At 31.7% G+C, this 71607-nt stretch overlaps 6 protein-coding genes and 2 long non-coding RNA genes across 13 annotated transcripts in view; 1 reads left to right on the top strand and 7 right to left on the bottom strand.

Annotated features, from left to right (window-relative positions):
• Window positions 1-6935: 6935 nt before the first annotated feature.
• Window positions 6936-11344, bottom strand: LOC129292244 (protein ALP1-like). 2 transcript variants are annotated; one of them, XM_054929810.1, is made up of 3 exons: window positions 11121-11344; window positions 10816-11010; window positions 6936-8239 (listed from the first exon to the last, which is right to left on the bottom strand). In XM_054929810.1, exons 2-3 carry the CDS (start codon window positions 10949-10951, stop codon window positions 7194-7196), a joined length of 1182 nt encoding a protein of 393 aa, XP_054785785.1. In that variant the 5' UTR covers window positions 10952-11010; window positions 11121-11344; the 3' UTR covers window positions 6936-7193. The 2 variants fall into 2 exon arrangements, with proteins under 2 accessions (XP_054785785.1, XP_054785786.1); XM_054929811.1 differs by lacking the exons at window positions 10816-11010; window positions 11121-11344 and adding an exon at window positions 10635-10809.
• A 7496-nt stretch (window positions 11345-18840) lies between these two features.
• Window positions 18841-24341, bottom strand: LOC129293850 (protein SOSEKI 4-like). 4 transcript variants are annotated; one of them, XM_054931962.1, is made up of 4 exons: window positions 24317-24341; window positions 23600-24058; window positions 23437-23506; window positions 18841-19540 (listed from the first exon to the last, which is right to left on the bottom strand). In XM_054931962.1, exons 2-4 carry the CDS (start codon window positions 23793-23795, stop codon window positions 18997-18999), a joined length of 810 nt encoding a protein of 269 aa, XP_054787937.1. In that variant the 5' UTR covers window positions 23796-24058; window positions 24317-24341; the 3' UTR covers window positions 18841-18996. The 4 variants fall into 4 exon arrangements, with proteins under 4 accessions (XP_054787937.1, XP_054787939.1, XP_054787938.1 ...); XM_054931964.1 differs by lacking the exon at window positions 24317-24341 and having other exon boundaries at window positions 23600-23821; window positions 23917-24282; XM_054931963.1 differs by lacking the exon at window positions 24317-24341 and having other exon boundaries at window positions 23600-23845; window positions 23917-24282.
• Window positions 24342-25165: 824 nt separating this feature from the next.
• On the bottom strand, window positions 25166-29213 carry LOC129293966 (phragmoplastin interacting protein 1). The gene is made up of 4 exons (XM_054932123.1): window positions 28669-29213; window positions 28165-28336; window positions 25951-25997; window positions 25166-25855 (listed from the first exon to the last, which is right to left on the bottom strand). Exons 1-4 carry the CDS (start codon window positions 29109-29111, stop codon window positions 25357-25359), a joined length of 1161 nt encoding a protein of 386 aa, XP_054788098.1. The 5' UTR covers window positions 29112-29213; the 3' UTR covers window positions 25166-25356.
• A 3908-nt stretch (window positions 29214-33121) lies between these two features.
• Window positions 33122-34933, bottom strand: LOC129292178 (uncharacterized). Its single transcript, XR_008588875.1, has 3 exons — window positions 34662-34933; window positions 33932-33997; window positions 33122-33381 (listed from the first exon to the last, which is right to left on the bottom strand). It is a non-coding gene; the product is annotated as an uncharacterized LOC129292178 (long non-coding RNA).
• Window positions 34934-40313: 5380 nt separating this feature from the next.
• On the bottom strand, window positions 40314-42095 carry LOC129292510 (uncharacterized). The gene is made up of 3 exons (XR_008588895.1): window positions 41801-42095; window positions 41071-41136; window positions 40314-40521 (listed from the first exon to the last, which is right to left on the bottom strand). It is a non-coding gene; the product is annotated as an uncharacterized LOC129292510 (long non-coding RNA).
• Window positions 42096-56707: 14612 nt separating this feature from the next.
• Window positions 56708-58396, bottom strand: LOC129293750 (aquaporin TIP1-3-like). Its single transcript, XM_054931848.1, has 3 exons — window positions 58220-58396; window positions 57884-58134; window positions 56708-57082 (listed from the first exon to the last, which is right to left on the bottom strand). The coding sequence occupies exons 1-3, from the start codon at window positions 58350-58352 to the stop codon at window positions 56708-56710; spliced, it is 759 nt and encodes a 252-aa protein (XP_054787823.1). The 5' UTR covers window positions 58353-58396.
• A 6193-nt stretch (window positions 58397-64589) lies between these two features.
• LOC129293634 (photosynthetic NDH subunit of lumenal location 1, chloroplastic) lies at window positions 64590-67430 on the top strand. 2 transcript variants are annotated; one of them, XM_054931696.1, is made up of 8 exons: window positions 64590-64746; window positions 64838-64946; window positions 65422-65511; window positions 65737-65810; window positions 65939-66061; window positions 66420-66491; window positions 66633-66729; window positions 67171-67430. In XM_054931696.1, the coding sequence occupies exons 1-8, from the start codon at window positions 64636-64638 to the stop codon at window positions 67272-67274; spliced, it is 780 nt and encodes a 259-aa protein (XP_054787671.1). In that variant the 5' UTR covers window positions 64590-64635; the 3' UTR covers window positions 67275-67430. The 2 variants fall into 2 exon arrangements, with proteins under 2 accessions (XP_054787671.1, XP_054787672.1); XM_054931697.1 differs by having other exon boundaries at window positions 65428-65511.
• A 1626-nt stretch (window positions 67431-69056) lies between these two features.
• LOC129292541 (ABC transporter B family member 6) overlaps window positions 69057-71607 on the bottom strand; it is a 16453-nt gene continuing 13902 nt past the window's right edge. Inside the window, exon 11 of the mRNA XM_054930102.1 lies at window positions 69057-70962. Within this exon, the coding sequence (XP_054786077.1) occupies window positions 69733-70962 (1230 nt within the window). The 3' untranslated portion in view covers window positions 69057-69732. The remainder of the gene's footprint in view (window positions 70963-71607) is intronic.

Raw genomic sequence — 71607 nt, forward strand, 5'->3', positions numbered from 1 at the left:
ATAATCGAAATTACTTTTTTATTTGAATTTTTTTATAATGCACAATTTCATTTAAATTAATGAACATTTATTCATGTTGAAAAATCTGTCCATATTTAATAATCAACTGTGTCTCGAATATGATTACCTTTAATATATAAATATTTAATTTGTGTCAAATAAAAAAAATACATTCATTAATGTTCTTCCACTACAATATAATTAGCTTTTTTATATTGTTTAAAACTATGAAAAGCATCATTTAAAATATGACAACCTTTTAAATAATACTTAAATTTTTTAAAGCATTAATTTCATAACTATCGCCTGTGTATTACTTTGAGGGGGAGGAAAAGAGTTAACTTTTGTACTACTACTTTTTACATTGCTTAAATAGAGGCCTAGAGATTGCAATGTTGTAGTATAAATTAAATCAGGATTTTTTACATTGTTTAAAATTATAATTTTTTTGATCAAATATTTAAAATCATAATTCAAGAAGTTAGTGTATTCCGACAAAACCCATAGGGTTAATATATAATTTAAATTTTAAATTATAAGTCTAATGATAATTTGAACTCTAAACTTTTTAAAAGGTACATTTCACTAAACAATTAAAATTAAAATAATTCGATCTCCCTATTAAATTTAAATAAACGTTCGTCAATTTTTTAAAAATTAAGATCTAATTTGTGATTTTCGTCAAATGAAAGTAGGAGAGAGGGGGTGGTGAAATTTAATGAAAATAGCACATTAGACCCTAATTTTTAAAAAACTAATGGATGGTTGTTCAAATTTAATGGTGATGGCAAAATTACTTCAATTTTAATTGTTTAGAATTTGGAATGTGTTTTTTAAAAGTTTAAAATTTAAATCACCTTTAAACTTGTAATTTAGTGATCAAGTTGTACGTTAACCCAATCTCATAAGCTTGTCTAATTTAATTACGTTACCATCACATTTACGCCAAGTAGTCCAGAAGCTAGAAACAGTTAAAAAAAAGGTTATATATAAAATTTACTATGATTTGATATTTATCTCAAATTATTCAACGCATCTAATCTAATCTACAGTTATCTTAAATGAAATGAAATTGACAACGATTTGTTTCACATTTAAAAAAAAATTTACAATAGATTAAAGAAGTTTGAGTTAATAATTTTTTATATGATAATTCTTGCATATGAGTTCATTCCGAGCTAAGAAACAATGCGGATGAAGAAAAAAAGCTTTGGCGGCACCTGTTTAAAAGAAATAATTAGAGGAACTTTCATCAATTAATTCATGAACCTTCTGAATCTTCAAAATAATTTGATTTTCAAATATTTTATTATAAATTTTAAAAAAATAGGAATCTTGGGAAATATGATATATTTTTTCATTTTCAAAAGATAAAATGAATTTTTAATTAGAAAAAAACTCATATAAGTCACCTTTAAAGTTTTAGAAGATACTTATGACAGTCAAGTATTGGCAAAAGTTTTTAAAATATAAATTATAAATATTAATTTAAATAGTTGTGAATTGAGAATTAAATTTATAATTTAATTATTTTTTATAATTGAAACTCTTAAGTTTATAAATATTTATAAATTATATTTTAAAAGGTTTATTAAAAAGTTAACTGTTATTATATTTTTGTGGTCTCTGCAAAATCATTTAATCACTGCCTCCGAATTTTGAAATTTGAGTTGGCAAAAAAATAAAATATAAAATAAAAAGTCATTGTATCGTCATCGATGACGTCATTGTAGACGTCAGTGCAACAATTTCTTTCATTTTGCTTTTTTTTTTTTTTGGAACTTTTTGCCTTAACATGGCAGTGACATTCTAACCCTAGCATGTGATGTGAGAATGCCAGATTCTAATTCTACCGTAAGTCACGCAATTTCATAGGTTAGCTCCAAAAACATACATACATACATACATACATTATATATGGCGTTTCTTGTTACAAGACAATTCTTATAAAATTTTGATGCAAAAGACGATTTTTATTTTAAGGATGATTTAAAAGACTATTTTTAAGATCTAGATTTACAAATAATAATTAATATTTTTTAATACAAAACCACAAAAAAACTGTGGAAGAAATATAAAAATCAAGTTATATTAGATTTCATATAGGATCTGCAATCTGAAGGCAGATGATTAAATATAATAATATCTAAATTCTCTTGAGGGGCCAGGCAGGCAAATATGTTAGCGCATATATTCACTTCCTTGAATATGTGATTGAGAGTGTCATTCAATCTTTCATGATGAAATGTCAGACTTTCTTGATAGTTTCTAATAAAGGATGATTATCAAAGATATTGTGATAAATAAGTGAAAGAGTTTTAATGGAATATCAATGGATATTAATTTTAGTAAATCTCATGTTCCAACAAAGCTGAAGACTTTTTAAAATGTTCAAGAATTCAATCACGATGCTAGATTAGTAGCCAAGTATTTAGAAAATCACTTAATTTAATTGCCTTCATCATCCCTTATGATGATCACCGTTGCAGCTATATTGGATCTGACAGGCCAATCAACATCAAGAGGAAATCAACCTGTTTCTAGAAGTCACCATTGTGCCTCATATCTTTTACCAACAATTAATATTTTTAAATGCCTTTTAAAAGAGCGCTTTTTAATCATTTAAGAGAGTAATATATTTTAATGAAGTATATTTGTGAAAAGATGAGGAGGTTTTAAAGTATTAATATTAATATTATTATTCGTTTGTGTAAAGTAAATAACAACAAAAGAAAACAAATAGATGGAGTATTATCAGTTAAGTTTTTTAATTTAATTTTTTTTGAATAAAAAGGATGAGGCTGAGAGAAGTTTCTTTCATGTGGAATCGAAGGTGATTCGAAATCCAAACTGGACCCGACTTGCCAATTTGACTACGACAGTCTATATTAGGCATTAGCAATTCTAGACAATCACCAGAAGTCTAAAAGTATTCACATGTTTGATTTTGTTCAATTTTGAAAAATACAAGATCAATTAGTTTATTATAGTTTCAGACCTATACTGTTTTTTTTAATCAATTTGGTTTGATTTTTAAATAATGTAGTTCAGTTTGGTTTTAGGTTTAAATTAAATTTAAACTTTTTAATGAGATATTTATCATAATCATAGATATATATATATATATTTATTCACTAATAATTTTTAACTATTAATTATTGAAAAATCTCTTGGGCACAAAATTTTTTTTTTAACAATTAATCAGCATATTTAACTATTAAAAATCAATATATCATATTTAAAATACTTGATTATAAAATTAAAAAATAATCACAAATAATTATAGATAATATTTAGCTAATTGTAACATATTTTTTCCATTGATTTACGAATAAGTAGACTTGAGAAAGATTAAAAAATTAGGTAAATTTATTAAAAAATATATTATAAATACAATAAGACTTGGTTTAGTTTGTTTCAAGTTTTCAGAAATAAAAACTTAAACCGAACCAAACCAATTAATTTTTTTTAAAAAAATCAAACCTTATTTATGATCGATTTTGATATGTTCATGTTGATTTGGTTCGGTTTGATATAATTGATTTGAATAGGTTTTGAATACCCTATCCGAAACCACCTAAAAAGAGAACTCAAAAAAAAAAAAATTGTCAAGAAATGGCTTTGTTATTTTTTTTTAAATTCTCATAACTCAAAACTATGATATTTTTTTGTTTTTATTTGGAGTTAAAGAGTATTTTTTCCTTTCAACTATTTACTCAAAAATGTCTAGTATTTTAAATTTTTATGTGTTGTAATTTCCCCTTCAACATTTAAAAATGGTACATTAAACACCTTATTGTTAAACAAAAGTTAATTTTTACCATTAATTGACTTAAAAATTGTAAAAAAAAAAAGATTTCAAAAATTATATAATAGGACTCATAAAATTACACATAAGTACAGTGTAAAAATTAATATAAATTAGGTATCTAAATTACATATAAACAACATGATACAAATATTATTTTTTACCCATGTAAAAGGACAAAGTATGATTTTAACCGACTATTATTTTAATGATTTAATTTATATTAATTTTTTATGGGTATTTAATTGCAATTTTATAAGTCATTTTTTTAAAATTTTAGGTCCCTTTTTATAATTTTTTAAATCAACTAATTATAAAAGTTAACTTTTTCAATGACGAGGTACTTAGTGTACTATTTTTAAATGTTGAAAAAAAAATTATATCACATATAAATTTAGAATACCTAAGCAAATAGTTAAGAAGCAAAAATACCCTTTAGTTCTTTTATTTGTGTTTTGTTTAGTTTTTCTTTAGTATTATATATGATGATGATGATGATTTATTGGTGATTTTAATTAATAATGGAAGCTTATATTGGTTTGGTTTGATAATTAGCATGAGTGATTTCCAATCAACAATAAATAGTTTTATTATAATGTTGGTGTTATTGACTATAAATTTGACATGCATGATAAATATTTTTTAAATATTTTTATTTTTTTATATATCCTTTAAATTTTATTATTTTAATGAAACTAATCTAACTATAGTTTGACCATCATCTAGTGAACTAGAGTTTGATTTGATTATAATAATGTTATCAATAATATAAAAATGGAATAGTATAGTTTTTCTTTAACTACATATATATGGCAAGCTATCAATACACTTTACCCATTAGGTTATTTTAAAAGTCAATTTATATTTTAAAACTTAAAGAACTCATACAATAATTTAAAAAAATATATAAGGAACTAAATTAGTCAAAATTAAACTTAAAAGATCAAACCGAAAACTAACCCAAACGTGAAGGATTGAAAGTTTCATTATCTCTTAATGATATGAATGGTTTAAATTGAGTTTATTTAAAATTATAATTATAACATTTATTTATAATATAATGATCAAATAACAAATTGTTTATCTTTAAAAAATACATTACATAAAAAATAACTTCATAAACATTAAATAATTTAAGAAAATAAAAAATAGTTGAAACAAAAATATGATGTATAATTTAATAAATATTTGAATTGTTTTTGAACATTAAAATTTAAATAAAATATTTAGTCAAACATTTGAAGTCAACAAAACCAAAAAGTAAAGTATTAAAAAAAGCCAAAACAAGAAAGAAAGAGAGTAGACCAATGGGAATATAAAGGTGGGCAGGTAGCTTTAAGTTAGCTGAACGCCTGAAGCATCGTGGTGAGCCAAACTTTCCTCATGAAGTTTTGATTCCTCAGTGGAACTTCAGCTGTTCGGCACACCCTTGTCTAATTATTTTCCATATAAAATATAAGCATTTTTAATAATAATTTATATACAAATAAAATTTTTATTTTCATAAAAATATATATTATTTTTTTACTTTTAGTTTCAATTTATGATGAATTAAAAAATTTATAAATTTATAGGTACGAAAATTCATATTAATAAATACAAGGGGTAAAATGAGAATTTTTTTTTGTTCATATTTTGAACCAAAATTAACTGAAAAATGCTTATATTTAGGACCAGAAGTATATTGTAGGACATCTTTTATATATTTAGTTAAAATGTAGTGGATTAGATAGTTTTTATAATTATTTTTTAAGAAAAATTACATATAGGTCCTATGGAGCAAACTTATTTAAAAATAAGTCTCACAAAATTTAAAAATCACAACTAGGTCCCTTGAAACCTAAGTGTAATTTGAAATTAGGATAAAAAAGATAATAATGCCCTTATTAAACATATATATATATATATATATATTACATCAGTTAAATAATTTATAACTATTTCATTAATAATTTATAATTATAACTTTAACTTTTTGCAATTATAACTTCATATATCCAATAATTAAATTAATAATTTAACTATTGAATATGTGAAGTTACAATTATAAAAAGTTTAAGTTATAGTTATAAATTATTAATAAAATAGTTGTAAACAATTAATATTAAACTTTATTAGCAACACATGGTTGTTTAATTATTAGATATGTAAATTTACAATTGTAAAAAGTTAAAATTATAGATGTAAATTGCTGGTAAAGTAGCTGTAAATTAATTATTTGATTGATGTAATATATGTTTAATAGGAGTACTATTTTCTTTGCAGCCTAATTTTGAAATTATATTCAGGTCCCAAAGAATCTAGCTATGATTTTTTAATTTTACGGGACTTACTAATAAATAGGTTTGCTTCTTAGGATTGATATGTAATTTTCCTTATTTTTAACTATACTTCTAGTTTATTTATTCTTTTTTAAAAAATGGTGTATTAGACATTTAATGAGCATACATGTTTTAAAAAATTAATATTTCATTTAACTTTTTATGAGAATTGTGAAGTAATTACCAATACCAGATATTATAATTCAATTGCCATTATTAAAGTGTGTCTAAAATAAACAGAAAACTTGCATATTCAAGTCTTGCAAAAGCCACTTTAAATTTATTCGGTATGTCCATGAATCATGATGATTAAGAACATTTGATGTAATATATATATATATATATATATATATAGCAGGAATTTATTTCTTTCGATTATTGACTAAAATGACAACAAATTTTGGGCTTGGTCCCCCAACCCAAAAGTTGATGTTTTTTTTTTTTGGTCCGTTTGTTCTTTCATGAATATTGGGACCACTTATATGCCAATTAGATCCATCCCAACTTATTTAACAAAGGTGAAGAACCTAACATTCCCCAATAAACCGGGTGGTTTTAATTATAAAAAAAAAGTACAGGTGAAGAAAGATACGACACTAACCTAAGTTAGGGCGAGTGATAAAAACTCTTATTATTTACTTCAAAGAAGATAGTTTCTTCAGTCGGCAAAACTAGTTCCTTATTCTTCCCCAAAAAATAGGAGACCCTAATAATCTAGCTTTCAAGCTCTCTAGTTTAACCCAACAAAAACGGGAAAAAGAATAGTCACCTGAAAATCAGTAAATGATAACTTTAGGCAAAACACATCCCAACCCAAAGACCTTCATATTATACTTCATAACACTATTGTAGCAATGACAGCAATCAAAACTAAAACTTGTCAACAACACTACTTCTGATTAAATGAAATGCAAAAGCCTATGATATAAATGTTGATCTGTTCAATCCTGTCATGTAAAAGTTAAAATAACACTAGAACAGCAGCAAGCAGCAGTGAAATTTGTGTTCAACTCCTTCAGCTTTTTGCCGCACCCACCATTGGATTCAATTCGAGTATCCTCATGTCACGCTGGCACTTTGCTTGATAAGTACAAAGCAAGCTTTTCTCTCAAAACAGAAGCAGTATTGTCTACGAATTCACAGGTTTGATCTCGATATCCTGAATCATGCTGCTGGCCTGATGGCGAATCGCCATGTTCGTTATCCTCCATGTCAATGACTATATTATGCAGGATACAACAAACAAGAATGATCCTTGGTAATTTGTGCTTATCAGGCTTCCACATGACACCATGTATTATTTTCCACATCTCTTTCAACCTTGCTAGAGCTCTCCTGGCAACCATCCTGGTCGTGCCGAGTCGTTTGTTAAACTCAACCTGATCAGGTGAAAGGCTTTTCCCTTTGTAAGGTGTGAGAAGCCATGGCAGAAGGGGAAAACCAGTATCCCCAATTATGTACTCCCTCAACACTGTTTCATCTGGGAGCGTCTTCTTGGAACCATTCAACCTCTTTCCTTCTTCAGCGAGTTTGAAGAAAGATGAACTTCGAAGTGCGAGATCGTCACTCAGACTTCCTGGCCATCCAGCAATTATGTCACGGAATTTCAGATCAGGATCAACAATTGCTTGCAATATCATGCTGCAGTTCTTCTCACGGTCCAGCCATACATCATTCAAAGAGTCCATTGAAGGTAAAGTCATCATTATGTGTGTGATGTCAATTGCACCACAACAATTAGGAAGGCCCTGCATCCTCTCAAACTTTGATTTTATCTCTTCCATTTCTGGTTCGGTTGAAGGCCACGTAAGATGGCAAAGGCCTCGTTCTTCCATGGATTCTACGAAACGCCATGTTATTTGGGAAACTGTAGATTGGTTCATTCCAAATGAGTCACCAATGGTTGACAATGACTCACCAGAGCTAAGCCTCCTAAGAGCAACAGCTACTTGGTCATTCAGACACAAATGCTTGCCATTTATATCCATGAAATTTGAAGATCTAGCCCGCATATCGTTTTCCACAAGAGAACATATGTAGTCGAATGTCTTTCTCGAGATCTTGAAAAGAGACTCGAATTTCTCTATATTTTTTGATTGAGACAAAGGTCCTAAAAGTAGAAAAATTGAAGCATGAACATGTATATCCATTGGAAAATCTTGATCATGAGTCTCAACTTTCACAGACAAATATCTATTGAAAACATAACAATGAGGGCAAATGTTGCAGCATCTATTTAAACACAACTGAGCAAAGCTGACAAAAATTAGACTTGCAGTTTCTTTAAATGAGTGAGCTTATCGCATGTATAGTAATGAAACAGTCATATAAATAATGTCCTTATCTTCTGGCATACGAACTAATCAAAAGAATCTTTGAAGAAACAAAAATATGTCTCTGCAGAGTTGAAGTTAATAGGTAATAGTGACAGCAAGATAATGAAATGGGTAAAAAAGCACAAATATCTCACCGTTCGAATCTTATGATGCATACCTCTTTATATACAGCAAAGTCCTAATAACACGTAACACGTAATAATTAAAAAAGGGCAAAGGCATCCCTTTGCAGTTCTGGTTTCATTCTTTTTAGATTTCTTCAGTTTTCAACCACATTATCTTTTCCTCACTACCATTTTGAGTAGAAGCATCATGATTTTCTTCTAGTTCTTTAATGAATCAAAGGGATATGTCAAATTACTACGCAAATTGTCTGAATGTAATCATTCATTCAGTTCTCTTCTCTATCTCCTGAAGATGCCCTTCCAGAGGAAGAGAAACTAGCTCACAGATAATGCATGGACCATCTAGCTCACAGAAAAAAAGATTGATGAAACCTAAGTTGCCTTATTTTAAGGATGGTAGGAAATTAAAAATAAGAGAATGAAACAGACTTAAAAAGTTTTCTATAAATGTCCCGAAAAAGTTAAGGGCCTTGTATTCTTTTGTGATGACAGACAAAGGAGGAACTCGGTTAACTATATCAGCAAATACTTTTGAGGGGATGCTGTCAATCTAAAATGATTTAAATCCTTTCAAAAACTCAGAGTGCAAATGATGGTTAAAAATCTCACTAGAAAGTAACATGCAAATTTGAATTGTAAGATATAACATTTTCCAATAATTTTTGAACCAAATTCATAGAAAAATCTTGTATATCCATTGAAGCTTCCCCTGTATCTTTATGAATCAAGGCCCAGCATATGCTTATGACAATATTCTATACTATATAAATCAGCATACTACATGAATTTACACCCTTAAAACAAGAGCAGAGATCCTACTTTTGTTTGAGTTTTCCTCTTCAGAAATATAGAAAGAAATAAAAAAAAAAAAAGGCAAGATGGCTCCTTTTCCAGCAAAAAAAAAAAAAAAAGTTTAAGCAAGATACTATTGGGCTGACACAAGCTTGTAAATTTATCTGTAATCAGGAAATTTTCATTTTTATTTGGCCAAAATCAGGAAATTTAGTTATGCAATCCTCATTGCGCATGCTTTAGATAACTGTCAATCTATATGATTCTTAAACGAAGAAGTTAGAGAGAGATAGAAAGCAGATTGTGAGATAAAATGTAGTCAGAGGTGGGAATTCATCCTCAGTTTTGTCAACCAGTTTCACTACCTAAGGGTGTATTAAATCAATGAAGATCCAAGTTTGAAAAGACTAAAATTTAATCCTACAACATAATTACACGGATAAAAGGACAGTGCACCATTCATGTGAAAGTAACCACAAGACTCAAGTTTTGACATTCAAAGCAGCAACAAATGGAAAAGAAAATAAAAAAACCAAGTTGATGCAGTAATTGGGGTCTCCTAATTTCTTCAAAATGCTTGGACAGAGAGAAGCTGAAGCCGAATCAGTGCACATACTAAACTTACAACCGGTGCATTCACAATGTGTAAGATTAGTTAATGAACTAACACATTGTCAAGCAGAGATAAATGAAGAAGAATTTTTCAAACTGATCATATCCCTGATTTCAGAAATAAGTTCCTTCTGCGTACAAACATATTCAGTTTAAAGACGTATGCTCATATTTTAAAGTAACATAGCAGGAAGCACGCTCATCAAGTGCTGCATCAATGTAAAATGTCAATTCTCAACACTCAACATTAGCAACTTAAAAATGTCAGGCTTTTGGATTAAGAAAATAATCCTATTTACCAGAAACATATAGCTTTTATACTCACATTTCAAGACATGAAACATAAACTACCCCTTCATTGCATACAACACATAGCAAGTGCAGAGAAATAGCAGATATCATTCACAATATCAAATATTACTGGACAACTTCATTCATGGAAGATCATAAAAACAAAACACAGTGAACCATGTCTCTGAACATAACCCAATGATCCATTCTCTGAAGTAAAACTACAAGCATGACAATAATAGAGGGAAACTGTTAATTCTTCGATTATTCGAACTTTTTCTTAGCATCTCATTTCTCACCTAAGTTCAGTTCTAAAAATATATAGACGAAATATCAAATCTATCAATACCTGTGGTAGTTAAGATGTTCATTTGACCCCACTCATACGAACCATTGAAAGCTTCAAATTTCAACTAATATCCCACTCAAACAAAACGAGAGTGATGCACAGAATAAATAGTATCAATGTAAAGATTCCGCAAAATCTAATGACAAAGAACATTTAGCAACGTGTATCGTATCGCAGGTACCTGTAATTCTCTGGGCAAACTGGTTCCACCAATCCATGGGCTGGGGTTGAAGAAACAGCAATGGAGTTTCTGAAGCATTGTGGTCATCCTTACTGTCGGCCTTCTTCCTTTTCTTGATCCCTCTTATGGAACCCATGTACAGAAGAATGCTTCGGAAGTCCCACCAATAATAAAAGCCAAGAAAATCAAAACAAGCTTCAAGAAGAGAGAACCATTTACCATGAGCTCCGATTTCAAATCAAAGGAAGCAAAATCAGATGAAGCCCAAAATGGATGAACATGTTTAATTGAAAATGGGGTCGTACCCGTGAATTCAGAACTAGATATGGTAGAGGAAAACGCGCACACAAGAGTGATGAAGTTGTGAAGAAAGATGCAAAGAGGGGAATCAGAGAATGAATGACAACATAAAACATGAGCAACGCGAGCTATTTGGCTGTGAAAGGAAAGGAAACGTAAGCACCAAAAGCAGAATGAATAATACTTCGCCAAGCGAGAGGACTTTGTGTTTTCTGGACATGAACAACGAAGATTTCCTCGTTTTATAGTCTTTCAATAATTTCGAGACACATTTAAAGCGCAGTAAGTTTGATTTTTCCTTGACGGAAAAATTGCGATTTTTCTTTTTCTTTTTCTTTTTAATTAAATTATACTTGGGAGAAATAAGGGGCCTATTTGAAAACCTGTTTTGAGGATAATTTTTTGTTCTTCAAAACAAGAAAATAAAAAAATTTATTTGATAACGTGTTTTTAAAAAGTGTTTTGGAGAACAGAAAAACAAAATATTGTTTTAAAAAATAGAAAAATAAAAATAACTTTTAGGTGTTCTATGATTATTGTTTTGAAAAATAAGAGAGAATGACAAAAACACATATTTTTATTATTTTTTTGTTCTCATAACATGTTCTACAAAATATCAATTCTCAAAACAATAAAATAAAAGCAATTTCAAACAGTCTCAAGATTTGTATGCAGATTATCAGATAGCTGTTTTTTTTTAATTTTTTATTATTACCTCAAGAGATTTGAAATCTGGTCATTACTCATATTTTAACCCATTTTTATTACTATTTTTTATTTTAAAAATAATTAACTTGTGAATTTTGTGGTCTGAAAAAATTTTCTATCATTGTTTTCAATAATAATTGACCATTTCTTTTTCAACTCTTGAAGAATCAAATATGGAACAGGCAAAACAAAAAAAAAAAACATTGAAGTTATTTTTAAGAGTTCAAATTTCCTCTTTCAAGGAATTCGTGCTGTATACATTTTCGATCAAGGGATTTGTGCCGGATATGTGTTTGATCAAGGGATTTGTGCCGTAAATGTGTTCGGTCATGTTTGATCACGTCAAAAACATGACAAACTACATTAATTCATGAGTTATACATATGAATCAACGAGTCAATCAGTTTTCTACTTTTCTTAGCTTTTTTTTTTTTTTTTACGCATGAGACCCACATTAATTTTGAAAAAAAAAAACAAAAAAGTTATTGAACAATTATATAATAAACAGATCTTTTATTTTAGAAAATCTAAGCACTTAATTGAAAAAAATTAATAAGGTACCTCAAGTAGAAAGTTTATGTTTGAGTGAGTTAACTTTTACATAAAAAAAGAATTTAAGCCCATCTCAAACTCATGAAACTGGGGAACCCTTATTTGCCATGTGTGCATGTATGCATGCCTGTTAATGGACTTTACTATTTTAAAATTTCAATTACGATAAAATGTTCAGTATTGTTTCAATGCCAATTTTCTTTTATTGGTTTTATATTTTTTTTTTATGTTATCTCAAAAGTTGATTTATTGAAGTTGAAGATAGCAACATTGGTGACCAGCCACTTAGTTATGTTTCCAACTTTCCATGTATAGATGTTGTCTCTGTTAGATTTCTTTGGAGATATACTTTTCATTAATTTGTCTTTGACTTTACAAAACAGGTTGAGGTAAGTATAAGTATAATTATAGTATTAGTTTTTTTATCCAATAGTAATAGTTTTTTTTTTTTTAACCATGAAGCTTCTAACCTCTCAAATTTGTTTTAACTATTGATTTAATTTTTAAAATTTAATTTTTATCAATTTATGTCCTTGTTGTTTAAAGAAAAAGTAATACTATTAAAATATGGTTATATGATTTGTATAAAAAAAATATGCTTATATGATTATGTTTTAAATAATATTGTCTTTAATAGAAGGACATATGTTAACAATAAAAAAAATGCTTATATAAATAATGAAATATTGATCACAACAATGTCAATTAATGAAAAGAAATAATTATTTAGGTAAAAAATTTAAAAAAAAACAAAAGAGAAAAATATAATATAAGAGACTATATTAATAAAAAAGTAAATTTATTTATTTTTATTTAGATATATATATATATATATATATGTCAAGTTATCAATATGTTTAAATATTAGATTAATAAAAGAGTTAATTTATATTTGAAAATTTAAAAAACTACTGTGATAGTTTCAGAAAATGCAAGGGAGTAAATTAATAAAAATTAAATTTGAGGCATCAAATTGATAATTGAAATAAATTTAAGAAATAAAAATTTTATTTTTTCCTTAAAAAAAATAAAAGTCTTAAATTAATTAAATTGAAGCCAATAATAAAAAAAATTAATTAAATTGAAGCTTGTAAATAATGAGTTGATATAATTTTGTCACATTTTTTTCTTGTCGGAAATATGAGTAATTGCGTACCATGTATGTTCGAAGCTAGTTCCTTCTTACTTCTTTCTTGATTTATAATATTATAATCTTATTAAAGACTCCAATATAATTTGCATATTAATACCAACAATTTTATTAAGAATGTAATATTTAGCAGTTAGCACATCTTTTTGAAGCATCAAGATTTGATTTGGAATTTAGATCCTTAACATTATCAAATGTAGATAGATGCACATTGGGAAAGAGACGATGATAAGTGCAATCATCAGACTAAATTTTGTGCATTATTATATCATTTTGTTTTATACCATATCTAGATGTATGATTGTATTTATAAAGGTTATTCAATTTAGATTTGAGTAGTCTACATCTTCTATTCCTTAATAAACAATTGATTGATAATTTTGAATTAAAAAATCTTTGAAAAAAAAAAAGAATTCAAAAAGTAAAAAGTATCGAAATTCATAAAATTAAAATCAAAATGAAACTAATTATATCAATATAAATATCCCCCTAGTGGTCCTGTGGAATATTTGTTGTTTTCACCAATCGAGAATATGTATAATTTTTATTGATGTCCTGTACGGAATTTTAAAAACAAAATCATATTATTTATAATTTATAAACCATCCAATTTTTTGTGATTTTTATGTTTTATATTAATGATGGTTGGTTGGTGTGCAGAGCATTAAAGAAAGCAAGTAGTCTATGTCCAATTGTCTATCCTTCTGGTTTACTTTTTCAGTTTAAAAGTCGACGAGACAAGTTCTTTTTTTCTTTTTTTTTTTAATTTAAAATTTAAAAAAGTGAAGAAATGGGTTCGAATTCGGTACATTATTATTTAAAAATTAGAGTACCTTAACAAACTTTATAACTTGTCTGTGATTAGGATTATCAGGCAGACGATTTTCTCCTCTTTCATTGCCATTTACTTTCTTCCCTTTTCTTTTTTAAAAGTAATTACAATATGGATGATTTCAATTTGATCTCATATAATTTTATTATTAAAATATTAAATCATAAAAAAATAAGTAATCATCTCGTAGATTATCATGGAATACTTTATGAATACGTTTGATGCTTCAACTTTTTAAAAAGAAAGATAAAGTAAATAAGAATATGACAACCAATAATTTAAAAAGCGAACAGAACTGGATGATCTAACTATCAATCAAAGCTGCTAACTACTCAATTTGAATTAAAAAATTATTTTTATGATTGAGTCAGATTGGATCAAAAGACAATTTTAAACATAATATTAAAAAGGAGCTTGAAAATTAAAAAAATTTAAAAAATATAAAAATTAGATTCTACTAAAAATCAATTTTATTTTTGAATAGTTCATATGTATAAAACGTTGACAATTATAAATGCATATATAGATACTCTTGAATTTATTCATATATAATTTAACTAAAAATTTATCTATATTTGATAAGTTATAAAATTATAATTTATAATATTATTAATTTATAGTCATATTATATCATTTTATTAACACATTATAGTTTTTTTTTCTTGTATTATATATGTATATATATTTAATATTATTTTTATTTAATTATTATATCACTGATTTGAGTTGGACCATGCAAAATTTTTTTTATTAAAATTTAAAATATAAGTTATAAATTATTTATAATAAATTTGTAAAATTAAAAATTAAATTTATAAATTTTTAAAAGTTGACATTTGAAACTTAAATTGGATTAATTGATCCATAAAATTTTTTTCTTTTTCCCTTTTTTATATTTTAAAAATAATATGAATTAAATGAGTCAATCTCAACTCATCAAGCTTAACTCATGTAATTCATAACTTATATGATTCAAGTTAAAATAACTTGTTTTTATTATGATAATATTTTTAACTCCATTAACTTTTATAATCGGTTATTCGGTTCAATTTATATAACCCAATTCGATCAAATCAACGGAAGATAAGGAAGAGGCCTTAGCGGAACAAAATTCCAAAGACCGTGCAACGTGTTAATGCCTTGGGCTCATTTATAAGCAGTGGAGGCTTAGATGTCATTAAGGATGACAATCATTCATCATTGCAGACGCCAATTACTTTCAAAACTTGAGACACTCAATTACAATTCGTTACGTATTCATACATTTATTCTTTAGTATACTCTATTTTATCACGTATATATAATTTCTTTTGTGCTTGTAAGTAAGTAAGGTTCAACCTGTTTATATGTATTTCCTTAAATATTAATCTAATTTCTTTTGAGTTAGATCGTTGAGTTTCTGACATGTCAAGTAACTTGAACAATACTAATAATTATTTTCGGCAGCCTGATGGTTGAAAAAGTCATTTTGGACCAGCAATTTTTTTTATTTTTTTATTTTTTCTGATTTCTCCAATCATAATATTAGAACCTCCACCTTATTTTTTTTTTAAAAAAAAGAATATCTAGCTGCTTCCATTTAATTGGTGTATCTGATTTCATCATGACATCATCTGTCATTTGACGGTATTTGAATTGTTAGAAAAATCTGGAGAACTAACAGCTTGAAGTTAAAGATGAGGTTGATTAAATAATTAGAACAATGCCACGAGGTCATTCGGTGGGTCAAAATTACCACACCAAGGTTACCAAACTAATGAAAATCTTTGTTTTTCTATTTTTGAAAAAAAAAATTGAATCTTTTTTCCCCACTGCATAATTTATGTATTCATTCCTGTATTTAGGAAGTGATCACTCAATAAAATATAACTGTTTATGAGCTTTAAGTGCATCCTTAATTCCTGACGTTCATTTATTCTTTTTCTCAATATTTCTCCAATATATTATATACATTTAATTTCTATAACTCAGAGGATTCAATTTCTGTTTTTGCATGTATAACATCTCTTTGGATTCCAAATATGGTAATTTGGCTTTTAAACTATTGGTTCATGAGGATTAGAAATCATAAACTTATTTTTTTATAATATTTTTTCTTAACTTTTAAAAACAGTGTAATATAACATTTATTATTAACAAAAGTTAATTTTAATCAATAATTGATTAGAAAATAACAAAAAAAAAAGTCTTTAAAAATTACAAAAAAATGACCAAAAAAATTCTTGATCCTTTCCTGTAACTTTTGGGTTCTTGATTGTACTTTTGAGTGTCATTTTCTATAAACTTTTTTATCATTTCTTTAATTTTTAATTTTTTTAATCAATTAACGGTCAAAACTAACTTTGTTAATGGTAGGAAAGTTGAGGGAGAATATTATAAAAAAAAATAAATTTAGAATTCTAAACATTCCTAAACTTATGATTTTAGTGCCAAAAATTACTATTTTACCCTACCTTTTTTCTCTTTTTATTTTTGGTAAAATTCTTAATATGAAGCGTGAGGCCAGATGTTAGAGCCCAATTAGTTTCTTGGTCTTCTTAAAATCTGTCATTTTACCAATGGGCGTTTGGTAGAGTTGGTAAGGGCTACTACCAGCATTCTTCAGGGTGAGGGTTCGAACTTTGGGGAATGATAAACGCGATAATTAACGCAACCTCAAAGAGGTTTTCCCATCAGTACCTTGCTACCACCGTAAGGTCTCCTTGCGGGAGGTCCGAATTAGTCTGGGGCAGGCAATGAATCCAAGATACCCCAGGATACCGGATGGTTCATATTCATACCGAAAAAAAAATCTATCATTTTTTTAATCCTCTCTTAAACCTAGTTGGATATTTTATCAAAAAAAAAACCCTGGTTGGATATAGATAATGGTATAGAATAAAAAAGGGATAAAATTTAAAAATAATATTATAATTTAAAATATTTGTGTTCCAGAATAAAAGAACAACAAATATACATAATTATGTTCAGTAGTAATAAGAATAAACACGATCTCTTTAATTGCATGATTTATTTAGCAAGTTTGTAGTATTTGTATTTAATGATTTTTATAGTAAAATAATTAAAAATGGGTACAAAAATGATTTAACCGAGGTAGTTGTTGGACACTAAGAAGTAATTAGAATTATATTTAAAGGTCATAATAACCTCAGTTACATTAGTGTACTCGCCACTTGAAATAGATTTGGGAGTTAACGGTTAAAGTTTTACAAAAATAAGAATTTAATTGCCTAATGCACTTAATTTCCCACTTAAAGAAAAGCTGACCAAAATCTTTATATATATATATATATATATATAATCCTTTGAATTTGGCAATGCTTGATACTTATATGCTTCCATAATTAGTATTACTCTTTTATTCTCAAGAAATTGACATGTGGGAGGAGAAATTCTTGCATTACCTGATACACCACATTATCTATATGTTCTCTTCAATAAAAACATGCCATATCAAATGGCTATAACTATAAATTAGCTCTCATTATGATATAAAGGGAAAAGATAAAAAATAAAAGAGGCATTTTATTTCAAAATTAAAGCCATTAAAATAAAAAAAATTATATATTTAGCATTATGTACTTAATATAATTATTTTCAATTATATTAAGACATGTGGATCTTATATAGATTATTTATTCTATAATAATAAATTATTGTTATTAATTTTATTAATATATTAAAATTCACTTGTCATGACTTAATTAAATATAAGTATATTAAATATATAAGGCTAAGTATATCAGTCTTATTCTAAAATAATGACACACATAAATTAATTTTATTTGATTAAACTGATACAATATAACATGCTTTTTATCAGATATAACATGGATGATGTGGTACATTGGATCAATGCAAGCTAATAATTCATCTACTTTGGAGTACATGATGTTCAGAACTTGAATTTGATTGACTGGAATGTATTTTGAGAAAATATGAAATATAATCAAATTAAATCCAATAATTATTCTATCTTTACTTCATAAACTACTTCACACGAGCTTTTTATTCTTTAGTTTTTTTTTTTCATTTTTGAATAAAGCAGATGTGGAGTCAAGCCATATCGAGGATGAAATTTAACTCTTAAAAGCAATATGCTCATTAAGCGCGCGCGCGCGCGCACACATATCATCAGCCAACAAGAGATTTGAAACTCTTCATGGTGCGATAGACACAGCTAGCTATTAGCTAACCAATAAAGATAAGGATTGGCTAACCATTAAGCAATAAAGATTTGGTTTAGCAGAAAGGTAAATCTCTGATCTTAATGTAGCAATCAATGTTCGGAACCTTATTGGGACATATACTTTCAATTGGTATCTGATTCTATCTCAAACATAATTGTCTCCAATATATAAGAGGCCACTTATGTACAGTAAAAAAAAAAGTTAAAAAGCTAAAAATTTGCTTCCCAGAAAAGCACGGTGAAAAGTGACTAGCTCTCTTATTTCGGTGAAATTAGTGTTAGATGAGAGAATGGTTGACCAAAAGCTACTGTTATTGCTACTTATTAGAGTTAAAACCTATATATATATATATATATAATTGCAGTCAACACTAATTCTCTTGTCCAGATTTATTATAAATACAAACTTTTTATGGATCGTCCAAGTTGTAAGTACTCATACTGCCTTGTTTATCTTTCTGCTCTTACATGCTCAGAATCATGAAGCTTTTTAGATGAAACACATCTGATCAACTGCATCAGAACCGTAGAAGCCTTCATCCTCGCACTTTGATTTTCATTCTCTATTCTGCAATATTCTCTGATATCTGCTGATGATGAGTCATAATTAACATTCCCAGAAACTGGTAAACCAATAGCCTCACCATTACTAATCTCTTCCACTACAACTTCTTCGTCGTTCCTTTCTTTTACATCAGTCTGAGTTGATGCATTAATGGCAGCTAACTTATTCCATGGCTCCTTCTTCGTCTTCGTCGTCTTCTTGGTGGTCTCAGGGGAATCTGTATCTGTGCTGATGAAACTGGTAGTTTCAGAGGAATATTTGGAGCTTGATGGTGATATTAAAGTTACTGCTTCGTTGTTGGATCGAAAGCTTGAAGATGAAAATTGAATGAGTTGTGTGCCTTTGAGGATGAACTCGTCATGAGCATTACATGGGTATATGAAATCGTTCTCGCTCAAGTCTTGCCACACATACCCCTTCTTGTAACTCCTGCAACGCATAACACCAATCTTAATTTATAATTTTTTTAGTAAAAGAGAAGGAAAAATATGAAGTAAATTTTTTTTTCAGAAATATTTTATATCCACTATAAAAAAATCAGCATATATTAAATAAGATATCAAGTTTAAGTTTTAAAAATGAAAAATATATTATTTTAGAAGAGTTTTATCCAATTAACCATGACTGGTACTTAATTCTTCGTTCATAAGTATTCTATTTTTAATAATGTTAGCTAATATATTTTGAAAATAAAAAATAATAATCCATAATCATGAAAATAAATATTTAAATTCAAAGAAAAATAATATATAGTAAACAAAAGAGACAATATCCATTAATATCCCATATTTTTTATTCTAAATGAAAATACATATTTTATAATTTGCAATTTTATAATACACAAACATTTCTTGTTTATATGCCTATTATTCTGTTTCTCTAATACTTATCAAATATAAATATACATAAATCATAGTTTAAAAAATTATTGAAATTTTAAAAATAAAATATGAAAAATAAAAGAACGACGAATTCAACTGGTCGACCTGCTAATTACTTGCTGGTTTCTTTGTTTCGTGATTTTTTTTTTTTTTGGTTACAAAGTTTCATGATTTTTCTATTACACTGGACTAGACATATTCTGAATCCAACTAGTTTAAAAGGCCGGTCCAATCCGGTTATCTTAACAAACGTGCCATCTAGACTTTGTTTATTTGGGCTAACAGAATCTAGTCTATCAAGAATTCAAGATTAAGTAAATTATATTTTTTACCATTCAAAATTGCAAAATGATCGCTTCATTTTTATGAAGTACCTAATCTCCTAAGTCCTAACTATTTTTTAAAAAAGAATTAAATAGAAATTTAATCTTTAAATTATAAGTTCAAAAGTATCTAGTACTTTAAACTCTTTTATGTGTGTTATATTTTCCTTCAATTTTTAAAAATAATACAATATATCTCTTACCATTAATAAATATTAACTTTGATTATTAGTTAATACTAAAATAACAAAAATATTTATTTATAATATCTTTTTTTTGTAATTTTGAAGTACTTGTTTGTAATTTTTGACTCATTTTTTTGTAATTTTTTAATCCTTTTTTATAATATTTTTTATCTTTTTTTATTAATTTTTTATTAATTAACAGTTAAAATTAATTTTTATTAATAATAAAAACTATATTGTATCATTTTAAAAAGTTAATAAAAAGTATTGCATGAAGAACTCGTTAGAGTTTCAAATATTTCTATGCCACGTCAAATTACACAATAACCCTTAAAAAAAATTAAAAGCAATAATTATACGGTCACCTTATAGTACAACCATCAGGGAAAAAACTTCAAAGCAGCCAATTATCATAGGGGAAGCTGATCGAAAGATAAAATAAATTATATTGAAGTGACCCCTGTAAGGTAAGCTGTCATAATCATCGCATAAATAATCTGCTAAAACCACGTCAACTATTTAATTATTAAATTTCACGTCAATATAATAACGAATACAAAAAATTATTGAACAATCTCATTGGAGGAGGGAGACTTGTTCAATTTAGAGTAGAGTTGGGCCATTAACCGAAAACTACTTCCCCTGATGATAACATACGATATTGATAATGTTTCACGGTTTTTGTAAAAAAATTATGTAAAACATTAATTTTGGAAAAAAATTATATTTTTATTAAATATTCTATATAAATAACTTAATAATGAAAATTAAAATTTTAATATTTTTAAAAAATAATAAATAAAGTAGGGATATAGTTGGAAAAGCAAATATAAATACTATCTATTTTATATTTTAAATTAAATAAGACTTTTGAAAGACATTATATATGTAGTTAGTAGTAGGGGGTAAGTAACACCAAACAAAATTGAAAATCGAGTTAAACTGAATTTAATTTTTATTATTTAATTTGATCTATTTAATTTTTTGATTTGATTTATTTTTTTAAATATTTCAATTGATTGATTCAATTAGGTTAGTAAGACTTAAAATTAAATAAACCGAACTGACTGAATTGGCATGTGCACGCGCGCACACACATATAATTTATTAATTTATAAATTATATTTAGTTTATTAATTACTTTATCTCATATATATTTTATTAATTTATAAATAATATATGTGTGCAATTAAAATGGATTGTTATCACTTTACAAGCTCGATTTGATATATAAGCCTTGTCTATTTTAGTAGGAAAAAATAACAAATTTCGCCTAAGTCCAAACAGCTCAAAAACTAAATTAATCTCAATTTAGTCCTTACTCTGTTCAATCCAGTGCATATTTTTAGTGTTATTTGGTCAATCAATTTTACATATTTTGATACCAAATCAAACCAATTTGACTGAGGTGAGAATAGGCCATGCAAGGCCCTACTTTGATTAAACAAGCTCTAGCTTGTAACATAGACCTCAAGTCTGAGCCTAAACCTATGCTTATATGTAGGTTTTTTTTAGGCCTAAGCCTAAACTTGTGTTATGCCTAGCTTAAAACTTTTTTAAATATCTATTTCATATGTGAGCCTTTAAAAAGACTTTTAAATTTAGGCCTTAAAGTCTTTAAGTAGGTTTCAAGTTTATCAAAACCTACATTTTTGAAAAAAAAAAAAAGCCTACATGTTGTTGATTTTAAATAGGCTTAAAGGCTTAAAACTTATTTAAATATAATATATTATATAAATATATAAATTTAAACATAATATAATATATAAATGTATAAAATATATAAAAATACTTAAATAGGCTAGAATTGCAAGCTTACAAGCTAAGTTCTAAAAATTCAAGCCTAACCTGTTTAGGTATGTAGACCTCTGCATAAATCTTAGATTTGGCTTTTTTATAAATGGACTAAGTTCCAACTAGATTAGGCTGTAGATTAATAGAAGCCTAACCTATTTTCATCCTCGTAGTTAAGAGGAAATATTAATTTAGATTTAAAGTAGAGCTAAGTAACTCTTAATCCATATGGTCTAGCCCTTGAGAGTTTGTTCCATATGAGCATAGGCTCAAAAATTATGTTATCGTAAATTTAATAGTTTATTGAAACCCGACCCTTAATGGCTCGGATCCTTGCCATGGCACAAAAGCTTGCTTTTATTGTTTTAAGAAATAAATTTTGCATTGTTTCATTACATATTCAAATTTTAAAGTACAAATTAAAATGTTCTAAAGTGTAAAAGCAGCAATACAAATTTAAACTTTAAATAACAAAACATTCTAATGTCTAAATTTAATCTGAAGATATAAATCTTCCTAAGAAAAACAAACACAAGCTTAAATAAATAACCTGAATCCTTTCTTCTTCTTTCTTTTTTTGGGATACAACGCAAATTTTTGAATTCTTTTTAGGTTTATGTGAGTTGAACCAAAAGTTCTTTTATATTAAAAGCTCTATTTTTCAAAGTCTGAGTTCGAGTGAAAACTGACAAACAATCTGTCAGGCCCGATCCACTAACTTAGAGTACAAAAAGAAAAATAAAGATATCACATCCCACACCCTCCTAAAAAAATTAATTATAAATAAAAATTAATATAAAATAGATTGTTGTAAAATGAGAACATAACTTTTGTTTAAATGAGACTTATTATTAATTTTTATCTGTGATTAATTTTCTTAGAAGGGGGCTGAATATAATTCTCCCAAGAAAAATTAACCTAGAAAACAAATTAATCAAATGACTTGAGGTTCAATTTTGTAAAAACAGAGAAGCATACTTTTTTTTTTTGGTTGCATTTTATCTTTCTCTCTATTTCAACCAAAATTATTGCAAGATATCACAACAATAATCAATACTAAATGTTGTTAATATACAATATAAAACATTAAAACCTATAACAAATTTGATAAATCAGAGGTCCTTATCATGCATCCTACGTACCTTTTTGCAGACCAAGAATAGGAATGAGCCATTCCTTGTCCGCGGAGAAAACTCAATCTATTAATCACATCTGATCACAAATTCAAACAACGATTATAAACATAGATCATAATTAATTAATTAGTTTAAGTATGTTAGATCAGAGTGAGTCGTCCTCGTCTACCTTTGAGACACAGCAATCCCTGAGAGGAAGACACAGGAACCTCCATGAGATGTGGATGCTCAAGCTGGCCATTCCTAGCAAGGTAGTATATCACATTCACTGCTTTCACCTCTTTCCTCTCTTTTGCTGCTTCTTCCTCACCCCAAATTCTTCCCTTAACACCACTTTCTTCTCTTTCTAAGATTTTCCTCGCCATGAAAACTTCCCACTCACCACACCCGCCTTTTGGATCAATTGACAAAAAGACTGATCAAGTTTAACAAGAAATCTCGAGTTCAAACCTTGACCGCCAAAGGGGAAAAAAAATTCTCACTCACACTTCTTCTAGCAGAAGAGTATCCTCCATCGGCAGCAAGGATAATCCGTTAGATTTTCTCGACTAACTTTGCTCCATGTACAAGAAAATCAAACCGCAATCTCTTACCACTCGTGCTGACTTGAGTTTGTTCTTCTTCGTATCTGCAACCAAGGGACCCAAAATTCGGAAGGCACCATAAGAATGAATGAATATATAGAGTGGTGAACTGGGGATATGAATGAACCAGTTTCGTTTGTTTGTTTTTCAGCCAGTGACTGACTATGAGGCAGTTTTGAGCCGTGCAAAATAAGGGAAACAAGTTGAAATAGGAGGCAAATAATGTGTACGTTGATGGCAGAATCTGGAAGATTTTGAGATATGGAGGATAAAATAATGGGATAGTGGTGCAAGGAGCTTACCAGGTCGAACATGTGTGTGCGTGCGTGTGCGTATGAAAAAATCTGAGTGATCAGAGATTCACGAGTTGGCTTTTATGCTCCTTGCAAACTGTGGTGGGGTCCAACTGCTAAGTGCTAGCATCATCGTTCTCGATTGCATAGAACTCTGTCGCTACCAGAAAGTTCACGGACCTATATCACTCACGACAAAATTATATATGATGCATGTTGACGAATGCGTCAATCATGCTGCGAGCCTACTTGTGCTTGTGGAGCTGCCACTGATTAAATATTGTCAGAGAATTTGCATTACAGGCTTCATGAAGAAACTTGCGTTATTGTAAGGTTATTGTTGTTGCTTGCAATTCTGTCCAAGCAGTGAATATTATCCATTACAAGGCATCTGATACAAATCTTGACACAAAAATAAGTCAGCCTGTATTTGGATACATCTTTTCTCATTTAAAAAGTGCTTTTAGCATGCCATTTGAATGCAAATGTCGTTTGGATACTTATTGTACTAATATGGAAGTTCATTTGACAAACCCGGCTTTGAATAGCTTTCAACTTTTTAAACATGAATTGAAGTTTAACAGACTAAAAACCAACCACACTTGAACACCTCTTGGTCTAAGGCTGGCAACCTTATTTGTGATCTCCCAATGCTTAAAACTAGTTTTTCCAAAAGCTTAAAAAAAGACAAAACACAACAACTTGCTTTTCCATATTCTAATGTCCAGGTGAAGTCAAAGGCAGTCCCGTGAATCCATCGAAGTGAAAGCTTGGGGACAAATGGATAAGGTCTCTCGGCAGCCAAGCTGAAAGTGCGGAAACTAACGAGGAAAATCACAACTATAGGCTCAAAACACAAACGTCTAAATTTCTTATCTGCTATTCTCTTGCACATATATTTTTCCCACCAAAATTTGCTCAAATCATTGAATGAAAGTGGTAAAGACAAGCTAACAGCCACATTTTCAAATACATATATTACTTTGCTGCATGGCTTTCACACAGTTTAACTTCAGAAGATACAATGAAATCTCGAAGCCCTATATTTTCTAGCCTGAATTTGAATCAACATTCTCTTTCTTTGGGCATGCAGAAGAAATATGACCCTTTTCACCACACTCATAGCACGTCCTCCTCTTCATTTTGCCACTTCCAGTGGAACCTGACTTCTCAGTATCAACTTGGGTGCTCGCAGGCGAATCGGTTGTTTGTTTCCATGGCTTCTTCAAAGGAACTGCACAAGTTATCCTAACAGGTCTCCCACACATCACTTTTTGGTCCAGGGCAAGTGCTGTTTTCACCGACTGACTATCCGTGAAATCCACATGGGCATACCCTCGGAATTCTCCTGTCTCCTTGTCCATACCAAAACGTATGGATGATACACTGCAGTTTGAGAATAGAGTCCTTAATTGATCCTCGGTTATGTCCCATGACAAATTTCCAACATAGATTCTGTTGTAGCCCTCCACAGGTTTTGGGGTGAAATCGGACGCTTTAACAGTTCGAGTTGTTTTATATGGTTGGATTTTAAGAAAGAGTCCTCCCCTGAAATGAGTTAAATATTTGATGAGCACGACACAAGAAATGGACGGCAATAATAAAGAATCTCTTGAAAGGAGAAGATCACCAGTGTTACTAACATGTCAGATCCATCAAGAGCCAAGGCTCGTTTTGCAGCAGCTTCAGTCTGTTGAAGAAGTAACAAGAAAGGGTCACCAAATTATGAAGAGGCTCCATAAAGGCATCAACAACAAATAAATCCTCGATAACTTTCAGAACGTCTCATTTTCTAAGTCATGATGACCTTTCTATAACCAAAAAAATGGGAGAATTACAACCAAGTCCTACACAAGAAAATTAATTATTACAAGGTCCATTGACAACTGAATTAAATGACATTCAGTTGTTAATGGCATTTAGTTCAGTTGTCAATAAATTTTATAGTAATTAATTTTTTTTTGTGGGGCTTCAATATAATTCTCCCCAAAAAAATACAATGATAAGTTACATATTAATACATAACAACAAAAGAAAATAAAAACTATCTGACATTTAATCTGTAGAGAATTTGCTCAGTCACCAATGTGAGTCACCATAACTGGTAGTGTATTTGTTATTACTGATTTGCGACACTCAAATTGAAATGGAGATGTCAAGCCATTCAGACTCCTCCTTGAGGGTTCTATATCCACAATCATAATGCCCAGTGCATGGATGTTATTTTTTTCCCCTTAATTGATAAGCTACTTATCGCAATAAGTAGAACAGTCCTTGTGCACTACACGGCGATATTCAAACTTTTTGAATGAAAAGCACATGAATCTAGATGCGCATGGCAGGGAAGAATCAAAATTGTAAAAAAAAAAAAAAAGGAAATATAAATTAATAATAAAATAACGGTAACATTTCTTACACTATCATACGTACTTATTGATATTGATTTTTTGATCAGTCAATCGATTCTTTTGGTATACCAGCTAATATTAATATAGATGTCTGTATAATTGTATCACTGTTTAACCATAGAAGGTCATAAATTAATGACATTTGACAAAACTCATTACCAGAGGCACACCAAACATCATGAAAAGGAAAAGGAGACACCAATGAGGACCTCAGGTCCAGTTTCCTATGGGCATTAATCATGATGCAGCTGTGGATATCTAACCCAACAATTACAAGTTTAAGGGGTTCCAGATTAGAACTAAAGAAAGAGTAATTGGAAAATATGTGACAGTGAAGTAAGGAAAATGGATGGAAAGACAATAGCAAGAACTGTAGCTCTTTCCTGTGAGTTTTCTTGAGAGAAGTAAAATATGATCTTCCATTTTAAGGATACAAGTTCAAGTTTCTTAAATGAGCCAGTGAATCAGGATAAGATGGAATACTTAGTAATTAGTATTTCAGAAATCGACCCCTTGACTTTAGTATAGACTCCCCTGTGATCTTGATCAAACTGGACTGTAACTTTTTTCTCATTTTAAATGAAAGTTCATCAGAAAAATAAGAACAGCTTACACTAATGAAGAAATTCTCATTCCCTCTAGCAATGACCAAAAAAAAAAAAAAAAATTCTCCACAAGAAACTGGCTCAAAAAATTCTTGCTACTTCTGGTCAAGTAATTTCACTACTGCATTAACCTCTATGTATGTGTCATGAGCCCAAAAGGCCAAAACTATATGGCAAAACAGAAATACCTCTGGATAGTAGTTGAAGAATGGTCAGTCTCCACCAAAGTAATCCTGAATTGACAGAATAACAGAGAGCTCTCTTCAGCACATTCAAGCCACACACCCCCCCCCAAAAAAAAAAAAAAAGAAGAAGACAGCTCAATTTTTTTTATTTGAACAGCCTCCTCTCCCCTAGCACCTTTTATCCTTTCTTTTCTCTCTCAAGCCAGGCCTTATCTCTACGCAGCCATTAATTGTCTATTACCTACGTCCCTTGACTCATTATAAGGGTTCCTCTCCCTCACTCATCCCCTATCTTGGCTATAGTTAAAAGAGTTTCTAGGCAAACAAACCCTCTTTTATACACTTACCGAATTAGGGTCCAATCAGTATGCATATAAAATATTCATATCAGAAGGAATGGACAGATTATGAAGCATAAGGAATGTTTTATTCAAGCATGTTCTGACCATTCGAGACCAATACAATTCTCATTCTCTGAAGCCTAACCAAATTGTGTGTTGCTATTTTTATGTTAGTATTTAAACTTAACAAGGTCAGAGTTAAAATCGTATCCTACCAAAGCCATAAAATCACTCGTTGTGGCTGCTTTTCAGGAGTAAAAGGAGGAGAGGGAGAGAAAAGAAAGAGGGAACAAAAAATGATATTGTTTTACTTCTTACCTTAAAACTGATCAGGGCAATCCCTCTAAACTTGCCAGTCTCAGGAAACGTCATGCAATCAATTTCAGTTATTGTGCCACAGCCTTCAAAATAGCTTCGAATATCGTCCTCGGTTGAATAGTAGGGAATTCCTCCAACATATACTTTTGTGGGAACATTGTCATTTTGTTCACTGGTATATAATAGGAAAGACAAACTCTTAAAATATACTAACAAAAATCAAATTATCATATCAAACAACGATAAATTAATACATAAAACTTCTAATCATCAAGTTAGTTTAGCTGATATCCTTCCCTTGACATCCTATAACCTTTTTCAATAGCCAATGTCTATATCCAGCTACGAATATGGGTATTATATTATTTGAGACAAACTTAGAAGGGAAAAAAGAAAAACCAAAATAATTCACAGTTAAAAACAAGTATCACAGCGAAAGTGTATCAAAAATGCTAACATGCTCATCAGTCTAACAGCTCGAAACTCGGCATGATTCTATATTACCTGCCATTACTCTTAGTTAACTTTGAAGCCTCCAACTTCTCACCTCCATCTCCAGGATTAGCATCCTTGTCCTTGTCCGTCTTGGCCTTCTTCTTCCTTTTCTTCTTCTTCTTATCATGTTTTTTCTTCGTTTTCTTCCCATCCTTCACAACCCCATTTGCCACATCGTTGTCCTCAGCCTTCCTCTTTCTCTTTTTGCTCTTCTTCTTTGTTCCGTCGACTTCTTTACTCTCATCAACGCCACGACCATCAACATCATCGCCTTGGGTAGTCTCGGGTTGTTGCAAAGAGCGAACCTTTCTGCGCTTCTCTCTCTTTGATAATCGGAATTTCAGGGTTGCAGAGTCAAGAAGATTTTTGCAAGAGCAATCCGGATTGTCGGTCTGAGATGGAGCTAACTCTGCTCTAAGCTTCTGTTTAAGCTTCTTCTTGGAGAGAACCATCCCTGAAGTTGCCACTCACGCAACAGAGCTCATGGAAACAGCTTCGGCCAAGTAGGGATTAGGGAAGAAGAACGATGCGTTCTGTTCGGGTCAGGGGATTCTAGGTTACGACTTAAGTTTTTTTAAAAAAAAACAAAAACAAAACAAAAAAGTTTGTGTGCATTATATACAATTTAGGGTTAAATGGTGTGTGAAACTTTTTTTTTTTCTTTTCAAGCCTGGCATTTTAATTTTTTTAAAGCATTTTTGTCTGAATTTTTTAAAAAGAGAGCATTTTTGTCTTACTATTAAATATAAAAAATATTTATCATTAAATTGAAATTTAATCAATGATTAAATGATATATTTGTCCTGAAACTTTTTTTCCAGGAGCTCTGGGTATCTTGAATTTTTGTTTGGAGCTTATTTGCCTTAAAAGTTTTAAAAGTAAAGCAATTTTTCCCTGTCGTCAATATTGACCATTACTTTAACTTTAATTGCCATTTGTAGCCATGCGGCATTTTCAACAAAATTTTAAACAATCCACCTAGATAGCAAAAATACCTCTATTAACATCAATAACAATAGCAACGACAGCTCCATGAACAACAAGCAAGAACAACAGCAAGCAGTTCCAAATCATTAGAACTCAGTGGCGGAACCAGGACCCTAATTCAGGGGGTGCGGACTAATTTAATAAAAAATTATTATTTTTTTAAAAATAGTAATAATTATACTAGGATTAAAATTATAATAACATAAATAAATTTATCATCATTTTTTATTTTAAAAAATTATATTTAATAAGTTGATATGGTCTTTTATTATAAATATATTCTTCATATTTTATTTAAATCATTAAAATATTATATATCTAATAAGTTTTTAAATCCAACTATTTTTTATTTAGTTTAAAGGGGAAAAATATTAAAATAGGAGGTGCAAAGTTGTAAATTTAACATGCCCCACTTGTAATTTTCTTTAAATTGATGCACCCCCTCACCCCAATGTGGCTCCGCTACTGTTCAAACTCATATCTATACTTGAAAACAATTAATTGTTCATTGAGTCAATCCACATGAACTTGACCATATGGAAGCTCTCTTCTTCTATATTCGATAATTTCACTATCTCACTTAACTATGACGATTTCATGGACTTCAACCTTGACTTCTCAAAGATTTAAGGTAGTTGGAAAAATTCTATCTTAAGCTTTTGTATGTTAATTAGTTTATTGATTAATAATTGACCATTGGAATGTGTAAAATGAAACGAAATGCAAGTGTGGCATGAGTTGCTTGAGAATCTACTAGGTTGATTTTGTGAGTCCTTTGACTTGTTATGTGAAATTCTTTGAAAACAATATTAGTGGATTTTTTTATTGTGATTTATTAGGAGTTCAATGATTTTGTGGTTAGCGAAGTACATTGAATCCTTGTTAATGAAGTTCTATGAGTATATGTGTTCATGAGGAGTTCAATGATGTGTAAAATAGTAGAGGTACAATGATTGTAAAAATAGAGTTTAATGACTTGGTTTAGTCGGAGTTTAATGATGTGAATAATGATAGGGTACAATGACTATGTACTTGAGAAGTTCAATGACATATGTGTTGTGGAGTTCCATGATGTGTGTTAAATGTGAATTATTGCATGAATATACATTACATGATCATGAGAGGTAGGAGTTCACTTAAGAAGAAGAGTAGAGAATTAAATCCACGTGGTAAAGCTCCATTCGAGTTGATGGCTTGCCCGAATTGATTATATTCATATTATCCTACTTGTTTAACGAGGGACTGTCCTATTAGTTCAACGCGAGACTCAAACCTAACTAACTATCTACTGGTTTAATGAGGAAGCTAGTTTAAGAAGTATGACATCCTATAGTGTGAGAAATTTAGGAAAACTATGTTTCACAAGTGAGTTGGGTGAGCCTTGATTGGGTAATTCCCTCACAATTATTTAGGCTAAGAAAATCTTGAATTATAGACTATCCCATTGTGCTATAGCCTATAGTTTCATGTTAGGGGAATAAGGAGGATATAAGAGAGGTGTAATCATGAATTTAGTAAGAAAAGGCACATGGTTGCTACTTTGTGATTTGTTTGGAATAAACCAATGAAAGCCTTATATTTTGAGAAAGGCCATTGATTCAAATTGCATACTTTGAGCATGTATTATTTGTGATTGAGAAATGTGGATTGACACTATGAAAATAGCTATATGATCTAGTATTGATCATTATCGTATGTGAATGTTCTATTAGAAAAGAAAAGAATAAACTGTATTTATGAATATGTTCATATTTGATCTAGTTTATTCAATTACCACTTGCATTTAAAATTAATTGACATGCATTAGTATAAGTTAGTTAAATCTTGCTTATTAAGTGGTTGTACTTAGCCCACTATCTTTAATATTATAGGGAATAGCTTAAAAAGATCGGATAGAGGAAAGCAACCAGAGGCTTAGAATTGCAATCCTATTTAGTAGGCCTCTTTATTTTTGAGTCATTATGTGTATGTGACAATTGAAATTGCCAACTAAGAATAGTTCATTTTGATCCTTACTTGCATTATGTGTTTTGTGAATTGTAAGTGTATTTTAGGCTCCAGGGAGTGAGTTTATGAAATGTGATATTTGTGATAGGGCCAAAATACTAATGCAAATAAAAAGTGGGCATATTATGTGTTGATTGTGAATTATTTGATAAAAAAGGTACTTAAACTTTCCCTTGTATGTTTTTAAGATTAAGGGGTTGAGTAGTAAAATTGTGAATTATAAGTGTTTGATATGGTATGGTGCATTGAACGAGTTAGTTTTGGTATATTGCATGTGGTTCAAGTGGTGTCAATGGCTTTTGGCTTTTGATAAATGATTTGGACACTTAGATTTGTAGAAATTGTTGAAAAAGTACGAGTTTTGAAAAGAGTATTCAAATTTTAAATGTGTAATAATTTGATTATGAAATTAAAATAATTAATTAGAGCTTGAAAAGTGTTTTCTGCAAACACCTAATTCGCGTAAATCAGATGTTCGACGAAGGAATGAAGTGCATTAAAAGTTGTCCCAAAAGCTGTTAAATTAACGATAGAATTTGCTATCACAGATCGTGCAATGCGCCACGGCGCATGGTGTCACGAGCTGCGATGTATGGCACAAAGGAAAACACACCACAGTGCATGTTCAATGAGCAATGACACACACTCTAATTTTTACAGAATTGTTTTGTTTTCTGTTTTCTTAACAAATGCACTATTTCTTAAAATGATCCCATACTTCCGCATAATTTATAAATTCTAATTTGTTTTCTTTCAAAGGTCATTAGGAATGGCTTTAGTTTTGAAAACTTGGGATCTCAAATTTTCCATCTATTTCTAGCTTGGTGTTATATTCATTATCTTAATTAATTGAGATTTGAAGTTAATCAGAGTTAGATGAAGGAGGAAATTACAAGACAGGTCAATGATCATTGACCTGGGCAACATGTTCAGAGAACCAAGCCAATTGCTCGTGATCAAAGTAATGTTATTTGGCTTGCACTAAACAAGTATAAGCTTCTTCTATGACATCGATGAAGCTAATGGACCTTGAACTTGTACATTTGAAAGTGTTTGGAGAAGTACGCATCAAGATTTTTGTCAGAGGATTTATCTATGAGGTTGTTATTGTTGTTAACCGCAAGTGTACGGGTCGTAACAAGTAATATAAAATGAGTAAAGTATCGTTCCCTCGAGGATTTGTTTAAAAACTATAATCAAACAAAAGACTAAGCAAATTTTATCAAGTTGAGCCACACAAAGTTAGGTGAAAATGATTTTTTGCTTATGAAGCTAGCATTAGAAAATAAAGAAAAGTGAGTGATTTATGTAACACCCTCAAATTTACAGACCGATTTTTTCACAAGTTATTAATTCAACAAATCTTTTTTTTTATTTTTTTTTCATTGAACCCTTATCATGGTAGAAAAATTTCTACCACGATACATCCAAGACAATATACCACAGGTCTTAAAATATCTAAAAAAAATAATTAGAACCATGAGGGACAGACATGATCCTCATAGCATGTTATTCAAATCAGATCATAAATCAAGAGGGACAGACATAATCCTCTTGGTCATATAAATACTTTTAATAAAAAGGATTAGAGTTTACATGCTTCACAAAGAAGATATGTCCTAAGTTGGCACAAGATACATTGTATAATCTAAAATAAGAGGCAACGTAAAAGATGGTGTCTCATACACCACAGTTACACCTCTGGTGCTTTCTCGGCCGGACTCGCTCCTGTAAAAATATTAACCACGGGGAATGAGACTTAAAAGTCCCAGTAACCAAAAATTAATATGTAATGATGCATGCGGATGTAACTAATCATGCAATTGCTAAGTGGGCACACAAAACATTTAACCGAACAATACTTTCAAACAAACCGAACAAGTATTTAATTTGCATGACTGCACCTTATATCCTCCTTTCGCCATGCTCGGACGCCAAATCACCCGGCCAAAGGTGAGTTGGACCAAGCGACACGCCACTCATTGGGTCCAATGAGGGCTTACCACGTGGTAATAATTAACCGAACAGAAATTCCCATTAACACCATACATTAAAATACCCTGACAAGTCATGCATCATTCAAATATCCAAACAGGAATATATCCGAACAATAATATCTCATCATGATAAATAAAAAATAAATTTTTAACCCACTTGGCAATAATTTCAAACAAGTATATACAGTATTTATTTTCAATAATTCATAATTTTTTCAAACAACAAAACAACACATAACCATTCACAAACACACTCATCACAACACATTAATAATGGTTACCTTGTGTCTTGAATAACAAGTTCCCCTTCACAACTCCTTTTTCACCACTATCTTTGTCAATATAATCTACATAATTATTTCACAATACTATATATTAATTTTACATTAAAATAAATAACTCTAATTTAAAGAGTTAGAAAGTCTTAAATCTATAGTCCATATTAACACTAATTTAAGATTTATGCCTCATTTAACTTCCCAAATTCTTTTCTAAAATTCTCGTACCCTAATGAACTATTTTTTTTATCCTCAATTCACTTCTAGTATCACAATTTCATCCTTCTACATTCTAAAAATTCATCCAAAAATAAATTAAAAATTTTAGAATTATCCTGAAGCCTCAAATCACCTTTCTATAACCTCAAAAATACCTATTCATACTTAAATAAATATTTAATAATCATAGGTTTATCCCTACATCTCAGATTCCACATAAATTCAACCATATAGATCTAGATTTTAACTCAAAAACTCTTAAACATGAGTTTCAACCTCAAGAAAATATTCTATAATATTTATTATATCCCTAAGAATTTTAACCTATATTTTTAATCCATCATATCATCAGATTAACTATCCTATAGAAAAATCCTAATCAAAATATTTACTCTATCCTACAAAATAATCATATCACTAGAAAGCTAATATTATTTAGAAAATAACTATAAAATTAATTTTGTAATTAAATAAATTTTTAAATGCTAATCTAAACAGGAAAGTTAGAACATACCTGAAGAAAAAGAAAATAATCCTCCCTTGCGAGAAAACGCCGAGCAACGTGAGAGGAAGAGAGAAAAATAATATAAAAATGGGATTGTGAGTCCCAAAATTATATTAAAAAAAAACTATAGGTTTGAATTTAATTATTCAAACCTTTGGGCCAAAAGTTGCAATTTTCTCTAAATTGCATCTTAGCCTCTCATGCTTCCTAATGCACACACCCCCTCCTTTTTATACATGAAGGCACCTCTTCTCTTCCCTCATCTAACCAATGTGGGACTTAGAAACAACAACCTTCCACCCCCCTTTTTTTGTTCCTTCTACCTTCTCTTTTTTTTAAACACACACATAAAAAAAATTATTTATATATTATATCTTAACTAAATATTGCTTATGTGGTTTTAAATTTAAATTTTTAAATTCATAATTAAATACCTAACCATAATATTATTTCTAAATAACCTCAAATAATATAAATTCCTATTATTATCATTTTTTTCTCAAAACCTAAATTCCACAATTTCTTTATTATATAAAAAATCAGGATGTTACAATTCTCCCCTCCTTTTAGAAATTTTGTCCTCAAAATTTAATAGATAAGCATAGAAACTATGTGCCTAAGCAAATAAATGTGGATAATCTCGCCTCATACTCTCCTCGGTTTCCCAAGTAGCATCACCTAGGGCTCCACCCTTCCAAATCACCTTCACGAGTCGGATGGTCTTATTGCACAGTTGTTTGTCCTTAAAGTCCTCAATTCGCTCCGGTTCGGATCTAAAGGTCAAATTCTCCCTCAATTCTACTTCTTCAGGTTCAATAACATGGGAGGGATCCGGGTTGTACTTCTTCAACTGTGATACGTGAAACACATTATGGATACCTGCAATCTGTGGAGGCAATGCAACTCTATATGCAGCAGATCCAATTCGCTCCAAGATCTCATACGGGCCCATAAATCTAGGTGTCAACTTCTTTGCCTTAATGGATCTACCAATGCCTGTCATCGGAGAAACCTTCAAAAATACATGATCTCCTACTTCAAACTCTAACGGCCGTCTTCTCTTATCAGCATAGCTCTTCTGTCGACTCTGAGCTGTTAGCAATTTTTGCTTAATCATTGCAATCTTCTGGGTGGTCTGCTCTACAATTTCTGGACCAATGATACTCCTCTCACTTAATTCTGTCCAACACAAAGGCGATCTACACTTCCTTCCATACAAGGCCTCATAAGGCGCCATCCCAATACTAGAATGATAGCTGTTATTATAAGCAAATTCAGCTAATGGCAAATGATTATCCCAACTACCTGGTAGTTCAATGGCACAAGCTCTCAACATGTCCTCCAAAGTCTGGATCGTCCTCTCTGTTTGTCCATCTGTTTGGGGGTGGTATGCGGTGCTAAAACTCAGTCTGGTACCCATAGCTTCTGTAGCGCACCCCAAAAGTTTGAAGTGAACCTTGGGTCACGATCTGACACAATTCTAGAGGGTATACCATGAAGTCTAACTATCTCCTTAATGTATATCTCAGCAAATTTCTCTAATGTAGAGGTAAACTTGATCGCCAAAAAGTGAGCTGATTTGGTGAGTCGGTCTACTATCACCCAAATAGCATCCTTACTCGAGGGTGTTCTTGGCAGTCCAGTGATGAAATCCATGGAAATATCATCCCATTTCCACTTTGGAATATCTAACGGTTGCAGTGTTTCAGCTGGCTTCTGATGTTCTATCTTTATCTTCTGACACGTTAAACATCTAGAAACAAATTCAGTTACATCTTTCTTCATTCCTGGCCACCACCAACCTCGCTTCAAATCATGGTACATTTTAGTTATACCGGGATGAATTGTATATTTGCTCCTATGAGCTTCTTCTAAAAGGATATTCCTCAATCTTGGATCATTAGGTACACAAACTCTACCTTTATACTTCATCACTGTGTCCTCAGAGATGGTAAAATTTGGGGCCTTACCTACCACTATCTCCTTCCTTATATTCCTTAAGTAGTCATCACTCTGCTGTGAGACTCTGAGATCTTCCCAGAATTTGCTCTCAAAGTCTGCTACCTGGAGTGCGGCCATTTGATGTTCAATCACATCTACTGGAACATCATGAAAACTGTTCCACAAATGATATTCATGAACCATCAAATGTGCAGCATGAATAGTCTTTCTACTTAAGGCGTCAGCTACCACGTTAGCCTTACCCGGATGGTAATGTAATTCAAAGTCATAATCCTTCAGAAATTCCATCCATCGTCGCTGCCTCATATTAAGCTCTTTTTGATCAAATAAATACTTCAGGCTCTTATGGTCACTGAAGATTTGAAACTTAGATCCATACAAGTAGTGTCTCCATATCTTCAGAGCAAACACAACTGCAGCTAACTCCAAATCATGAGTAGGGTAATTTTCCTCGTGTGGTCTCAACTGTCTGGAGGAATAGGCAACCACTCGGTCATTTTGCATCAAAACACATCCTAAACCCTTTAAAGAAGCATCAGTGTACAGAGTGTACGGCACCACAGGGTCAGGAATAGTCAATACTGGAGTAGTGGTTAACCTCTTTTTCAATTCTTGGAAAGCAGCTTCACATTTGTCAGTCCAAATAAATGGGGCATCCTTCTTAGTTAGCTTAGTTAAGGGCATCGCAATTTGCGAAAATCCCTTAATAAAGCGACGATAATAACCTGCTAGACCTAAAAAGCTTCGTATCTCTGTAACAGATTTTGGCTGTTCCCACTTCATCACTGCATCAATCTTGCTAGGATCCACCGCAACTCCATCTCTGGACACAACATGGCCCAAAAACTTTACTTCTTGGAGCCAAAATTCACACTTGCTTAATTTGGCATAAAGCTTATGTTCCCTCAAAACTTGCAAGACGATTCTTAAATGTTCACCATGAGCCTCCTCATCCTTTGAATAAATAAGAATGTCATCAATAAACACTACTACAAACTTATCTAAATAGGGTCGAAAGATCCTATTCATGTAATCCATGAATACCGCAGGAGCATTCGTAAGTCCAAACGGCATCACCATGAATTCATAATGCCCATATCTCGTCCGAAATGCTGTCTTAGGTATATCCTCTGCTCTCACTCTCAATTGGTGGTACCCTGACCTTAAGTCAATCTTTGAGAAAACTGCGGATCCCACAAGCTGATCCAGCAAATCATCGATTCTCGGAAGTGGATATTTGTTCTTGATGGTTACTTTGTTCAATTGTCTATAATCAATGCACAATCGGAGGCTTCCGTCCTTCTTCTTTACAAAAAGGACTGGAGATCCCCAAGGTGAAACACTCGGTCTGATGAAACCCTTCTCAAGTAGCTCTTCAATTTGCTTTTTCAGTTCCGCTAACTCTGAAGGGGACATCCGATAAGGAGCCTTAGAAATTGGCCCTGTACCGGGTACCAATTCAATTGAGAACTCTACCTCGCGCTTTGGGGGTAAACCGGAGACTTCGTCTGGAAATACATCCGCAAATTCTTTGACAATTGGGATATTCTTCACGCCTTCATCAATCTCAGCTTGGATAGAGAAGAAAACCATGTAGGCCTGGCAACCCTTCTTCATACATCTATCAACTTGCGCCGCCGACAAGAAAACATGATCTTGAGTCTCGACTGGGGTCACCGACAAAGAAGATAAAGACACACTCCTCTCTCTACAATCTAGGATAGCACCATTTGCAGCCATCCAATTCATTCCCACAATTACATCCATACCTCTCAGTGGTAGGATAATTAAGTCCATAGTTGTTTTCCTATTTTTAAACTCGACTACTAGGTTAAGGCATGCCTTAGCGGTCCTCACAGATTCTCCCGCAGGAGTAGACACATTCATATCAAAAGGTAAAATACACACAGGCAAATCAAGGTTCTTTACACAAGTTTCAGAAATAAAAGAGTGTGTAGCACCCGAATCAAATAGTGCAACAATATCATGATGAAGGATTTTGATGTTACCTCTAATGGCATCTGGGGAGTTCATGGTGTCCTGAGTAAGAGCAAACACACGACCAGAGACAGTAGGATGTTGGGAAGGGTTCTTCATATTTGAGCCCTGGTTGTCCCCACAAAACTTTGCAATGTGACCGGGTTTCCCACAAATGTAACAGACCCAGCACTGTCCGAAATGACGACGCCCGCATTTAGTGCACTGTTGAGAGCTCGCTGTACTCGGGGCAGGGGTAGATACTGTTGGGCTCCTCTGTGACCCGTGATAACTACTATGATAGCTCCTCTGTCCTTGGCCCCTTTGAAATGGACCCTTCTGCCTTCCTTGGTTCCATGAGCTACTCGAACCCTGATGGTTTTTCTTCATAATGCCTCCGGTGGGTCGAGGGTAGGTTGGGGGTCTACTATATGAATAACCCCTCTTCTCTCTCTCAACCTCCTTCTTACTGCGAGCTACTACTTGTAGTTTTATGCACATTTCATCATAATCTCGGATATCTAGATGAGCCAATTGTTCCCTCAATTCTGGTCTAGCCTTCTCCAATAAGCGCTTAGCCTTCCATTCGGAATCATCCCTATACTGCAGGTACGTGGAGTATCTAGATAACTCCTGAAACTTAGCAATGAATGTGTCCTCATCGAGGTTCCCTTGCTTAAAGGCATGGAATTCCGCTTCCTTCTCAGACCTTAACTCTGATGGAAAGTAATGCCTGAATAATTTTTCCTTGAATTCCTCCCAGGTGAGTGTAGAATCATCCCTGGGCCCTGCTGTCTCCCACCAATCTCTTGCTCCTTTCACTAGGAGCACTAATGCTACTTGTACTTTTTGATTGCTGGTGCATGTGACTACTCGAAAGATGGATTCGAGTCTCTTCACCCATTCCTCTACCACGGATGGTTTAAGGTTACCATCAAACGTAGGAGGGTTAAACTTCCTAACAGTTTCCCACACATCAGTAATGGTCGGTGGGGCTCTCTGTTCCTCCTGCCTAATTTCTTTCCTTCTAGACTCATGATCTCTCAGAGTGGCAGGATGTGAGGAACTGCCTTCCCCCACATGACTCTCAACATGAGCCCTATCTCCATTTTCAGTTACCTTTTGCCTCTTTAGCTCCGTCAACTCTTGTTCGTATCCTTGAACCTTGTCTGTTAATGTTTTTACAAGCATTCTTAATTCCGCCAAGTCAGGCTCCTCATTTGGCAGTGGCGGTGGCAGGTGCTCATGTTGGAATCCTGAGTTACCACGAGTAACAGGCATTTTCTCTCCCCTCCTAAAGGATACAAGATATAAATAATAAAATTAGCCTAGCTATATAATGGCCATACAATGAGAAGCACCATAACAATGTATATTGCCAACCGACTATATGCAATGCACCACACATAATAAATACATATTAAATTCACACAAATAATAGTTTCAAACAAAAGCTTAAATAAGTGTTACTAAAATATAGGCTCGAAACATGATGCTCTGATACCAATATGTAACACCCTCAAATTTACAGACCGATTTTTTCACAAGTTATTAATTCAACAAATCCTTTTTTTTATTTTTTTTTTCATTGAACCCTTATCATGGTAGAAAAATTTCTACCACGATACATCCAAGACAATATACCACAGGTCTTAAAATATCTAAAAAAACAATTAGAACCATGAGGGACAGACATGATCCTCATAGCATGTTATTCAAATCAGATCATAAATCAAGAGGGACAGACATAATCCTCTTGGTCATATAAATACTTTTAATAAAAAGGATTAGAGTTTACATGCTTCACAAAGAAGATATGTCCTAAGTTGGCACAAGATACATTGTATAATCTAAAATAAGAGGCAACGTAAAAGATGGTGTCTCATACACCACAGTTACACCTCTGGTGCTTTCTCGGCCGGACTCGCTCCTGTAAAAATATTAACCACGGGGAATGAGACTTAAAAGTCCCAGTAACCAAAAATTAATATGTAATGATGCATGCGGATGTAACTAATCATGCGATTGCTAAGTGGGCACACAAAACATTTAACCGAACAATACTTTCAAACAAACCGAACAAGTATTTAATTTGCATGACTGCACCTTATATCCTCCTTTCGCCATGCTCGGACGCCAAATCACCCGGCCAAAGGTGAGTTGGACCAAGCGACACGCCACTCATTGGGTCCAATGAGGGCTTACCACGTGGTAATAATTAACCGAACAGAAATTCCCATTAACACCATACATTAAAATACCCTGACAAGTCATGCATCATTCAAATATCCAAACAGGAATATATCCGAACAATAATATCTCATCATGATAAAAAAAAATAAATTTTTAACCCACTTGGCAATAATTTCAAACAAGTATATACAGTATTTATTTTCAATAATTCATAATTTTTCCAAACAACAAAACAACACATAACCATTCACAAACACACTCATCACAACACATTAATAATGGTTACCTTGTGTCTTGAATAACAAGTTCCCCTTCACAACTCCTTTTTCACCACTATCTTTGTCAATATAATCTACATAATTATTTCACAATACTATATATTAATTTTACATTAAAATAAATAACTCTAATTTAAAGAGTTAGAAAGTCTTAAATCTATAGTCCATATTAACACTAATTTAAGATTTATGCCTCATTTAACTTCCCAAATTCTTTTCTAAAATTCTCGTACCCTAATGAACTATTTTTTTTATCCTCAATTCACTTCTAGTATCACAATTTCATCCTTCTACATTCTAAAAATTCATCCAAAAATAAATTAAAAATTTTAGAATTATCCTGAAGCCTCAAATCACCTTTCTATAACCTCAAAAATACCTATTCATACTTAAATAAATATTTAATAATCATAGGTTTATCCCTACATCTCAGATTCCACATAAATTCAACCATATAGATCTAGATTTTAACTCAAAAATTCTTAAACATGAGTTTCAACCTCAAGAAAATATTCTATAATATTTATTATATCCCTAAGAATTTTAACCTATATTTTTAATCCATCATATCATCAGATTAACTATCCTATAGAAAAATCCTAATCAAAATATTTACTCTATCCTACAAAATAATCATATCACTAGAAAGCTAATATTATTTAGAAAATAACTATAAAATTAATTTTGTAATTAAATAAATTTTTAAATGCTAATCTAAACAGGAAAGTTAGAACATACCTGAAGAAAAAGAAAATAATCCCCCTTGCGAGAAAACGCCGAGCAACGTGAGAGGAAGAGAGAAAAATAATATAAAAATGGGATTGTGAGTCCCAAAATTATATTAAAAAAAAACTATAGGTTTGAATTTAATTATTCAAACCTTTGGGCCAAAAGTTATAATTTTCTCTAAATTGCATCTTAGCCTCTCATGCTTCCTAATGCACACACCCCCTCCTTTTTATACATGAAGGCACCTCTTCTCTTCCCTCATCTAACCAATGTGGGACTTAGAAACAACAACCTTCCACCCCCCTTTTTTTGTTCCTTCTACCTTCTCTTTTTTTTTAAACACACACATAAAAAAAATTATTTATATATTATATCTTAACTAAATATTGCTTATGTGGTTTTAAATTTAAATTTTTAAATTCATAATTAAATACCTAACCATAATATTATTTCTAAATAACCTCAAATAATATAAATTCCTATTATTATCATTTTTTTCTCAAAACCTAAATTACACAATTTCTTTATTATATAAAAAATCAGGATGTTACAATTTACAAACTTCAAACACAAATTAGGACCTAGGATTATTTATCCCCTTTGCATTTCATAACACCAAAATTACCTCCTCTCATAATTGCTTTTAATGAAAATAAGTGCTAACCTAGGGTTCTAAAAATACTTGGACAAGCTCTCTCAAGTCATGAACAAGTGTTTAGTTAAATTAATTGCACAATCTCTTGTTACAATTAATAAAACTTAATTTTGAATACCAACCATAATGTGGCTATGCAAGGCTAGCAAGTATATCTCTATCTTACTAGTAAAACCATCCATTCAACATGCAAATATCAAGTTCTTACACAATTTTACTCAAGTTCTACACTCAATCTAGCCCTCTCAAGCATCAATTAAGTGAACCCAACATCTAAATGGTGGCCAATCAAGTAGAAGTATTAAGGAAAGAGTAAAATAAACACATATATATCATTAATCACAAAAAGAGAGGAGAAATATAGTGTTAATTCATACAAGGGTTCCAAATAATCCTAGAACAAAGGGTTTAGCTACTCATAATCATCCACAAGCTGCAAATATACAAAATAAGTATATCCATTTTAGATTACAAGAGAGGAAAGGGAAGAGGAATAGAAAAACTGAAGAAAATGAGCTTCAAATATCTTCAAAGCTTCAATCTCTTGATCCCAACTCTTCCAATGCCCAAACCCTAGCACAACCAAGCTCTAAGTGTGTCTAAAAGTTTGAAGAATCTGTTCTGGGTTGAGCTCTCAGCTTATATGTATCCTAGGCAATTAATTTCTGATAAATGAAACGTAGCATCTTTTTGACAGCGGTGAAAGTCGCGAACGAAAGTCACGACTTTAGCAGTTCTGCACTGTTTTTACAGCTAACGAAAATCATTCATTTTGCTCTTGATTTCTTCATCCAAAAGCCTTCCAAAAACCTCCACAAAGCTCCAGAAATGCTTCTAATCAAAACTTCAATCAAAATAACATGAAATTAGGCTAAAAATATCAAATTAAAGCTAAGAACACAAGCCCAAAACAAAATGCACATTTTCCTAATTTGGGCAATAAAAACATATAAACCAAAATGGATTAGAATATAAGGAAAATGTGATGAAATAACTTGAACCTCTAGAGGTTAACACACCCCCAAACTTAGATTTTTACTCGTCCTCGAGTAAAACAAGTAATAAAACAACTAGATTAATCAATTATTCATCTACTAAGCATGCATGAAAATATTCTCACTAGTTGCTTCAAATATATATTAAAGAGGATAGCAGTGAAATGTAAAGGAATGCCCAATTCACAAATTAAGATCATGCTTTCCAACAATTTAGAAATGTGTGTGTGTGAGACCAGAGAATGATTTTCCTGCAACTATCAAGTCAAAATATAACAACTCAATATGCATGAAACAAGCTCAATATCAAGACTTCATATGCCTAAACTCTTCTTCTCTCTCCACTAAAAGATCACTTCACATAATTCAAAATCAATGGGACTTTGTAAGCTTGTAGCATGGCCGAAGGTTTTGGGCTTATTGAAATGAAAGGATAAATGGAATTCAACGAACTTGAGATAAATGACAATGAGAAGCCAACCATTCTATCCTTGCTAGCTAAATACTTTTCCCCCAAACTTATCCCAAAAACCATTCCTTATACTCCAAATTTATTGATACTGAAACTTTATTTTTTTTTCATTGCAATTTTTTTCATGTATATTTCTATATTTTTTTATACTTTTTTTAAGAGCACAATTAGTAGAATTTCAAACTTCATTTCCATTCCTCACACCCAAATTTACAACTACAACACCTCCTTGAACAACTAAACTAATCTTCCCCACTAACACACAACAATTTTTTTTATCACTTATCTCAAGAGTAAGGTAGTTCATGGTTTTTTAAGTTGTAGAGGCTAGGGTTTAATGTAGGTTTCAAAAAGAAAATACATAAGATTTTCAATTCCAGGCTTAAAAGGGGGTTCAAGTGGAAATGATGCAATAGGTAGGCTTGAAAGGCTCAAATGCATTTGAAAGAATGCCCAAATCATATTTTAATATCATGCGAAGTGATTAAAATGCCTTAAGAGATTCCAAGATAGGTTCTAGAGTTTCTCAATTGAGAAAGAAAATGCACATAAACTTGCCACAAAATTTCCTAATAGAGGCATTCAAATCATTGTCTGATTCAAAAGTGCAAAAGAAAATTTCACAAATTACCAGAAAGCAAGCCTTAACCCTGCAAATTAAGCATGCCAAAATATTGCTCACAACTTCCTATAAAACATATAATTTAAGCAACGTTCTATCATTGGATCACGCATTCTATTCAATAAATAATTTTTCAATCTAGCTCAAATTTCAGAAGAGAGAAATAATAAATAGCTAAGTTTCAAAATTGAAGTTCATGTCAAATCAACCAAAATAATACCCTCACCCCCAAACTTAAATTGAACTGTGTCCACACTGTCAAAAGGGTAAAATAAGGGCCCTCTCTCATGCAACTTAATAACTAAAAAGAAGGTACATGAGAGGCACAAAAAATTAGAAACCTGTAACAGTATAATTGAGATATATCCACAAGCAGTCCAAAAATATAACTAACTACACCAGCATGTACACAAGTTATCATAAAGTAATTAGTTGCAAGAGATTAGTCAAGGTATCACATATTAGCTACAAAAAGATCAAAGTTAGCCCTACACAAAAGATATCAGAAGATCATGGCTAACTATATTTACCCAAAAAGAACTAATTAATAGCTAATTAGAATTAAAAATAGAAATAAAAGGTAGTAAAGTAAAGAAGGGTGAAGCTAGTCAGCGTGAGTGTCTGAGTCTTGGCCAACATCAGTATTGGCCTCCTCTTCTTCTTCTGGCAAGTCCATCTGAAATCTCTGATGCGAGAATAGCTCAATGTGGTGGAGCCTAAAGTCAATCCGATCCAGCTGGCTCTGGAGACCCTCATGCATATTTTGGATGAGTGCTATGAGGTTGCTCAGTGTAGGCTCAACATGAGGTGGATCAATATGCCTTCTACCATCCGTAGCTTGATCTGGCACATCTCTTGTTCCCTCAGCACATTGAATTTCTCTATAATTGAACTTTGGCAAAGGAGGGAGCATAAGATCCTTCAGAAAGTGGGAACCTTTTTTTCTAAGCACACTTGAGTAATCAAGTGTGGGAATCCAAATGCTTGCTTGTGATATCTGCTTCTAGGAAACTTCTGCATGTACTCAAACATGATTTTTGGAAAGTCGACAGGTTGCCTCATCATCAAGGTATATAAAAGGGCAGCTTGATCAACAGTCACATCGCTCATATGGGTCATTGGGATCATATTAGGTACCAAGAAGTGCCACCATATATGAGTTGTCCTATTCAGATTACAGCGCAAAATACTTTTAGGATTTCCATGGGTGTCATGTTGCCAAATATTTTTGTCAGGAAGGCATAACACTCGAACTACATCATCAAATGGCAATTGAGTTCTATCATTCTTGTAAACGGTATATTGGTACTCTTCTATGGGAGAAAGGTTGTACACCTTTTGAAATGTATCCTCAGTGATCTCTACCCATTTGCCCTGTACCTTACATCACAGGGTATCCTTGCAAGCAGCGTAGGCATAGTAAGCTTCCACAAGCGGCTGAGAGGCATGGCTCTGTTCACGGATGAGGCTAGTGGCATGATAGACATCATGCAAATCATTGTAAAATTGTTCAGACCATCTCAAAGGGAAGGGTCTTTCTTGAACTATTTTTCTCTCCTTCAAATTTTTCTAAAAATAATCTTGAATCGCAGCAGTGGCAAATCGAGTTTTATCCCATCCCGATCCCTTAGAACTTTTACCAACTTCAATGACCTTGGCCTTTTTAGAAAGTGGGATACTTTTCTTACCTATTGCCCGCATAATTTCCCACAACACAGCAAACTGAGACTACAGATAACAAAACAAAATAATCCCTAAATCAGAATCATAAGAGCACCAACATAATGAAAAATTGTGCCACCAATAGCCAGAAAATTCCCCAAGCAATATTCAATGAATGAGCTCTTTTGATTTAGTTAAAACATCCAGCAAGGCAATTTCAATCAATTCCAATTAAAATTTCTGATGTAACAAGTAAGGTGTCACAAGTTCAAACACTTGGTCAAAATCATAGAATTCCAAAATTGATATGTGAACATTAGAACATGGATTTAGCTAAGTAAATTTGGTAGATCAATCTTGGGTTCCAATATTAAATGGGAAAAATTAAAAAACGTAGCCTGAAGCAATCATTAACAAACATATGTGTCTGCAGCATCATCTCTAGATATTCTCAAATAAAATCCATTAGCCAGCCATTATGAAATATGAAAAATTGTGTTTAGGTCACAAATTCACATATCAAGTTCTCAAAATAACTGACCCACAGAACCATGATTATCATTAAAGTTTGCACTTTTCTCTGCAAAAATGACCTACTAATGATTAATATTCTCAATGCAACTACCAATATAGAGCCTAAGCTCTAAAATCAAAGGTCAACATTATTTTTTTTATCAAAATCAGAAATGAAGCAAGAAAATCAGCCAGTATAAATCAACCTCAAAATAGCATTGTATTTTCACACATTTACAAACAAGTCACAGAGTATAATGATTTCTAAGCTACCATAAGAACAAATGCCTCATGGAACCAAGAGTAGGAGGATTAGAGCAGAAAAAGCTTTAAAATTTCATACTACAGTTGTGATACCGTGTGCTGGGCTCTTAGAATGCGTTGAAAAAAATACAGCTGAGCTTGGCAGTTGAGCGTACGGCCTCATTCAGAATCAAAAGCTCAAACGAGCTGGACCCAGCACAGAGGGAGAGGAATGCGACTGTGTTCAGATCTGGAGCAGGGGTTGAAGCTCAGGAAGGGAAGAGTATCAGCTACACCAGCTCGAGCTGACAGCCAAGATAAGGAATGCGATGGTGTAACAATGATTGAAGCTACTCAGGGTCATCAGCGTTTGGATATGGAGCAGTAATTGAAACTTGGGAAGGAGAAACAGAGATGAATGGCGAAGAAATAAAAATCGTGACAGGAGCTGTGGTTCTGGGCGAAGTTGTGACTCACGAGCTCAAGATTTGGGCGAGCGATTGAGGTTGAGGTTAAGTGATCACCAATGGTGGAGGTGCAAAGAGTGGATGGAAGACGGTCACTGCTTTGGGGAAGGAGATTTGAAGGTGGTTAGTGGTGGAGATGACTAAACTAGAAGTGGGAGGGAGTAATGTGGCGGCGAGGCTGATCAACTGCGTAAGGGGATGAGAGACAGCCTAAGGACAGTGGTGGAGGTAGATGAGAGATGGACTGTGGGCGAGATATATTAGAGGAGAGCTGAGAGTTTTCAAAATTTGAGTGATTTTTTTTATAAGACAAGCTGCAGACGCTGGAATGGAAAAGGGGGAAAATATTATTATTAATATTATAACTATATAAATATATATATATATATATATATATTAAAACATTGTAAAAAAATATAGTACACAAGGGAAAGAAAAGAAAAAGATAGAAAAAAGAAAAAAAAATATTATTATTAATATTATTTTTTTTTGAAAAAGAAAATCCAATTTTTTTTCAAACAAGTCCGGAGGAGATGAAAGTCGTGACTTTGGATTTAAGCCTAAAATGAAAGTCATGACTTTGACCTTCTCTGGAATCTTAAAGTTGTGAGCCCAAAGTCATGACTTTTGTCATAACTTTCTTGACAACAAAATTCTGCAGTACTCTGTTTTTAAAAATTTGATTTGTTCACCCCTTAAAACCTTTTCCAAGCACTATATTCATTCAAAAATCAATCTCTAACCATCATTTATCAACCATACACAATTTCCTTCAATTAAAATGTAATCAACCCCCAAAAAGAATAATTTTTCATGGGAATCAAACCACAAAAAATTACATTTACTTCAATAAGCTCAAAATAATTGCCAAGACAAGTTTATAAGTATAAAAACAATTTAAATAGCTTGACTTCCCTGAAATTTTCCTTTCTTTTGTGCTCTTTTGTTCTTTGGCCACATTTCTTGCTTCTCCAAACGCTTATATCTCCTCATATCTTCTTGTTAACCTATAAAAGAGACAAGATCACACATAACTTCACCAAAACAACTAAACTACAAAAGAAAAATCAAAAGATAAGGTTTAGAACTTGGGTTGCCTCTCAAGTAGCGCTTGTTTTATAGTCATTCAGCCTGACTCTTCTCTTCTTTAAGAGGCATCAGATAAGGGCAAGGTAATTTCTTCACGATCTACCTCACCACCCCAGTAATGCTTCACTCATTGTCCATTGACTTTAAATCTTTCTCCTTCACTACTCTCTAGCTCAATAGCACCATGAGGGAATGCTTGGACCACATTGAACGGTCTCGACGATCTAGACTTGAGTTTGCCAGGAAATAATCTCAATCCAGAGTTGTACAAGAGTACTTTTTGGCCTGGCTCAAATGCTTTACATAAAATTTTCTTGTCATGCCACCTTTTTGTCTTCTCCTTGTATTGCCTAGCATTCTCATAGGCATTGAACCGAAATTCATCAAGTTCATTCAGTTAGAGAAGTCTCTTTTCACTCACGGCCTTAAAATCAAAGTTGAGCTTTTGGATAGCCCAATAAGCACTATGTTCTAGCTCTACGGGTAGATGACATGCTTTTTTTAAAACTAACCGGTATGGAGACATGCCGATAGGAGTTTTGTAAGCCGTTCAATAAGCCCACAATGCATCATCAAGTTTGGTGGACCAATCTTTTCTTGTTACTCCTACCGTCTTCTTAAGTATCTTCTTGATTTCCCGATTAGAGATCTCAGCTTGCCCGTTAGTTTGAGGATGGTAGGCAAGTGCAACTTTGTGCTTGACACCATATTTCTTTAAGAGAGATTGAAATTAGTTATTGCAAAAATGAGTACCACCATCACTCACAATGGCTCTTGGTGCTCCAAAGCGGGTGAAAATATGCTTCTTCAAGAACTTGAGCACCACTTTAGCATCATTAGTGGGAAATGCTGCCGCTTTAACCCATTTTGAGACATAGTCTACAGCAATAAGGATATATTGATTGTTGAAAGACATGGGAAATGGTCCCATGAAGTCTATGCCCCACACATCAAACAATTCTACTTTAAGCATGTTGTTGAGTAGCATTTTGTTCTTTCTAGAGATGTTACCCATCCTTTGGCACCAATCACACTTTAAAACAAAGTCATATGCATCCTTGAATAAAGAGGGCCAATAAAAACTACTTTGCAAGATTTTGGATGCTGTCTTGTCACCCCCAAAGTGGCCTCTATAGTCAGAAGAATGTCAACATCTTAGAATTTCTTGTTGCTCACACTCAGGAACACACTTTCTAATCATTTGGTCGGCACATTGGCGAAATAGATAGGGTTCTTCCCAAAAATACAACTTAGTATCATGGAGAAACTTCTTCTTTTGATGAAACTTCAAATGAAAGGGCAAGATGCCACAAACAAGATAGTTGACAATGTTTGCATGCCACAATGTTTGAATATTGTCAACCTTAAAGAGTTACTCATCAGGAAAAGCTTCATCAATAACAACATTAAATTTAAGTTGAGCATTAGTACTCAACCTAGAAAGATAGTTTGCCACTTGATTCTCAGTACCCTTCCTATCAATAATCTCCAAGTTAAATTCTTGTAAAAGTAGTACCCGTCAAATTAACCTTGCTTTAGACTCCTTCTTGCTGAATAGGTAGTTCAAAGTTGAATTGTCGGTGTAAACTGTCACCTTAGTGCCCACAAGATATGATCTAAACTTGGTAAAAGCAAACACCACTGCAAGAAGCTCTTTCTCAGTCGTGGTGTAGTTTTCTTGAGCATCATCAAGTGTTTTGCTAGCATAGTAAATTGGGTGAACCACTTTTTCTTTCTTTTGGCTGAGCATAGCACCCACAACAAAGTTACTAGCATCGCACATCACAATGAAAGGCAAACTCCAATCAGGAGCCATCATGATAGGCGCAGACACAAGTCTTTTCTTCAACTCTTCAAATGCTTTCAAGCATGAATCATTAAATTTAAATTCAACATCTTTCTTAAGAAGAGTGTAAAGAGGCTTGACTATTTTGGAGAAATATTTGATGAAGCGGTGATAAATCTTGCCTGGCCAAGAAAAATCCTCACACCCTTAACATTAGTAGGTAGAGGAAGTTGCTCAATCACCAAAATTTTAGCTCTATCTACCTCCAAGCCATTTTTGGAGACTTTATGGCTAAGAACTATGCCCTCCTTAACCATGAAGTGGCATTTTTCCTAATTCAAAACTAAGTTGGTCTCTTCACATCTTTTCAACATATTGGCCAAGTTGATCAAGCACTCCTTATATGAATCCCCAAAAACTGTGAAGTCATCCATGAAGACTTCCATAGTTTGCTCAATTATATTAGAAAAAATTGCCATTATGCACCTCTGAAAAGTGGCCGGTGTATTGCATAACCCAAAAGGCATGCACTTAAAAGCAAAAGTTCCATAAGGACAAGTAAATGTCATTTTTTCTTGATCCTCTGGAGTTATGGCAATTTGGTTATAGCCCGAATACCCATTAAGGAAGCAAAATAATTCCTTTCCCACTAATCTGTCAAGCATTTAGACGATAAAGGGAAGAGGAAAGTAATCTTTCCTAGTAGCCACATTTAGCTTCTGGTAATCCATACACACTCTCCATCCAGTAACAGTGCGGGTAGGGATTAGTTCATTGTGGGTGTTAGCCACTATAGTCATGCCTCCCTTTTTTGGAACGCATTGAACTGGGCTCACCCAACAACTGTCAGAGATAGGATAGACAATGCCCGCCTCAAGCCATTTTAATATCTCCTTCTTCACAACTCCCTTCATAATAGGATTCAACCTTCTTTGATGTTCCACGAAAGTTTTATGATTGTCTTCAAGGAAAATCTTATGCATGAAAATTGAAGGGCTAATACCCTTTATGTCAGCAATAGTCCACCCAATAGCTCTTTTGTGAGCTTTCAAGACTTCCACAAGTTGCTCTTCTTGTTGTGCATTTAAGTCTGTAGCAATAATCACTGGCAAGGTGTTATTGGCTTTCAAATAGACATACCGAAGATGAGAAGGTAATGTCTTCAACTCAAGAGATAGTGGCTCTTCAATAAAGGATTTCAAAGATGGTCTACTAAGAGAAGATAAATCTAGAGATTCAAATTGGACATGGTTTCTAGGATAAACCGGTGATGCATTCATGATAGCCATATACTCTTCTCCATCTTGAGTCTTTAATTGAGTTCCTATCAATAAGGCTTCCAAAAAATCATTAGGAATTACCTCATTGAATTCTTCTTGTGCAACTTGATCAAGCAATAAAGAAGCATTGCTCAAGATCATTGGGAGATTTCATCAACTTATGCATGTTAAAAGTGACTTGCTCATCATCTACCCTCATAGTAAGCTCACCTTTTTCAACATCAATCAAGGTTCTAGCGGTTGCCAAGAATGGTCTTCTTAAGATAATAGGAATATCACGATCTACATCACAATCAAGGATAATGAAATCAACCGAAAAAATGAATTTATCCACTTTTACAAGAACATCTTCAATAACACCACGTAGATAAGCCAAGCTTCTATCCGCTAATTGCAAAGTCACGGTTATTGGTCTAGCTTCACCCAGCTCTAATTTATTGAAAATAGAGAGAGGCATAAGATTGATACTAGTTCCAAGATCACATAATGCCTTACCCAAAAATTTATTTTCAATATGACACGGAATTGAGAAGCTACCGGGATCCTTCAACTTTTGAGGTAGTTGCTTAATGAGATCCGTACAACTCTTGGTTAGAGCAATCATCTCAAACTTATTGAACCTTTTCTTTTTAGAGAGCACATCTTTCATGAACTTAGCATATTTGGGCATTTGCTCTAAAGCTTCCACAAAAGAAATGTTGATATGCAATTGCTTGAACATATCAAGAAACTTTTAAAATTGGCCATCTTCTTGTTGCTTCCTAAGCCTTTGAGGAAAAGGTGGTGGAGGCACATATTTTGGCTTGGCCTCTTGTTGCTTTTTCTCATCACCAACCTTTTTGGCTTGATCTTCATTCTTTCTTTCTTCTCGATTATTCTTTAAGTTGTCACACTCTTCAAACACAATTTCTTCATTAATCACTTCATCATCAACAACTACCTTAGTAGCACCACTACTTACACCACTTGCACTTGGCATAAGAACTTCGGGTAATTGCATCCCACTTCTCAAAGTGATTGCTTTACACTCCTCCTTACTATCCCTTTTAGGATTTGGAATGGTGTCACTAGGGAGATTGTTTCTTGACATGACATTCATTTGTGAAGCTAATTGTCCCATTTGCACTTCGAGATTCTTAATTGCAGTATCATGAAGGGTAAGAGTTGCCTTAGTTTCAACTCTTGCAGATTCTTAATTACTCAAGATTTGTGCTAACATCTTTTCCATTCTAGACTCCTCTTCCTTAACCGACATTGGCTTTGGTGGAGCTTGAAAGCCCAGAGGGTGAATTGGCTTGACATTAGAGGATGAAGGTTGATTTGAAGAATTCCTTTGACTCCATGAAAAATTAGGATGATTTCTCCATCCTGAGTTGTAGGTTTGAGAGTAAGGGTTGTTATGAGTATTTTAAAACTTGCCTATATGGTTGACAGACTCAGTGGTCATATAAAGAGGACATTGATCGGGCATTTAAATATCATTGCATTGATTGCACACAGTTGGAATGGCTTGGACAGCATGCACATTATGAGAATTTTTCCTTTGCATTTGAGATTCCAACACATTAAAACGCTTGTTCATTGCATTCAAGATGGATACAATCTGGGAAGAGAAATCATCTTTAGTACTAGTCACCATTGATATATTCCTTCTATCTGTGTTTTGAGTGTTGTTCGTAGACAATTGATCTAAGAGGCGAAAAACTTCATTGACAAGCACATTTTGATATCCCCCATTTGTGATAGAATCAACCATGGCCTTAGAAGATGGATTCAGACGATTACAGAAAATCTGAATCACTACCCATTTGTCCACCCCATGATTAGGGCATTTCTTCATCAACATCTTATATCTCTTCTAAGCTGCATAGAGATGCTCATCTGGATATTGCTTAAAGCTAAGAAATTCATCTCTTGCTTCCACCGTTTTATCATCAGAGAAGAATCGAGCTCTAAACTTGTTCTCAAGATCCTCCCATAAACTAATAGAACCCTCAAAAAGATTGTTAAACCATTCTTTAGCCTTGTCTTGTAGAGAAATTAGGAATAATCGCAAGTGTAAGACATCTTTAGGCACCCCGTTTTGTCTGAAAGAATCACATACTTCTACAAAAGACATCAAGTGCTTGTTAGCATCTTCATTGAATAGACCATGAAACACACCATTCATTTGAAGTATTGTGATCATGGCAGGCTTGATCTCAAAAGTATGTGCTTGAAACTCTGGCATTTGAATACAAGATTAAGTACCCCTCAAATTTCGGTTAGCAAAGTCATTGACTGAGGCGGTGTCATATTGGTCTTCTGCCATGTTTCTCGATTGAGTTGCAAGAGTTCTTTCAGAATTAGGAGACTCGACTTCTTCAAAGATTGTCAATCCTTCAAGTATCACTTCCAATCCTTCTGGGCCTATGGCTTGCATATGCCAAATGGGTACCTGAAGAAGAAAACAACCAAAGGAGTATCAAACTAAAACAAAAACACTAAACAAAGACAAAATAAAAATCTAGAACTAATATCTACAAAGCTCAAGCGAAATCTACTATCACTAGTCTAAGGTTGATTAAAATATTTTTAAAAGCAAATCTCTAGCAATGGTGCCAAAAACTTGTTGCTAACCGCAAGTGTACGGGTCGTAACAAGTAATATAAAATGAGTAAAGTATCGTTCCCCCAAGGATTTATTTAAAAACTATAATCAAGCAAAAGACTAAGCAAATTTAATCAAGTTGAGCCACACAAAGTTAGGTAAAAATAATTTTTTACTTATGAAGCTAACACTAGAAAATAAAAAAAAGTGAGTGATTCATAAATTTCAAACACAAATTAGGACCTAGGATTATTTATTCCCCTTACATTTCATAACACCAAAATTACCTCCTCTTATAATTGCTTTTAATGAAAATAAGTGCTAACCTAGGGTTCTAAAAATACTTGGAAGTCATGAACAAGTGTTTAGTTAAATTAATTGCCCAATCTCTTGTTACAATTAATAAAACTCAATTTTGAATACCAACCCTAATGTGGCTATGTAAGGCTAGCAAGTATATCTCTATCTTACTAGCAAAACCATCCATTTAACATGCAAATATCAAGTTCTTACATAATTTTACTCAAGTTCTACACTCAACCTAGCCCTCTCAATCATCAATTAAGTGAACCCAAGATCTAAATGGTGGCCAATCAAGTAGAAGCATTAAGGAAAGAGTAAAATAAATACATATATATCATTAATCACAAAAAGAGAGGAGAAATATAGTGTTAATCCATATAAGGGTTCCAAATAATCCTAGAACAAAGGGTTTAGCTACTCATAATCATCCACAAGCTACAAATATACAAAATAAGTGTACTCATTTCAGATTACAAGAGACGAAAGGGAAGAGGAATAGAAAAATCGAAGAAAATGAGCTCCAAATGTCTTCAAAGCTTTAATCTCTTGATCCCAACTCTTCCAATGCCCAAACCCTAGTACAACCAAGCTCCAAGTGTATCTAAAAGTATGAAGAATCCATTCTGGGTCGAGCTCTCAGCTTATATGTATCCTAGCCAATTAATTTCTGATAAATGAAATGCAGCGTTTTTCTGACAACGGCGAAAGTCGCGAATGAAAGTCACGACTTTGGGATGACTTTAGCAGTTCTGCACTGTTTTTATAGCTAACCAAAATCATTCATTTTGCTCTTGATTTCTTCATCCAAAAGCCTTCCAAAAACCTCCACAAAGCTCCAAAAATGCTTCTAATCAAAACTTCAATCAAAATAACATGAAATTAGGCTAAAAATATCAAATTAAAGCCAAGAACACAAGCCCAAGACAAAATGCATATTTTCTTAATTTGGGCAATAAAAACATATACAATTGAACTAAAATGGATTAGAATATACGGAAAATGTGATGAAATAACATGAACCTCTAGAGGTTAACAGTTATAGGGAAGGGATTTCTACAAAAGGGTCTTATTGAGAGAGGGAGAAAAGGGAGATGCCACTTGGGAATGTAAAGAGGCAAAGATGTAGAGAGAGAAAAAATCCAATGCCATGTGTTTGGGCCCACACTTAGAATAACAATTGTTTGTACCATTTTAACAATCAGGCCAAATTGCTCTAAATTTAATTGTTTAAGATTTAAAATATATAAAAGATGAGTTTAATGTTCAAATTGTCTCAAAGGTCCAAATTGCATATTAAACACTTTTTTTCATTTCTCCTGGTCTATTAAATTTAATTTATTTACAACATTAGTCATTATAATTTTATATATACCCAAAAGGACTTAATTTCATTAATATGCACATAAGCTTTGCTAATTATTTTAGTAAGATGTTAAAATTATGATGAATTTCATAAGAAACAACTAATAAGCAGGAAAAAAAAAGCTAAAAGATATTACAATTTTCCATCAATGTAGGGCAGGAATGTAATCATCATTCTTCAAAATTTTTGTTCACCCCCTTCCGCCCTCTTTGATTTAGGTGAACGGTGTTACAGCTCCATTTTCCTCTTCAATTTACTTTTTCTATGAATGTACTTGTTTGTTTCCTTTTGTTTTTGCTTTCTGCTCATTTTTTTAAATTACTTAAAAGTATTATTTTATTAAAAGTAATTTTGTTCGAGATATAGTTGAATATTAAAAATGTGAGCATCCTTTCTAACAAAATTTAAATTTTAATTCGTCATATTATAAATGACTAATTCATTTTCCTATACTCAACCTCCATTGATTTCAATTTTTAACATTATAATTTTAATTTATGCATTAGCGATCCTAAAGTCTTTTGGAGAATATTTAAAACTGTACGGAAGAATTAAGAATAGATTAAACCTAAATAACTAGAAAACAACAGGGACAAAAAAAGCATAGGAGAAAATGCTCAGATTGGCTTAACAAGCTAAGTGAAAATTACATCTCTAGAAAAAAGAATCTAGAAGCTGCAAATTAAAATTTAATTCCTGCATCCGAAAAAGAACAAACAACTCAATTCTGCTCGCTTTTGAAACTCAGCCTAGCCAAAGTCAACAAAATCATTTTATTCTCTCATCAACGCATACAAAAAAGACAAAACCTTAATTGTTATTATAAACTTCAAAGCATGAGAGAAACTAAGTCTATATATATATATATATATATATTCTAGAAGTCACTGTTAGAAATTTGTTCATGACCATCATCACCAATGAAGATATTATCATACACAATGGCTGCAATGGCTGCACCAGTGAAGGGGCCGAGCCAATAGATCCAGTGATGGGTCCATGACCAGCTAACCAGGGCTGGGCCGAAGCTCACTGCCGGGTTCATGGAGGCTCCGTCGAAGGCGCCACCGACCAAGATGTTGGCTCCGACGATAAAACCGATGGCAATAGGAGCAACCACACCAACGTTCCCTTTCTTTGGATCCACTGCAGTGGCGTACACTGTATATACCAACCCAAATGTCATCACTATCTCCATCATTAGAGCGTTCCACACTGAAACTCCTGAAGATAGGGTAAATGCTGATGTTTCCTGCAACATTAATTTGTATGCATTTACAATTACTGATTAGTTTCTGAACTTTTTCCATATACAAACATACATATATATATATACATGTATTTATTTGAATAATTATTTAGGATTTTTTTAATTAAAGGGGCAAGCATTAATAACTTGGAGTTATAAGCAAGATCAAATTCACGACCTCTTAATCACAAGGAAGCTTATATGTTACTAAACTACAAGACCATTGTATAATTATTTAGTTGGTGCTACTAAACTAATACTAGTTTAAAAGCATTGAGTCCCATAGAAGGACACACACACACACACATGACTCTTTTGGATTATATTCTCCCGGCATATTGATTTCATTTGAATTCAAAATAGACGTTGGTTTTAACTTTTAATAGAAGAATTGTAATTATTTAAATATGAAGTATCGAGTTCAAGGTCATATGAATGCAAAAAATGTTTTTAAGAGAGTTAAACCTAATTAGGACTAAGAATGTCCGAATCATAATTAAATAACTATATAAACAAGTATTATAATTAACTCAAGTTAATTTCTTTTAACTTGATTAAATTAATTACTTCCTTTTTGTTTTGTTTTAATGGTGATGTTTTAGAGTTATAAATCAAAAACCAACCAGTATTGATTCACGTGAAAATGATTATGGTAGTTTAAACACGATATCTTAAATTTAAATCGTGTGAATATGGAAAATATTTTTAGAAGAACTAGTACTGCTAATTGAGTCTAATAATATTTGAATGTTCCACAGTTAGATAGTCATGGATGTAATTATTGTAAATCAAAATGATTATTACCAGTCCACCAGTAGCGAACTTAAGAAGCATGCAAGCAACAGCAGAACCGAGCAACTGAGCCAACCAATATAAGATGCTTCTCAAAAGAGTGATGTTTCCTCCTAAGAAAGCACCGAACGTGACAGCAGGATTCACATGGCCTCCAGAAATATTTGCTCCTACTGAAACCGCCACGAACAATCCAAATGCATGAGCTAATGCTGCTACTATCAAACCTTCTGCTGTTGCAGATCCATCCTTCCTCAGCTTGCCTGCAGAATAATATCAGAGAGCGTGAAGATAGATCGAGGATTCAAAAGAAGATAGAGAAGAAGAAGGGGTTGGATAACTGATTACCGTAAGCTAAGCCAGAACCTTGGCCAGCGAAAACGAAGATGAGCATGGAGAAGAACTCCGCGAAGGCTGCTCTAATGGCATCTGGTTGACTCGCTTCTCCCGGAGACCCTACAGCTATTCTGTAGATCGCCATTGATTGATCAAACTACACAAGCCTTAACTGATTTCTTCGATCTGGGTTTTTGGTTTGGTAGAACTGAGCTGATCCTGTGAGTGAGAGTGTGTTTAATTTGCGCTTCAAACATGAGAAGCAGAGTTAACGGCTGGGGAACCGGTCGTCTACCCCTCTTATGATGCTGCCACGTGTAATGGCCTAATGGGACCCACTTTGGCGGGTTTGGTCATTCAAGTTCAAGCGAGAGCCACGGCCGGCCAAGCGTTTCGTAGTTTTCACGCTGGTTTCGTGTGCTGCGGGAGCCACAGGTATGCTGTCATAGGAAATAAGAAGGGAGCAAGAAACCGAAAAAGCAAATGACAAAAAAACTACGAAATGAGGGAATTACATTTTACTATACTATAAAATTTTCGGGAGTTATTTTTTTTATCTTATTTATAAGTGATTTTTAATATGTTTTATTAAAATAAAAAGATTAAAATTTATTAATTATATTTAAAAATTTAATAAATTTTTAACTTTGCTCATATTAAACATACATTAACAATATATTTTTTTTTCTAACATTCAATGAAAGGTAAAAGAAAAAATTTATAATAAAAATTTAATAATAGGACTTATAAATGGACCAATTTTTTTTTTCCTTTCTTCCCTAAAAATAAGATGGGAAGGAGTACATTTTTTGATAGGTGAGATGTTAAAAATGCAAGATATTTTTAATTTTTTAAAGTGTAATTAATGTGTATTTTTTAAAAATGGCCTTAATAGATTAATCATTTTATATTTATTTTTAGTAAAATACCCTATTAAATAAGAGTAAATATAAAAAATATTATTAATTTGAAGATAATTATTTAATTTATTAAAGTGAGATTCAGTTAAAAATGTCTTATATTTTTTAATGAAAAGAGTAAATTTTTTTTGTGATATTACGTTTCTAATTTTAAGTAAAATGATAGAAAATATAGTTGTTAAAATTTAAATTAAATTGTTTATAACCAAAAAAAATTGAAAATGTAGAAAACGTAGTTGTCAGTTTTAGTTTGGAGAAGTCTATTTTTGCCTTTCATACTTTGGGAAAGATAATCTCTATTGTCGAGTTTACTCCTTATATTATAAAAAATTTATTAGCAATTTAATTATGCAATAATAAATATGTTTTTAATATTGACAACTTTAATTTAAACAACAACACAACTAGCCGGTCATATGCAAGATCAACTATGATTCCTAAATTATATTGTTATTAACAACTTTAATTTACAAAATTATGTTAGATAAGTTTATAAGAACTTCAAAATAATTATATTATTTCATGATACTATTTTATCATTTTCTTATTTCTAATTTCTTTTTTTAAATGTAGTCATTTTCCTATTTTAATAGGATTTATTTGTTAAAATGACCACACGCTTTTTTAAATGCTGTCAGAAGAGCATGCTATTTTAATGATCAGGCATCAAGACAATGATGATATATGTGAATTTTAGGTTCAATGTAGTCAATTTGTTTCCAAAGAATGGGGGCTAAGAACAATATATATGCATAATAAAATAAGAATTAAGATATTGGAGGGAATTAAAATGCTTATACTTCCTCCGTTAAAAAATATAACGAATTTTTTGAGAAATTAAATGTTAAAAAATATAAGACAATTTTTATCTTTCAAGGCGTAATCATTACCTTTTTTTTCAAAAGCCTATTGATAGATAACTTTATATTTATTATAGGATATTTAATAGGGATAAACATAAAAAGATAGGGTTAGTTTGAAAGTAGGTAACTACTTTATTAGGGGGTGAGATTCGGTTAAAAATACCTTATATTTTTTAACAAAGGGAGTAATTTTTATTCTATATAGAGCATTTCTTTTTAATATCATAAATTCTCTTCCATTTTATGCATTCAGGAAGAGCTCTCAATAGAATTTTTCACATCACGTTATATTATCTCCCTGTGTATAATAATTAAGTATATAAATAAATATAAAAATTTTAGGATTGGGTGGAAGAAAGAATTATTTAAATTATAAAAATATTATATATATATATATATATAATAATTTTTTCTGAATTATTTTAGAATTTTAAATAAATCACAATTCTTTTCAACTGTTTCAATTATCTTCTAATGATAGATTAACCACTTAGTTTTGTTTTTGGTTTATATATAGTACATGAATATTGAACAAGCTTACATGTTGTGCTATGAAATCTATTTCTTGAAAATTATACTCAAAATAGAAAATATTTTAAAAAATTGGAGTTTACATGATAGTCTTTTTGTTAAAATTTTAGGTTATCTCAATTTATACAAAGATGTTTAAATTAAACATAAATGATGAAAATCAACATAATTAAAAAAAATAAGAGGATCTGGCCAAAATTAGTTCTACTAATATAAGAATTTATCTCACCCATTTCAATGTACTAATGGAATTTATCTAAGTTATTACTTGTGGCACTGATTAAAGAGAGAGGATCACATAAACGATATTAATTTTTCTATATAAAAGACCAGGAATTTGTTTCAAGCTCAATTATTTATTGCTTTGTCATATAAAAATCAAATGTGAATTTCAATAATACATTTATACTAGTGGAGGAAAATTTCACAAAAGTTACCTTTCCCGTCAATCTTGCATCTGTGTAAGGAAGATTATGTACAACAATAATTCTCGATAACCTTATTTTATTTTTTATTTTTAGCTGCTTCCCAACCTACCAGAATACTTTAGATAGTTTGCTGTTTCTTCGTCAACAAGGACAGCAATGCCTGAACAATGAAATAGCTTAGACTATTTGGATTGATGTCCTAGCAAATAAAGCTGCGTTGCAGAGCAAATCAATGAACGATGAGAAGGAGCGGCAGTGGAAGAGGAAGGATGAGGGGAGGGATCGAAGACAGAGCAAAGGCGTGTGGGGAGGAACGGCGAGCAAGAACACAAAAGACACTGATTGAGGAATGAAGAAGACGAGCTAGCTTTGACATGGCTCCATCCTGAAATTAAGGATTAACAATCTGATATCAGTCGCTTGTTATCAAGGTTGGCAAACTCACGAATTTAAGCAAATTCAAGACAGAAATATAAATTGGGATCATAAACTTGTAAGAGTTTATTTTTATTAATAAATAACTACTAAAAATATATGATTAAATAATAAAATATAAAATTTGATCATAATTTGATTTAAATACATTTCAAATATAAATTGCTGAAATTAAATTCATCTTAAATTATCATATAAAACATATAAATTTTAGGATAAGGTAACTTATTTTTTGGTATTTTTTGTTTTTCTTTTTTATTAATATTATTTTTTTCTTTTTAAGTGTTTTCTCTTTTTGAACCAGGTCTTATCACTTCTGTGAACTACGTTCTATGTAGTATGTACTTAATTCACTTAACTTAGTGAAAAATTGATGAATTTAATAAGTTTAACTAAATTTGTATCCAGTTCAAGTTTATTAATTAGTTGACACAATTTTGTAAATTAAAAATGTAAAAACAATAAACTCATAAGCTTAACCAAGTTTGTATTTAATTTGAGTTTATGAGTAAGTTGACACAATTTTATGAGTTAGAAATGTAAAATCATTAAATTTGAAAAGTTAACTCAAGAGTTTGACAACTTTGATTGTTATGTGCTAGGGAAAATTAATCTTTTAGTCCTTTAACTTTTAACTTACTTGTAACTCAGTCTCTCAATTATAACTCGCTGCAACTCAGTCCCTCAACTTTTGATTTACCTATAACTCGATCCTTATTTTTTTAAATTTTTTTATCAAATAAGAGGGATAAAAAAATGCTCATATATTATTTTAAAATATTCTCTTCTTATTCATTAATGTGAGATATAAGTTAACATGAAAAAAAAAGTTAACAAAGGTTAAGGGACTAATTTGTAAGTGATTCAAAAGTTGAGAGACTGAATCATAGGCGAGTTATAGTTGAGGGACTGAGTTACAGCGAGTCATAATTGAGAGACTGAGTTACAAGTAACTTAAAAGTGGGAGGATTAAAAGATTAATTTTTTCTTAAAAATATTAAAATTCTAATACACATCTTAGACAATTAATTCTTTAAGCGTTCAATATGCTTCCCCGCCTTTACTTATTGGACGGTTGTGAATATAATCATCAAATGAGAGGTGTCATATATAAGTAATATTGTACGATAATCATCAAATGAGAGGTGTCATATATAAGTAACATTGTACGATAATCATCAAATGAGAGGTGTCATATATAAGTAACATTGTAGGATAGTGAATCCGTGTGATAGTCTCAAAACGTTTAATCCATATCTCAGCTACTGCTAGTGACAATAAACCACATAAAAAATGTCAGTGATAGAAACTTATACAAGAACTTTTGGTGGAAGAAGCAATAGCCTATTTACCGTTTGAGTATTGATCCTTTGAAAAATGCAACCAATAATGTTGTAAAGACATTGCCAATTCTCATGCAATTTGTGTGTTTATATAAGGAAAAACATGTGTATCTATATTTGTTAATTTATTTAATTTTCCCTCATTGTTTTAGTTTGATTTGTGCCCTCAATAAATTCGAAGTTAATGGTGACTTCAAAGCTTTTAAATGAAAAGTTGGCAAAGCAAAACTGAGTACAAATTGTCTAGGCTGTATCTTCATTCTTTTTTATAAATTCTTTTTAATCTAACCACACAAATTAAAAGGGGGTTACAATTAATTAAGATTAAGAATCATAAACAACTCACAATAGTTCATAAAATATCTTATAATAAGAAATATTAATAATTTTAAAAGGAGCCTTATGTATATTATATAGCAATTGGGGTTATTGAATTTGTTATAATTTTCATTTCATATATCTCGGATGAATGCGTGTTTAATAAAGTACAACTTTTTTTCAAAATTAAAGTCTTATTTTTTAAAATTAAATTTCATATCTGACTTTTTACATAAGGTATCGCTGCTTCTTCTATCATGGATTAAAATGCGGTCTAAAGTTTTATCCAATGGTCAAAAGTCTTACAAATTTTGGTATCATTACTTCTTTTAACTGTTGATTACATCAAATGGCATAAAATTGTCATTCAATAAAAATGAAATTCTGTTCTTACATTTTAATTTGTTCGCATTTTATTTTTGGTTCTTGTATTTTTTTAATATTTTAAGTTTTTATATTTTTATTTTTTATTGTTCTAGATTCCTTCAAAGTTTCTATACTTTGTTTATAGAAAAATTTAAAATAAAAAAATAAAATTATAGGGACTTGAAATATTAAAAAAAATTGTAGGAATCAATAGCAAAATACAAGTAAATGTAAAGCTTAAAAGTTATATTTTTTAATAAAAATTTAGAAAATACTCCTCAAATCCTATTCATGAGGTACTTTCAACATTTTTTACTGGAATAAAATTTTTTTAAAAACTCATTAATTTTGTATAAGCATGTAATAAATTTTTAATTTTATTCCTATTAAATATATATATATATATATATGTATATATATTAACAATATATTTTATCTCTTCAATATTATTAAATGAAGAAATTTACGACAACAATTTAATGAGATAACTTATAAATAAAACAAAAAAAAAATTCTCTCCCTACTCTGTAAGTAAGACCAAAGTAAGTATCTTTTTTAATGGGTTATTAATTAATATTGTCTTGAAACCACTTAGTGAGTCTATCAAACTACCGTTTTGTGACCCAATCATATAAGTTTGTTTAATCAATGACTAACATAATCTTAAATTCACAAAATTGACAGCCAAATTTAAAGGATTTTTATCCTTCTATTAGAATAACATTTATCAACAAGATCTTCCACAATAAAATTTCTCCCAATCTGATGTACGATGAATTAAATCCTTATCATTTTAAATAATATTTATTTTAAAGAATATATAACTTTTTTTATTATATAGAGAAGAATGACATGGAGGTCAAGAGCACAATTTATAAATTAAAAATATGATACACTCAACTCTGTTCATGACCTTATCTATTAATTATTTTTATATAGTTATGTTTGTTTAGTCAGATTCAACTAATGATTGGATTTAATTAAAGGTAATCATCCAAAAAAATAACTTACTTCACTGAGATTTGGTTATCCATTAATCATTTATACTAGACTCTTTGTGAGAAGTTGTAAAAATGTTTATATTTAATTAATTTCCTTAATTAAAAAAGTTAACAGGTCTCGGAAAAACAAGATGAGGAAGTGAATTAAAGCATTATCCAAACCAAAAGAATCCAAGCCAAAAAAAAAAAAAAAGTGTACTAAAGAGCGGATCTTCTTGTCACGATGACCACAAGAGAGAAAAAGTTCAGTATATCCGTTTCTGATTATTCATTATCAAATATGGTAGCTTCCTCAATCTCTCTGAGTTGCTTTTCGCCATGTTTATCCCACAAGGTTTGTCTCTAACATGAATTAATTTTAATTTCTGACCTTGTTCTTCGATTTTATAATTGAATGTATCATCATTCTGCATTTTATGTTTCAGTTCAATTACTTGTCCCATTCGAATGAATCGCCCCGCAATACTGCGATTTCATCGTTTAACGCCGTCGTTGCCGGAACAGAGACAGCCTCCGACGGCGATGATGGACAGAGTAAGAACCTAACCATATTATGCGACTGAAAATGGAGTTCCTGGAACACTATCACTTAGATTTCTGGATTAATTTACTATGCTGATGAATCAGAAGGGTGTTTTGTTTCGTTGTTGATCCCAATTCACATTCCTACGATCAGAAAACAACACTTCCCTTTGTTTCTCCCTCTTTCTGAAATGGTATGGATTTGGTCGAAATTTTTGCTGGGTCTCGCGTAGATAAATTTTTAATGAACTCTTTTTCAAGTTAATTTTTGTGGATTTGATGCTCATTATTCACTCTTCAAGTCTAATTAATTAATTCCTTCATCTCGTTTTTATCCAAAATTTAACGGTGAAGTTGAGAGTTTAGTTTCACTTTTCTTCTTAGCTCTCTTAATATATTGGAATGATTTACCCAAAATAAAATTAAAATTAGAAGTTCACATTATAAAAGTAAGATCTTCATTTAAATTTTATAAGTTGTTTTGAAGTTGTAGGGCACGTACAGAGAAGGCCTCTATTGTTAGGACTCGGAACACTAACTGCAAGTGTTCTCCCTGCAACTTCCCTCAAGGCTGAAGGTATTTATTTGTTCTTCTTCTTGTTTTATGATCCATGAATTTCTTACACGTTACTTATTTAAGCTCAATTGTTTAAATCAGATCTTGACAGTTTAGATTTTATTAAATTTTCATTTTTAATGATAGTATAAATCGTCTATAAAGACCTAATCTAAATGATCTAAATAATTTAGATAAAATGCGTACCATGCATATCTCTAAAATCTTATATTCATGATTTTGCAGAAATACCAGCAAAGTATAGAGAATTTGTGGACTTTACAGATGGGTATTCCTATATCTATCCTTCAGATTGGAAGGTACAAGAAGTCATATTCATTAATTAATTAATTATCACGAAATCATATTTGAAAATTGAAATGCACGTGATTTTAATTTTATCTGAACAGATTAGTATGAATGATCTCCTTCCTTGATTAATTCCTAGGACTTTGACTTCAGAGGGCATGATTCTGCATTTAAAGACAGGTATTTGCAACTACAAAATGTTAGGGTGAGATTCATACCAACTCAGAAAAAAGATATCCATGATTTGGGTCCGATGGAAGAGGTAATACTACAATGATTCTCAATTTTAAGTCAGAACTACTGAGTCCCGTGCAGTACACAAAGTCTGAGAAATGAGTAACACTAGCTATAGTTTATAAAAATTGCAAATAGGATACTCTAGAGTGTTACATGGACCATGGTAATAAGGCACGAGTGTGTCTACTACTGTGAGATCCGCGTGTGCAGAAATGAGACTCATTATTTTATTCTTCTCTCTCTTAACTTTATCTATTTGAAGCATTTCAGAGGATCCAAATAATTATCAATTTTAATTCAAGATTAAAGGAAGACTAAGGAAATTGCAGTCCCTTTAGGCTCTTGTTCATGCCTAACCAATATGTACCATAACTGTGAAGCAGGTTATATACAACTTGGTGAAGCATGTATATGCTGCCCCAAACCAAAGACCAACAATATATGACATGCAAGAGGTACCCTATTCATTTGGTTTCTTCTCTTAATTATTTTCGTTTTCCTTTTCTTTTTTTCCCCTAAATCTGTTGAAAGTCTCAAAGATCCAAAGTTATTACAATGAGAATAATACACACACATACTGAATGACTACAATACAGAGAAGTGTAGATGGGAAAAATTACTACACATTTGAGTACGTGCTCACATCACCAAATTACTCAAGTGCTTCATTTGCAACAATTGGTATAGGAAATGGTAAGTAACCTCATCTTGCCTTTTCAAAGTCTGTATCCCTCCATGAAATTAATAACTATTGATATTGATGAAAATGAATTCATTGCTTATATACTTCAAGTATTTTATTCCATTTAAATCAACACAAACAGCTTTTTCCGTATATTATTTTTTCTATAACTAACTATTATTATTAAGATCGTGAGTTTATTTCTATATTTGAAATCACCATTTTCTGATTTGATTTGGCACGAGTGTGTATATATATGTATGTATGTATATCTAAGTATCCATCTTCCCTGTATATAATTTTGCCTCTGTTTGATAACATAAATTAGAATATAACTTATATAATAAGCCTTAGTAAATTGATTATCGCTCTCTTTTTTTTGTGGGTAATCAATTGAGTATTGCTTTTGTGTAATGTCATGATGGTGCTAATGAATGGCGAATGCCATACAGAAAGGTATTACACATTAATTGTTGGGGCCCTTGAGAGGAGATGGAGAAGAGTAAGAGATAAGCTGAAAGTGGTTGCTGATTCCTTCAAGATACTAGACATATGAAACTATATCAGTGTTTTCCTAAAGGCATGTTCTAATTTATTTATAGATTAAGGTTAAAATTTATGTATATCAGAAGTAAAATATGAACTGTTTTGCCAATCATACCATGGGGGAAAATTTCAAGTTGGCTTGGAAAAATCGTAGTTGTCTTTTGAATTGACTGATTCAAATTTAATTATGTAAAAATTAATAACGCATATTATTAATTTTAGAAACCAGTAATAATAGTTATTGTTATTATCTTTTTTACATTATATAAACAAGAAATTTTTAGATACACCTAGCGCACCATATCATCTATGATCCATCTAATAAAAACATAATATTTAAATAATATTTAATATAAATTAATTATGTAATTAATGATAGTATAGAAAGAAAATGCAAAAAATTAAATAGATATTTTATTACAAAATAAAATAATTAAAAATATTGACATATAAAATCATTGAATTTGTTTCTATTTGAAGTCATTTTTGTTGAAATATTTAAACATTTCTTCATTTTGGATGCGGAACTGTTTTTATTTTTATTTTTATATAGCTTTATTTTTGTGTAAAAGTTAAAATAAATTAATGCAATGTTTAGTATATAAAAAAGTACTTTTCAGAAAAGAAATAAGAAATGTACACATTCTATTTTAATTTCAGGTATATCTTCTATTTTATTTGAAGAAATATTTTTTTCGTCCACTAAACATACTATAAATTTTCTTATGGTAGAATTTAGATTAATAGATTTAGATTTAAATTTGAATTTAAAATCTTATATTTCAAATCTCATGTTTGAAATCCATATATTAAAAAAATTTATTTGAATAATTTTTAAAAAAATTATATGAAGAACAGATAAATTAAAATTTAAAACAAAAAAAAAATTGAAATGACAAATTTATTTTTATTTTTTAATCAATAAAAGATATAAAAGTTATGAAGATATTAATAATGAAAGCATGAAAAGCACATGATGTTTGAAATAATTAAAATTTAAAATGATTAAGATCTAAAGAAAATTTAAAATTACAAATAAATTATAATTTAAAATAGATTTAAATTTAAATCAAATTCAAATTCAAACATTTGTTTATTCAAATGACAAATTTGATTCAAATTTAAATTTTCATCAATCCAATCACATCATATTATTATATCTTACATAAAAAATAAAACTTACAAGCTTATAAATGTAACAATACTTCACGTAATTTGTATGTAACACACTAATCAGAGTCTAACAGCCAACCCCATCAACTAACTTGTCAATATGATACTAACCTGATTAAGCTTTAACATAACTAAATAAATGGCAACACAGATACGGTGCAGAATCTCAATATAAAGCAATTCTCCAACTCTTGCCCTTTTCTTTTCTGTTCATTTTTTTCATTTTTTGCCCACTTTTCCGAACAGTAAACAGACAAGAGCAACAAGAAAATCCACCATGAAGTAGCCATAAGAAGCGTTGTTAACCTTTATACTGAAAACCAAAAACACAATCTCGAAAGGCAAAACACAAACAAAGCTGCTACAATTCATACATTCAGAAATCTAGAATGCATTCTTCCATGAATGCATTCCAAGAAAAATTAATACAAAAAGATCGTAACTGTATAAAACCCAAATCCCAACTTTATACTTTTTTCCTTCAATACCCTCCAACGTATTATATACACTCACTTGTGTTTAACAAAGTCCTATAAATATTAAACAATGGGGTGGGTTGACCCCAGCCTTGCTATAATGCATGCAAGGGTCCCAGTGCTGATGCAGGATGCAATGCGTGTTATCATTCATACAGTTTTGTGCCATTACAAGTCAAAAAGATTGAAACAGAATTCAAAATAATCAAACACCTACAAAGTTTGACTCGTGAAAAAAGGACACTCTTGGATTTAAGCATAAAAAGGAATTCCTCGGCTTCTAAGCTATCACTATTTATATACAAAGGTTACAACTCTTCCACCTAATTTTTCTACAAATTTCACAAATGAAAATATAAAAATTACAGTAAGGAATGATAAGTTCAACATCAACATCCATGCTCGTCAGTAGAGTGAAACAGAAGTTCAACCAAGGAAATCAAAACTCACATTTCAGTAGAATTAGTATGGTTCCACCCTGCCTTCTTCAAAAACAAATTAATATACCAAGGAGACAAACACCACCCAGTCTAAAATGCTTGCCTCCAAAAGAATATGCATCCAACCCAAATCCTCAGACCAGCCAGACACCAAAATCCTATCTTCAAATTCTACATATCTATCGCCACTATAATGTCCTCTTCCCTAGCCTGCTGATGCCGCTGGCTTATCCAAGCTTTGTTCCAATTTTTTGCTGCTCACAAACTTCCACCTGACCTTTTAAGAAATATCCCATTGAATCACCATGAGTTATTCAACTCAAGAATAACAAGAAACTGTCTTGTGAACCAAAATTAGTGGCAATTACTTGCATGCTCCCTAAACAAGTCGATGCTGACGCAATGCCTTTCCAAAGTGAGGTTGCATCAAACGAACATACAGTCCATTTTTCGCCACCAATGAATCATGGGTCCCCTCCTCTACTATTCGTCCTCCATTGAGCACTACAATGTTATCGACGTGCCTCATCATTGCAGCCCTATGCGCTATTAGGATGGTCGTCTTGTTTCCCATTATAAGAGTGTCCAGAGCTTCTTGCACCACTCGACTTGACTCTGATTCAATTGATGAACTAGCTTCATCCAACAACAAAATAGGTGCATTCTTTAACACTACCCTTGCTATTGCAATTCTCTGTTTCTGTCCAGGCGTTAAGTCAACACCTCTCATTCCAACATGAGTATCATAACCATGGGGCAGGCTGCTAATGAAGTGGTGAGCATTTGCTATTCTTGCGGCCTCTTTCATCTCAGCTTCGCTGGCATTATGCCTTGCATATATGATATTTTCCCTAATGGTAGTTGAGAAAATAATAGGCTCCTGCTGAACTAAACCAAGGTGGCTCCTCAACCATCTCATGTTATATAGCTTTAAATCCCTCCCATCTAATAAAACTTGACCAGCCACTGGATCATAGAATCTCTCCATCAAAGATATTATAGTGCTCTTTCCTGACCCTGAAACTCCAACAATGGCAACTGTTTGGCCCCCATTGACTTTGAGACTGAAATTACTCAATACCAAAACTTCGGGACGAGATGGATAACAAAAATCAACATTTTTCAACTCAATGCTTCCATAAACATTGGGTGGCTTCAATGCTGAGTTATCATCAGGGTCAATTTTAGGTACCCGGTCTATAATTTCAAACACTGAAATGAGAGATTTACGCCGTTTAAGTATGTAAGGAGCCAAGCCAAAAGGCTCCACAAGTGCAAATGTTGCAAATGAGAAAACCATATATTCCTTGAGCGCAGTAGGTGGATCCATATAACTGTTTTTTATGCATATGGCAGTGTACCAAAGCAAAAGGGCATTACAAGCAAAAAGAAGAAACTGTGAAAAGCCAAACGCAAAACCAATGGCCACCCCATGCAAAAAGCTCTGCTTAAATATTTTCTTTAACTGCAGCCTATAGAGCTCCATTACCTTATTGCCAGCACAAAATGCCACAACAGTGTAAATATTTCTAACTGCATCTTCAAGAACCAAAGATGCCTTTCTGTGCATTTCCTGTATTCCCCTCGAAAATCCAGCAAGCCATAATTTCTGCAATTTTGAAGTAAGTTCCCTTAAATTAATACTGGTTAGCAAAAGAAAGGATATTATCGGCCACACGAAATACATACACAAGGTTTTCAAAACCCTTCCATGTTACACACATATTAAACTGTCATTTGGCTACCTTAAAAATGGCAAGATGCTTAACATTCATGCATGCCCAAAAATAGTTTCAACTTCCAACATCAAAATATGTTTAAACAATCACAACAGAATTCTGATTAAGCATAATACAGGATGTTAATTTTTGTTTTGGAGTGATAGACACACATGAACTTATTAATCTTTCCTTTTTCCAACATTTTCATTTTAAAGTAATGGTAAATCTCACACAAAGCTACAATTCTGGGTTTATGAATTGTTATTGACGGTAACAAAATGCCTACTATAAGATTGGCTTTGTAGTGAAAAAAACAAGTTTCCGCTTGGTATCCTGAAAATGGGCCTAAGGAAAGGGAAATCAGCCTCTCTTTCCCTCCTTTGGACTGTTTGGTAGCCAAAAGATTGCCTCCTAGGGAAGCTGATGTATAATTTGTAATTAAGTAAAGAAGTTAGTTAGTTAGTTAGTTAGTGGTTAATGACCATTAGTAGGTAAAAAGAGTTAGGTATAGGCTACTACTATATAAAGATCAA

This window comes from Prosopis cineraria, unplaced genomic scaffold (assembly GCF_029017545.1).
Source record: "Prosopis cineraria cultivar Desert tree isolate PC_DT_omini unplaced genomic scaffold, ASM2901754v1 PC14, whole genome shotgun sequence".
NCBI lineage: Eukaryota > Viridiplantae > Streptophyta > Magnoliopsida > Fabales > Fabaceae > Prosopis > Prosopis cineraria.

What these genes read in the sequence shown, in the direction of transcription:
- LOC129293750 (XM_054931848.1), bottom strand. Translation starts at nt 58,352, where the DNA reads ATGGCGATCTACAGAATAGCTGTAGGGTCTCCGGGAGAAGCGAGTCAA. An exon ending in AGGTTCTGGCTTAGCTTACG is followed by an intron (nt 58,135 to 58,219) that starts GTAATCAGTTAT and finishes ATTATTCTGCAG; the next exon opens with GCAAGCTGAGGAAGGATGGA. An exon ending in AGTTCGCTACTGGTGGACTG is followed by an intron (nt 57,083 to 57,883) that starts GTAATAATCATT and finishes TTAATGTTGCAG; the next exon opens with GAAACATCAGCATTTACCCT.
- LOC129292244 (XM_054929810.1), bottom strand. Translation starts at nt 10,951, where the DNA reads ATGGGTTCCATAAGAGGGATCAAGAAAAGGAAGAAGGCCGACAGTAAG. An exon ending in GTTTGCCCAGAGAATTACAG is followed by an intron (nt 8,240 to 10,815) that starts GTACCTGCGATA and finishes TTCTACTTTTAG; the next exon opens with GACCTTTGTCTCAATCAAAA.
- LOC129293966 (XM_054932123.1), bottom strand. Translation starts at nt 29,111, where the DNA reads ATGGTTCTCTCCAAGAAGAAGCTTAAACAGAAGCTTAGAGCAGAGTTA. An exon ending in TTAACTAAGAGTAATGGCAG is followed by an intron (nt 28,337 to 28,668) that starts GTAATATAGAAT and finishes ATTATATACCAG; the next exon opens with TGAACAAAATGACAATGTTC. An exon ending in TTGCCCTGATCAGTTTTAAG is followed by an intron (nt 25,998 to 28,164) that starts GTAAGAAGTAAA and finishes CTTCTTCAACAG; the next exon opens with ACTGAAGCTGCTGCAAAACG.
- LOC129293850 (XM_054931962.1), bottom strand. Translation starts at nt 23,795, where the DNA reads ATGGCGAGGAAAATCTTAGAAAGAGAAGAAAGTGGTGTTAAGGGAAGA. An exon ending in GGGATTGCTGTGTCTCAAAG is followed by an intron (nt 23,507 to 23,599) that starts GTAGACGAGGAC and finishes ATTTGTGATCAG; the next exon opens with ATGTGATTAATAGATTGAGT. An exon ending in TATTCTTGGTCTGCAAAAAG is followed by an intron (nt 19,541 to 23,436) that starts GTACGTAGGATG and finishes TATGCGTTGCAG; the next exon opens with GAGTTACAAGAAGGGGTATG.
- LOC129293634 (XM_054931696.1), top strand. Translation starts at nt 64,636, where the DNA reads ATGACCACAAGAGAGAAAAAGTTCAGTATATCCGTTTCTGATTATTCA. An exon ending in ATTTGGGTCCGATGGAAGAG is followed by an intron (nt 66,062 to 66,419) that starts GTAATACTACAA and finishes ACTGTGAAGCAG; the next exon opens with GTTATATACAACTTGGTGAA. An exon ending in AACAATTGGTATAGGAAATG is followed by an intron (nt 66,730 to 67,170) that starts GTAAGTAACCTC and finishes AATGCCATACAG; the next exon opens with AAAGGTATTACACATTAATT.